We start from the raw sequence: 71,503 nt of genomic DNA, 5'->3' as shown, positions 1-71,503 counted from the left end.
GGAGGTGCAATGTTTTAGCAAACCGTTCGCGTATGGATAAGCGTAGTGGACGGATGGATGAATGGATAAGGCTGAACCCTTTAAATCGGGCGGTGGCTCAAGCCACCTAGCCATGACTTATGAAATATTACCCTTGTCTTGATTTTAGCGAACAATCAGATAACATTCACTTGGTTACTTCTACGCACTTAGAATCTACTTTCCCTTCACTGTCTTCACGTAGTGGCCGCGTCGCAGTATAAGCTTTTCCTCCCTGCGTGGAGGGAGCCTAACCGATTCTGCAGGCATTTTCAATAAAGTTGTTCTCTCTCCCTCCCCCTCTCTCTCTCTCACTGTCCTTAACCAAGAATGCCTTGGATATATCAGCCGCGCTGCTTTCCACTGTAGTGTGAAGCCCTTTACAGAAAAGCATCAAGTGTTCAGCCCTTTCCTCCTCCTCTCCGCACGCAACGCACAACGTGTCTATCGTGTGGTACCTGACTCTATATGTCGTGTTCCACAAAACTCCTGTCCTGGCCTCAAACAACAAAGAGCTTCCCCTACAATTATATTTTCTTTGGCAATTCCTGCTTAAAGATCCTGTATGTTCCCAGTGTCGATTTCGTCAGCATCCCTATTTTCCACAGAGGTCTCTCTGTTTCTTGCTGAATTGTCCCCCTACTGCTGTACAGATATTTGATTGTCAAATTTCTAGTTCGCTTTCTCCATTTCGTGTCAACATTACTTATGTACAGGTATTTGAAAACTTTCCTAGCCCACTGCTTTCCCCCATTTTTCTCAATCGCTCCTCAAAAACTATTTTACTGCTAGCTTCCCTGCTCTCGAACGACGCCCATCCCATGTCACCCTGTACTTCCTGATTTCGTGTATTGCCATGTGCTCCCAAACCTAGCCTCCCTACGCCGCGTTGTTTGATTTCTAACCTCGCTTGAATATCCGGTCTCTTGCACAGGACCGCATTACCAAAAGTCGGGCTAGGAACCATCACCCCTTTCCAGATCCCTCTTACCACTTCATACCTATTTTAATTCCACAGTGCCCTATTTTTCACGACATCTGCATTCCTACTAGCTTTATTCATTACATATTTGCCATGCTCTGCCAGATACTAAGCACAGTTATTTATCCACACCTCAAGATACTTGTACTCATCCACTACTTGTAGCGTGAACTCCTGTAGTCTATGCTCGCCGCCCGCATCATTAAATATCATACTGCAGATTTTTCCTTACTAAACTTGACACGTAATCTATCTCGCTCTGTGCCACATATGTCTATCAACTTCTGCAAATCTCCCTTGTTGTCAGCCATTAGCACTATATCATCCGCGTATATTAGTCCCGGTAATGACTGTTTAATCCATTCCGCTTGCTTGAAAAAAGAAAAGTTCAAGCCTACTCCGCTTCTTCCTAGCTTGGTCTTTAAGCCTTGCAGGTATAACATGAACAACAAAGGAGACAGAGGACATCCTTGCCTAAGCCCCCGCTGTATCTCTATAGGCCCTGATACATTTTTTCCCCTTTTATAAGCACTCTGTTACCTATATATATATATATATATATATCTTTTAAAAGATTAATTACTCCATCTCCCACATCCAATGTGTCCCGTATGTCCCACAAATACACTTGACTAACCTTGTCGTAGGCTCCCCCAGTATCCAGAAATGATAGCCATAGGGGCATGTGTTCCTTTTCCGCAATCTCCATATACAGCGTCAGAGAAAACAGATTGTCCTCCAGCCTACTTTGTTTCCGGAACCCATTTTGCAGCTCCCCTAGCACCCCCTCGTTCTTCACCCAGGCCTGCAGTCTCTCCTTTATAATATGCATCGGCACCCTGTTAACTACAGATGTGACTGCTATGGGGCGGTAGTTACTTATGTCAGCTTTGTCCCCCTTTCCCTTATATATCATGTCCATTCTACTTAATCGCCATTCATCGGGGACTTTGCCATCCAATATCCTTTTATTCACTACCTGTATTAATGTTTGCTTGGCTTTTGGTCCTAGCTTCTTTATTAACATAATTGGAATACCATCTGGTCCCGATGACGTGCCACAAGGAACCTTCTTCTCTGCCCTTTCCCACTCTATTTGCTGAAGTGAAGCATTTGCAGTAACCGGTCTATCCTCCTTCGATAAATTATGTGCGACATTTCTTTCTATAAATTTTTCTGTCATCTTTGTTCCTATGTGTTTCATTGCTTCATCCCCTTCTAGTCTAATACCCTGGTCTGTAACATTAAACTTTTGCTCTAGCCTTGTCTTATTACTTATAGCGTTTAGATGTTTCCAGAATGTTTGAGCTGCTTTTCTATCCTTTTTATTTACTTTTGACATCTATTGGGCACCGTTCCTTCTAATTTTCTCATTAATCAAATAGAATGCTTCCCTTCTACATTTTATGAAGGTATTCCATTTTCTGTACACTTCAACTTCTGGTTCCCCCTCTTCTTGGAATATCTGCGTTCCCTGAACGCCTCCTGATGTTTCTCTATCGCCCTCTTGACCTCCTCATCCTACCAACTCGGGTTTGCGTCTTTTCCTTTTTGGCTTTACTCGCACCTTAGCTAGCTCTTGCTCAAGTAATCGAGTTAATTCTGTATAAGTCCATTCTGTTTCATTATCCTCAAAAATTACTTTCTCAATTTGTTTGGCTGCTGCTTCCAATTGCTTTTCTCAGTAAAAATTCTCTTCTGATTGTTCATCTCGCTTCAGTCCTATATTGGTTTCTCTTCTGAAACTCAACTTGATACGTTTTTGGTCACTACCTAGACTTCTGGAACCATGTTCATCTATGCTCATTACCCCTAATGGATTATACATCTTCTGTGACATTAGCGCATAATCTATCGTCGAGTGCAGACTCCCTGTCTCCCATGTTATGAGCCCTTCACATTTCTGGGCACTGTTGCATACAACTAAATCATGCCTGTCACACATATCATGCAGTATGCTTCCTGTCGGATCTGTGTACTCCTCCAGGTTTTCTATATGATCGTTCATGTCGCCTAATGTAATTATCTCTCGCTGTCCTCCCAGGTTATCAATGTCGCTTGCAATACATTCTAACATTTTCCTGTTTTCCTCGGTGGCATTAGCTGCTGTCCACAGGTATACAAAGCCAAGGAGTGTTTGCTCCCCTGTCACTTTTCCTTTTAGCCATGTTTCCTTGCATCCCAGTTTAACCCAATGAAAATTCTTACATTTATGAATGAATGCCTCAATTACACCCCCTTTCTGCTGCCCTCTGTTCTATTGCAATATTCCCATGCGTAGTCTGGGTTACAGGGTGGTTGCTCCATGTCTCTAATATGCATTTCCACTAATCCATATACCATGAATTCCTCCTGCCTTAACTGTTCTTCTATTTCCTCCCATTTAAGTCTATTCCTGCCACCTTACTTGTTAATGACACCTAAATCTGAATTAACTTGGCCTTGACCCTTGTGTCTATTTCTTCTCTTATGGTTCCATCGTTACTTTGGCCTTGTTTCTTCCTCCTCTATACTAGTGCCCTCTGAGCTCTAGATCCCTCTCCCCAAAAAAAGCTGTTACCTGGTGACCTATCCTACTACCCACCCTCTTGCCAGTGGCACCACTGTAGTGAGTGCCATCCTATGCAAAAGAGTGGGGGCTGACCTCGTACACTTCCATGTTAGCTTCCATTACCCCGTATCCTAGTCGTCGACTAATTAACCTAATTACACGGTTAGCCTCAACGACCCTCCTTTCCGTTTCGGTAGCCTGCCTCTGGACCTCTGGGATTGTGCATATGGTCACATGCACACTCTCAGAGGCCTCTCTAAGCCTACGCATCCCCACTTCTAACTGCTTCTCGAGATTTTTGCCCCTCCCTTTCAGCACATCGTTGAGACCAGCATGAATAACAAAAAGGTGTTCGCCATCCATGTTGCCCCCTAAGAGCTCCTGGGCTTTGGCCATTACGTCTACCATGAACTTTCCTACTGGGCCTCCACCTGCGCCCGCCTGTCCGCCTTCACTGTCGTCAAATCGCCTCCCTCAACCATCGCTACGTTCGAGTCGCCGACTACCATAACCCTCCTCCGCTCTAACCCTGTGCTTCCTAACTGCGACTGTTGCCCTCCAGATCGCACTAGCTGTCTCTCCCATCGCCGTACGCTATTGTCGCGTGTCTCCGTCCAGTTTTTCACTATCTGTCTTCCCCACTCAAAGCCTGCTGCACTACAGCACTGTATGATCGACGAACCTCGTCCCCCACCTGACACTGCTTCGAACCGGGGTGCCCTGCCAGCCGTGAATTGAGTGCTTCTACCTGCTCTTCTAGCTGGGCCCGCTTTTACCGCTCCCCTTTCAGCTCGCCCACAATTCGCTCCAACAGGTCGGCATTAGCCTCCTCCCTCTTAAGCGACTCGGCGACCTGAGATTCTAGCTTAATTTGTTCCTCTCGTTCCACTTTCGGGTCCCCTTTGAGTTCCTTAATCCTAGCTGCCCATTTCCCTTTCAATATCCGGATGGCCTCCTCAAAACGCTTACATATCTTGCACGCGAAGCTAGCCCCATCTGCCTCGGCTAAGCTGCTGAACTTGGTTTCGTCTAAATAGCACCTACGGTCGCACTCCTGGCACTGCACTAACTCCCCGTCCACCTTGACTTTCCTAGCTTGCCGACCCATCGTCCGGCCGACCACGCAACGTAAAAATTCCTACACAAAAACCTTCGCACTCCGCAACGTAAAAGCCCGCCAAAATTCATGCACAAAAACACTCGGCACTACGCAACGTAAAAGCCCACCAAAATTCCTACACAAAAACCTTCGGCGTACACACTTCCGCTAGCTTTTCTACCATTAACATGGTTTAAAACTACCGCCCCTCCACTCCATCCACGTAAATAAGTGCCCTATTTGAAGAGAACTGCATCCTCGCCTTCTCAAGAAGCTCCAGACGTCCTCCCACCGTCTGAGGCCTCCTGGGAACCATGCATGAGTGCAGCTGAGCTGGGCACTGACGCTAGGCTTAGTGCCTCCGCTGCCCCGCTGGCGGAGGTAGGTCTGCCGGCGTCTCTCGTGGCAGCACCTGCCACGCAGTCGACACCTGATCCGCGGCGCCAGGCCCAGCTTTGTGCTCCCGGTTCGTCGGCAGATGCACCCCTCCTGCCTTCCCGAAATGCCGGACTGCTCGTGAGTGATCTGCCACCAGGGCACATGGCCATCAATTCTACACCACCGGATGGGCCTCAATCAGCACGGCTTGACGAACAGGGCATTCCAATGGACTTATCGGCACCTCTGCCCGTGCAAAAGTGCCTTTGCGCAACCCACAAGCGTCCCTGAAAGGACAGCCAACCGATTCCATCTTCGGCAAGTGATGGCTCCCAAGGTAAGCGCACTTGTCTTACGATCTAGAACTCGGTGAAGCCTACACCCGGATCGTCTTGTTACAAAGTGACCATTAAAACACTGGCCAACAAAAGCCTCACGGATATACCGAACAAGATTTTACAAGCTAACTTGGGCGCGCGCCTCGGAACCCAAGGTTTTCGGGGCTTCAGAGCCAGGACAAAGTCCAACACTATTGCAGTGTGGATTCCGACTCTGACTGCCGTAGAAGGGCTGCAAACGCTCACCAGTATTTCACTGACAAGCGAAATCTCAGTGCCAGTACAAGTATATTTAGTTGAAGGCTCCGACTTGCAGCGCCGCGTCGTCTACAACGTCGATATCACTGAGGATCAAACTGCATCCCAGCGTTAGCTGTACTGTCCCACGCACCGTGTCATCCAGGCCCGACGCATGGGAAAGGGGCGCTCTTGCATAGTCACCTTGCAAGGCCCCCTTACACTACACCAGCCCGTCTGTACTATTATGGCTGTATTTTATGGCCTCGGCCATATAAACCAAGTGCGGTATATTTCTATAACTGCTTCCATGCTGGACATATGCGCAAATCCTGCGCCTTCACTGCTGCCGGTGAAAGTAGATCGGAAGGTAAAGTGGCTTATCGATGCGGCCTTTGTAAATCCGACGACGACCACGAGATAACATCTACAAGCTGTTCGACAAAACAAAAGGCAACACAACAGGCTCGTCGTCGAATGACTAAGCATTGGCGAATACAAGACAGTACAACTTCATTGCAGACATACAATCAGTTCGCAGCTCTCCACTGGGATGACGACCAGTGGCTGGAGCTCCCTGAGCACACCTCGCATGATCCTTCAGCTCAGCAGCCTTCTAACGGTACTGTGCGATAAGAACGCCTCCGAAAACAGCCGACAAAGCAGCGCAGTGCCTGAAACACCGCAGGACGATATGGCCGCCGTTGATGAACAAATCGCACGTCTTTTAGCGGAGGTCACCAAGCTCCGGCAACACCGTGAACTGCTCGCTCGATGTAGACAGGCAACGGAATCATCCGTCACATCTATCAATGGCGCAGCACCATCGCCTTCCTGCCGCCCACCAGTGTCATTTCCTGTCGCCTCTTCCCAGGATACAGGAATGCCACTGGACAACTCTGCGACTTCTTTGCTCCGCTTTATGGTCAACCAGTTGTCCAACCTGACGTCCGTGATTGTACAGCGCTTGGGCTAGGAACTAGAAATGGCATGTTTCAGTCGTCTCGGTGTGCTGCAGTGGAACTGCAGAGGCATTTCCACGAAGGTGAGAGAGCTCAAGACCCGACTACAAATTCACAAGCTCCAGGTATGGGCCATGCTGCTACAGGAAACAAACGCCTTGCCATCGATTCCACGCTTCAATGCCTACATGTCTCCTTCAATGATAGACCGCCGTGTACAAACTGCTCCTCCCCGGAAAAAGGCGGCGGTCTATGTGGACTCACGTTTTCTCCATGTACGCTTTGCCCTCGAAAACTGGTGCACGTCGTATCAAGAGGTAGTGGAAGTGGCTGCGAAACTTAACAAGGGAACCATTGTGGTCGTTTCATTTTGCGCTAGACCAGCCGGTGTTGCTTCCTCCCGTATTAATCTTGGCTGGTTACTAACAAGTGTCCGTCGGCAGTATCACAGGTATCCGATTTTAGTTGGAGGCGACTTTAACGCCCCACACCAAGATTGGGGGTACCCCACTTCAAGCTCTTGTGGCAGGCGTGTGCGGGACGCCTTCACGGATGCCCAATTTGTTCTGCCCAACCATCCTGGGAGAGCAACACGACCAGTGCGTCAAAGTCGCAGTGCTTCCTATGCTCAAGACTTGACGTGGTGGTCGGGTCCGGGTACTCCCTCCTGGAGCATGGAGCCAGACTGCTGGGGAAATGATCCTCACCCTATCATCATCGGTCTTCACGCTTCACATTTCCGACCTTTATGCTACAAATGTTCTGTAATCAACTGGGACAGTTTTCGCTCCTGTATGGACAATCTCTCCCCCCAATCCTTCTTGAGCGCATACAAACAGCGCTCAACAGTGCTACAACTACCATCTGGACTGACGTTGGTCGACCGGCACCAGACCTCGGCCTTCTGAAATTGTGGGCGGCACGCCGTCAAGCAGAGCTGGCTGCTACGCGAGACCCTACTTCGTCGCAGGCACGTACGCGATTGCACTATCTTACAGCTAAGGCATGCAAATATGAACGCGACCTCTCTCGGCGGCAGTGGCATGCGTGGTGCGAACAATTTTCTGCAAATTCCTCGATTGCCTCTCTCTGGCGAACATTCCGTACAATGGAACGTGGTCGCCGTTCGACTGACGCAGCGGCAACCGCATGCTTCACGGCTAACTTGTCGCCAGATGATTTCGCCAAAGAAGCAGCTCGGAAATTTTGCCCAAAGTACGATGCTGTGCCTTCTTCATCCGCTAGTTTAAATATGGCAGGCATCCCAGCGCATATATATCAAATGCCGTCTGATGTCGACGTAGATGGAATTGCGTGTCCATTCTCTATGCCTGATTTGCTGGCTGGAAGAGATGTTGCGAAACGGAAAACAGCGCCCGGCCTGGACAATATTCAGTACAAGGTGTACAAGAACCTGAGTAGCGCTGCACTCTCTCAACTACTTGACACCGTAAACAAAGTATGGTTGGATGGCGTAGTGCCCGAGAGCTGCAAATCCGCTGTCGTAATTCCTATCCCGAAACCAGGAAAGCCTCCAACGGACCTTCAATTTGCGACCTATCTCCTTAACTCCTGCGCTGTGCAAGCTGGCAGAGAAAATGCTAGCCACACGATTGTCATGGTGGCTAGCGCAGCATGGTTTTTATCACGCAGCACAAATCGGCTTTCGTCCATATATTGGTACAGAGGACCGGTCTTAGCATCTGCAGTTTTGTCATCTATCCGCAGCCGCAATGTGCGTACTGTTTTAGCAATGGACGTTGAAAAGGCATATGACAACATCAGTCATGCAGCCATTCTGAACTCCATTGACATGCTTCATCTCCCTCTGAGAGTGCGTAGTTTTGTCCAATCATTTTTGGAAGGCAGAAAATTTGCAATACGCCTCAGCGGCGAAGCGGTCGGATCATTTGTTCCTCTCTGCGGTGTGCCCCAGGAATCAGTATTGTCGCCAACGCTATTTAATATTGCTTTCATCCCGCTGGCTTGGCGCTTACATGACATCGGTGACATAAAGTTTCTTCGATCAGTACGCTGACGACATCACGGTGTGGAGTACTCGCCAAGATCTCCGTACTCAGGAGGCTGCCCTTCAATCTGCCTTAGATGTTACCTGTAATTACGCATCATCCATCGGACTTCAGCTATCCGTGCATAAAACAGCATACACGTCAGTCGCCAACCGCTGGGGACGCCGTAAACGTGCTGCAAGTCCAATCCGTCTTTGTCTATCAGGCACCCCACTACTGGAAAGTCCGAGTGTAAAAATACTTGGCTTCATTATTCACTAATCAGGATCAGCGACTGCATGGCTTTCTCAGGCAAAAAAGCAAGATATTCGGTCTTTGTGTTTGAATAGAAGAATTGCCCCTAAAACTGGTGGCGCAGGCTCGTTCGTTGCACGGCAATTGGTGAGGGCAGTTCTGCAGCCACGTATTGTATATCAAGCCCAGTTTCAACATCTTACAAGAGGCCAATGAGATCGCCTTGAAGCCGTGGACCGAGAGTCTATGAGGACCATTACGTGCCTTCCACGCATCACACCGGTCATAGCTTTACAAGAGAATGCGCAGCTCAATACTACTCAATACTACGCGAGTCACTTGTGCCTTCATGTGGGCTTAGATTAGGTCAGCGAGCGTGTTAAAAATTCCCAACTGCATCAGTAGATCTGAGTTGGCGTATGCCGGCAGGCCAAGGACCGCCTTGTATGATGCTATTAAGTGCCTCTTCGTCCCTGTGACGCAGATAATAGTACGGGCAGACGTACGTGATTCTACTTAAAATGAACGATTGCATGAACCTGTATAGGTCGGCTTCTCTCATGCCCCTGCAACGGGTGACAATTCGCCTCACCAGGCCGCCTATCTGGTGCGCCGTGACACGTAGGCGGCCGAACGCTCCCGTGTTGTATTCTTCTGAATAAACATCCCACGAACCCTGATCATGGCTACCGGGGGTATTAAATGGTTATCAATGTGCAACTAGATGGGTTCCCGAGGGTCGCGTGCTGCCTGTGAGGCTTGTTTGTTCCTGACAACAAAGACTTCCGATTAAGCCGATGAACACGCAAGGCCGTTCCCCTGCACGAAAGAGTTTACCGTGTTGATAGCTTCTTGTAATGACTCTGCAATCTCTCCATCGGACCCGGAGTTGGTCCATATGGTAATGTCGTCGGCCTATATAGAATGATGAATATGTGGGATAGCATCTAACAGACGCGGGAGGCCACTGATAAGAATGTTGAAGAGAAAAGTTTAAAGTACAGCGCCTTGCGGGCTCCTCTGGTGCCGAGTGTAATTTTGTCGCTACTTTTGTCCCCGAAATGCAGCGTAGCCGTGCGCTGGCTCTGAAATTTGGCGATGTAGTCGTATGTCCGTTTGCCTACGTTCATCAGTGATAGGTGAGAAAGGATGGAAGAGCGTGACACAGATCTACGAGTCTTGCTGTATCTGCTACATGATGTCCCGAGTCGAGAGACCTGTTCGAAAGCAAATCATGGGGGGGGGGGGGGGGAAACGTGTCTTTCGCGTCGGCGTGCATTTGGAGCCTGTCTAAGACAACGCGCATTACTTTTCCATCACCTTAGCGAAATTGGGCGGAGGTACCCAATTTATAGCCTTTTTCCCGGTTTAGGAATAAAAAATGATTTTAGCGTGCTTCCAATCGTTGGGGTGCCGCCTTCTGTCCAGTGTCTGTTGAAGAGGTCCGGAAGGGCCTTTGCTCTTTTATCCTCTAAGTTGCGCAACATTTCATTGGTGATGAGATTGTCCCCAATTTCCGAGGTAGTGTTAATTTTATTAAGAGCACCTCTGACTTAAGTTGAGGTAAAAACACTATCCACGTGAGTATTATCCGACCTTGAATACCCATCTGCCGTGGGTATATCATTGGGGCGTTTACGTACTGATTTCTTAATGTTGTCACGAGTCTTTGTCGCTGTCCTGGAAAGCTTGTGCGATCCTGTGTAGGGTCTTGTGAGATTCGGTCTTAGTTCTTCGTTCCAAAGCGACTGAGGCTATGAGGGACGTCGTAGTGGATGGCTCCGGCAATTTCGGCGACCCGGGGTTCTTTAACGTGCACTGACATCGCAGGGGTGTTTTTTATTTGAATTTTGAGGACCGGCTGACGGAAACTTTGAAGACGTCAACTACTGGTCCGAACGCGGAGCCCGGTGATAACACGATGGTTTCACCCCTGCGGGCGGCAGCGTGGGTGGAACCCTTCGCAACCTCTTCGGGCTTCAGACGGGCAGGCAGCGGCGACGGGACCATTGTGCGTCTGTTTTGTGCGTGTGTCAACCATTGCGATGTCATGGAACCAGTATCACCCGCGCGCCTGTGATGTACGCGTCTGTGTGCTGTTGTGATCAACGAATGCGACTTCCACCGGAGACACAGACCTCCGTTATGGTCTCTCCGACTTTTCTCTAATACTACAAACTTCCTTCCCTCACGGTGCAGTTGAGGTGTTCACCGATATGTGACACAGTTACTGAGCCTTTCCTTTTCTCTAAAATCACAATCACAGCGGAGACGCAGGACGGTCAATTCTGGTAGCCGCGGCACTGCAGTTCGTTCGGGCAGCGTTTCAATGGAGGCGAAACACACCAGGCGCCCGTGTGCTGTGCGATGTCAGTGCACATTAAAGATCCTCTGGTGGTCGAAATTATTCCGAAGCCTCCCACTACGGCACATCTTTCTTCCTTTCTTCTCTCAGTCCCTCCTTTATCCTTTCCATTACGGTGAGGTGGAGGTGTCCGTCGAGGTCGAGATTTTAGACAGACACTGCGCCATTTACTTTTCTCAACAACCAAACAGGCAATTTTCCAATTTTTTTCTCTTCGAGTGGCGGATGGGCTTCTTTCAGAGGCCTCCTAGAGACTATGACCGATTTCTCCGTCGGGCAAGGCGTCGCGCCAAATAGGTGATTGTGTTCCGTGGACTCCGTGGCAGCGCTGCAACACGCTGTCGCGTTTGCTCTTGCGGGTAAGCGAGTATGTGAAGCTCTCGTAGCCGCGTTTTGTTCACTTTATTATTTGTTTTGTCTTAATGCCACGAAGGCATAACAACCGCTCCCCTCTCCCGAGCTCTCACTTTCCGGGCCGGAGTTGGACCTCCTCCACCATCCCAGGAGCGTCTGCTTACGTTAAAAGATATTATTAACTACTACCGAGATACCCGGCGCGTTTACGCACCACCGGCTCCCTCCCTAACTTAACCCAGGCCTCCCACTGGCGCCGACTCCAGACCCGAACTGCTCCCTACCCTATTCTCCTTCATGCCCGCTACCCCATCAATTCCTTTCTTCTTGTAAGCTCTGTAGGAAACCGGGAGACTTCCTTCTTGTCTTCCTCACATAACCTACCTTCCCACACCCTCCATCCCCCACCACGGCGGAGTCATACTGGGAGACTCTCCTGGCCAGCTCCGCTGCTGCTGACTCGCGCCGGATAATTACCGACGCCCTGAAGCGGATAGCCCTCCAAGGGTTGTCCTTTGCCTTGTAAGGGCAGCCCCCTAAGGGTTGTCTCGTGCCATGTTAGGTGGTTTCCCCCCTCTGTATTTGGCAATAAATGTTTCCACCACCACCACCACTCTACTACTACGCGCCAGCTGACTAGGAATATCATGGCGCCAAACCTTCTGTGAGTCAGTAAGCAAAGGAGCCGTGGCGACTTGACGCGAACGAAAGGCGGCTTTTTTTCCCTGTAAAGGTTTAGTTTTCTTCCCTTTCGTATCGCTTGTAAAGAAACCACAATTGGGGAAAAAAAGAGGCTCTTTTCATTGCCGTCTGCAGCACCGTCAGTAAAATTCTTCACACGTGTTTCTGGGCAACCACATCCTATAGATTACTTTTTTTTGCCTCTTTCGATGACAGCAGCAGCAAGCATGAGAGATTTTCGGTCGTGTTCACTAGCTCGCGCCTTCCTGCGCGCTTTACCTCAAACGTGGTTTTCTGTCTAGCCCAGACTCATTCCTTAATGTGAGATATATTGTCTCAAACGACGACTATCGAGTGAGACAAGCAAGCCAGCGTCTCCTAGCAACTGGTGAAGACGATTCTGCGAAACGAGTAATGCCTGTTTCACATGCAAGCGAACCGCTCGCGAACTCCGCCGCGGCGGCGAGTACACCCTCTCTCAAGCGGCGGAGAAAGCCCCAGCGGCTGGAGCGGCGAGGTTAATAATAATAATAATAATTGGTGTTTTGGGGAAAGGAAATGGCGCAGTATCTGTCTCATATATCTTAGGACACCTGAACCGCGCCGTAAGGGAGGGGATAAAGGAGGGAGTGAAAGAAGGAAGTAAGAATAGGTGCCGTAGTGGAGGGCTCCGGAATAATTTCGACCACCTGGGGATCTTTTACGTGCACTGACATCGCACAGCACAAGAGCGCCTTAGCGTTTTTCCTCCATAAAAACGCAGCCGCCGCGGTCGGGTTCGAACCCGGGAACTCCGGATCAGTAGTCGAGCGCCCTAACCACTGAGCCACCGCGGCGGGTGACGAGGTTCGGGCAAGTTGGAAGTTTTCGCGGATTATAAAAGCATTATTTTGTCAATTCTTTCACAGTTTCTTTAAATAGATATTATTCTTGCGTTTAAAGCATTAAACGGCACTTTATACAATTTATTTTTTAAACAAAAGTTCGTACGTGCGGCGTACAAACTCGCGTGGCAACGCCGGGCCGTCATTGGTTGAGATGCGGTGCTGCCGCGTCGCGAGGTTCGGGCAAGTTGGAAATTTTCGCGGCGGCCACGCGGCAGCACCGCATCTCAACCAATGACGGCCCGGCGTTGCCACGCGAGTTTGTACGCCGCACGTACGACCTTTTGTTTAAAAAATAAATTGTTTAATGTGCTGTTTAATGCTTAAAACGCAAGAATTATATTTATTTAAAGAAACTGTGAAAAGAATTGACAAAATAATGCGTTTATTTACGCTTTTTTTTTGTTTGCAGGCCGCCAAAACCGGTTGCAGGCGCGTATCTTTTGCCAGCAACGTTGGTTTTCGCAGCGGTGGGAAACGCGCAGCGGCGATGCATGTGAAACGAAAGCTCGCGAACCGCTTCGGAGCGCCGCGCCGCTGTTCGCTCTTGTCGCCAGTTCGCTTGCATGTGAACCGTCCTTAAGGCGGACTCTGTAGCCCCGGCTCCTCTTTGTTAGTTTACCCTGGCGGGGACAATAGGATTGAAAATAGTTATCAGGGGCCGATTTGTGAGGTCTCTTTGTGAATCGCCGCTTTTGATGATTTTTCTTCATGTTTTGAAAGGAAAAAAATAAACCTTTTAGTTGAATTTGTCCTAGAATAAAGTGACTTACTCTCTATGAATTAGGAAGACGTCGTCGCATCGCATCGTCAGTCTACGTGTAGTCAACACCACCCAAAGAGAAACGCAACCGTCTGAATTATTAAGGCGAAAGCCTTACTTGCCTCAGGAGTCCGCCGGAAGTGTTCGTTTGCAGAAAGCGTCCACCTCACCGGTCAATCAAAGGATGTCGTCGAAAATAAAACAAATAAAATAAAAAGGAAACAGAATGAAACACAAAACATTAAAAATGAATGGCTGCGTTTTTATGGAGGCAAAACGCTAAGGCAGCCGTGTGCTGTGCGATATCAGTGCACGTAAATGATCCCCAGGTGGTGAGAATTATTCTGGAGCCCTCCACTACGGCACCTCTTTCTTCATTTCTTCTTTCACTCCCTTCTTTATCCCTTCCTTTACGGCGCGGTTCAGGTGTACGCAGAGATATGAGACAGAGGCTGCGGCATTTGCTTTCCCCAAAACCAATTATTATTATTATTAAAAATGAATGAAAAGAAATGAAGATAAAAATAATTCCAAGAGAAATAATTAGAAAATAAATAAAAGGAAAAAAGAAAAATAATCAATAAAATAAATAACGAATGGGAATACAGAAACAAAAAAAAAGCGCACTGTCGTCTAATAGTAATTGGTTTTCGGGGAAAGGAAATGGCGCAGTATCTGTCTCATATAACATTGGACTCCTGAACCACGCCGTAAAGGAAAGGATAAAGGAGGGAGTGAAACAACGTAAAGGTGCCCGTAGTGGAAGGCTCCGGAATAATTTCGACCGACCACCTGGGGATCTTTATAACGTGCGCCGATTTCGCACAGCCAACGGGCGCCTTAGCGTTTTGCCTCCATAAAAACGCAGCTCCACAGTCGGGTTCGAACCCGGGAACTCCGGATCAGTAGTCGAGAGCCCTAACCACTGAGCCACGGCGGCGGGAACTGCCGTCTTGGAAAAACCCGCGTTCAAGAAAGTCCCGTGCTTTCGAATTCCTGCACGTAAGCAGACCTAAGTGCCCTCAGATTTTTTTTTTTTTTTGCTGCGGCACAAGCCAGTAACGGAAGCAGTTTAGAGAATATGACCATTCGGTTTCATACGTGTCCTCGGCTTTTCACTCCAGAGTAGTGAGGCGACAGATTACTTGAAAGAGATATTTGACATTACTACGTGGAATTTTTCACATACGGTGCAGCAACAAGACAAAGGCACTTGAGATAATGTTGGAAAAGGGGATGTTAACTACGCAAAAATGTTATATTTGGCAGGTCACGCATGCTTCGCGCTGCTGTGCAGCCAAGCAACGAACAAATCACCCGCAAGCGGATTTGCCGCCCTCTTCCGGCCGACTCTATATCTACAGCTGCCTTTTTTGCCGTGGTCGTGACTGAAACAAAAAGAAACATTTTTATCGTCGTCTTATTTAGTGTGACAATTGTAAGTTCCGTTGTATGCCGTCGGGCTTGGCGTTTTTCGGTCGCCTTTCCGCACTTACGGCCGCGGCCGGCCGCAGCCTGCGTCGAACACAGTAATTCAGGCGGCGGCCACTAGGAGCCGTTAGTGGTCAGATGGGAGTTTTCATCATCCAATCAAGCGCAGGTACTATACACGAGCTGGCCCTTGGTTGCGCCGCCCGGACGTACAAGTCCAGTGAGGAATAGGGCGACGTACAGAGAGTATTCTTTCCAAAGGTCTTTAGTGAGGACAAATTTTTCGGAGAGATGCTACCGCAGTGTTTCCAGCGCTGTACCGCGCTGCAAGTCCAGCGACAGGCCTACATGATTCCACAAAGTACGATGACAGTTGCTAAAGTGCATCTTGCGACTGACCTCACCTTAACCCTTGGTAGTAACACAAAAGCAATAGTGAGTGGTGTAAAAACTCTTGGCGTTTAATTTAACGAATTCTTGATTGTGGAACAATCATGTGGACCTGATAACCACTAAGCTAGCTCGTGTTGTATGAGTATTATTAAAATTTAAGCGCACATTACAAACTAAAACAAAGATCGCAATAAATCAGGCTTTATCCGACTCTTATATTAACTACTGTAATTTGGTGCGTGTGTGTGGGGGGGGGGGGGGGAACCACAACGTCTACTTGTAAAAATAAACTTCTGAGATTGCAGAAGGCCACGATGAGAACCATAGCGAATGTATCTTTTATGGCACGCGTTAACTCCCATTTCTCAACGAAAAAATATATGAATTTTGCATTCTTAGGTCCTATAAAGTTCAGGTTAATCAAAACAATATGGTATTTAGAGACACCACTAAATTACATGAAAATCCCACAAATAACACGCACAACACGATGCCACGACCACTGGCAGGTTCCACATTCGTGGACAAACAATTGATTTCAAACACTTATGTTTTGCCATATACAATAAATAGATTAAAGTTATACAACAAAACATTACCAGCTCTACTTTTTTTTTTTAAAGCATAAGAGAACTTATATTCTAATGTACCTGTGTATTGGTTGCAAGACTACCATTTTAAAGTGAGCCTAATAATGTCTTGTATTGTTGTATCTGCACAATTTTCGCTGTACTGTACTGCTCCTGGCTGATTTTTGTTATCTGTTATCATTTTAGTGTAACCTGTGTTTTCTGTCCTGCACTGCCGAGTATAGAAGGAATATGGGAGCTTTTTCAAGCTGCTCTTGAGCGGCTTTTACTCCCATACACCTAAAAAATGTATGTAAACATGCTTGTTTTGAAATAAATTCAAATTCAAGTCGTTCGGCCAGTTCGGTTGAAGCGGAGGGAAGAATACAATGCTTTCAGGCCGCATTTGCGCATGCTCAGATATCGTTGGTCACTATAGCAGCGCCAAACTAAAAGAAGAGTTTCTTGTTTTACGCACGGTATAAGGATGGCAATGAAGAAAGCTCTTGGCAAGACCTGCGACAAGTGAAAGCGTAGACGCAGCTTTCATCAAAAGCACGAGGGATCTAATATAACCGTCACAACTAGCGTTGCCATCCAAAATGCCCCGGAATAAATGCAAGTCTAGGTAGCACTTTCACGTTCAGTCTTATCGACAGCACAGTATGAACGTGAGACATGTTGAAAGACGTGATACTACATACAGAGGTGTCGCGTCGTTTGATGGCATGGAACAGCTGTTAGAAACTTGCATACATGAGTAGCTGCGAAAAAAAGTTAACCGCCATACCTTCCTAGAGGGAAAAAGCATCGGAGGATCGCCCTGTAGCTGATACCTTGCGTTCAAACAGAGGTTGGGGCACGAACATGCAAGTTGCGCTGCGGTTGTTATGGTCTCAGAAGTTATGAAAAAAAAGGCAGGTAACTGTCGTAAAATAAAACGGGGGAATAATAAACGGGTCAGATAACTATTGTCCTCGTCAAATTAAGAAAAACAGCTATAATAATCCACTTCAGGCGCTCTCCGCATTGTCCGGGTTCTTCCCGCCGCCCCTGGCTGCGCGCACTGGCTTCTTGGACGTCAGCTGGCGGATGCGCTTGTTCTGCGGATTCCGGCCCCACGGATCTGCGACGGTGCAGCAACACCCATGAATGAGTGATTTGGGAACAGTCCTCTTTACAATGTGCGCTTGACTGACTGACTAACTGTTTGGTGCATTTTCATGTTGTGAAGCTGCATCGGCGACAATTGGCCGCGCAGGAGTGGCGGGCTTGAATTTATTGCGAGGCGAAGCACGCGGGGATGCATTGAAGACAAACAATACCACACTGCCAGTCCAGAGTCAGCGCCTGTTTGCATTTTAGTGTGTCCTTCCCGTTTGTCTTGTTTAATGGGCTGCTTCTGGGTATTTTGGTTATGAGCCAATTAACCACATTCCTGATTTTCACTAGAAGCCTCTTTCACACTTAGCGTGGTATCCTCTTATCCTGGCAAGCAGTAGACTCATCCCATGTGTGAATCTACTAGCCTGTTAAACGTACCAGCTTCAGAGTCAGCGCCTGTAGGTGGCTAGTATTTTTAGGTATGTATCCGCCCCCCCCCCCCCCCTCCCCAAGCGCTGATAATTTCCGAATTATCGCTGTGAGCGGCAGTCACCTTCTCGCAGCGCCTTCGCCGTGGCCTCGACAGCCTTCTCCTTGGCCTCGGCAGCGTCCTCGGCCATGTCGGCGCGCGCCATGCCCAGGAAGATCTCGTCCAGCGAGCAGTCTGACACGAGCACCGAGTCGATACGGAACCAGCGCTTCAGCTGCGCCAGGCGGCCGAACACCTCGCTCCAGGTGCACCGGCTCGCAATGTGGTAGAGGAACACACCCTGCGTGAAGCGCATGGCAGCGAATGAACGAAAGTTACAACCCCCACATCTTTTACATCTGCTGTCTTTCTTTTTTCCGAGGTGCTCCTATTCTGGAATTTACCGCCATCAGTCCTCTGGTCTGCTCCTAACCGCCATGCATAAGCGTGCGCACCGCCTATATAGTAGCGTAGGGCAGGGCTTGACGGGGGTTTTCTGCTTTCCTGTTAATAAAAGTACAACCTGTTGCATTCACTGAGAAGATGTTGGTTCAGGAAACGGCTTTATTTACAGCCGACAGAGACAGCACATGCAGAAACATAACTGAAGAACGGCGGATTGGGTGAGTTGATTTTGTATAGTTACTTAGAAAACACTACTGCGAATAAAGGGCATCGAAAAAAAGGACACAAACGGCGCTTGCTTTCAGCTGGGTTTAATGGAAAGATCATGCCTGGTTCTCAAGCAGCACATCAAGCTTGCGCGCATGTGCACTGTCAAAATAATATAAGCGCTTATCTCTTCTAAACATTGCCTCGCGGACGCCCGTGTGATCTTGTCCGTTGTTCACCCCTGATTAACAAGCCCGTTCCTTTGGATGAGAAGGCTACGGAAGGCTAACACATCTAATTCTCTTCCTAAAGATATGAAACGCTTTTGCCACTTCTCTTGTACTGCGATCGTTGGGAACAAACACGACTTCAGTGTCAACAAAAAACGGTATACACTGATATTCGGAACAATGATTTGCCAGGTTTGTAGACTTAATTCATAACGAATTTAGGCGCTCCAAAATACTTACATTGTTACACCGGCCTGTCTCTCATATATAGGTACGGCCACAAGACAAAGGAATCTGATATGCAAGCGCAATCTTACAGGGAATGAACTTGCAAGGATTATTTTACATTCTGTCTTCTTGCCAGTTCATTTTTGTTTTCTTTGGACAGTTGCCCCTTCGTTACCCTCTTTATTAGGAGCTGAGAACATAACATTGACACGATATCTGGCCCCAACTTTCTTAAATATGTTTGAGAGCGAATGGATATATAGCATTACCGCTACTTTTACGCCTTTCATGCGGACTAATGCCCGGCTCCAAGTCGTGCTTAAAGTGTTTCAGTTTCATCAGGATTCGAGCTTCATACGAGACAGGAATCGAGGCCTTGAAACCGGCCTCCCCGCAACGGCGTACCTTTGTTAAGAGGCTATTATTGATCTTGTGAAGACGAGATTTCTTTACTGCCATATCCACGCATCCAGTGACTATCCTGTTTTTCCGACAGAATCCGCCAGGATTCCGACTGGATCCTTTCTAAAACTCCTCATTTTCTACCGGAACAGTACGTACGCTGTTTGGGCGGCCAAACACTGCTGCAAACGTCTGGTGCGTCTATAGGAGAAAAAGTAGCCCCTGTACTTAGCAGCACTTTTCTTAGCCAAGTTCGCGCCGCCGTGGTGGCTCAGTGGTTATGGTGCTCGGCTGGTGACCCGAAAGACGCGGGTTCGATACGGCCGCTGCGGTCGATTTCGATGTAGGCAAAATTCTAGAGGCCCGTGTACTGTGCGATGTCGGTGTACGTGAAAGAACCCCAGGTGGTTGAAATTTCTGGAGCCCTTCATTACGCAGTCGCTCATGGCCTGAGTCGCTTTGGGACGTTAAACCCCCATAAACCCTTTGCCAAGTCCACAAGAAAACGGAGAGAGACCTGGCCGGTCGTTTCATACGCATTTGTAGGTATGTGGATGGTTTTTTTGTGCTTGTCAAATGCCTCGAGCCAGAAACTGTGCCATATGTTCTTTATTGTTTCGTAAAAAAAAACGGGTCCGGACTTAAATTCACGCATGAAGTTTCACAAAATAGCGTACTACAGTAAATAGAGTAAAGCTCACCTTTGTTGGCAATATTAAACTGGGGAGCAAGAAGCCCTAGTGATGTAATTCAAAACTTGTAAAAAATGGGGTAGTCATTGGATGCCTGAATATGACCATAAAGAAACCTTGCCTTCACAAGATGAGCAATAGCCTCATAGCGAAGGTATACACAGTTGCAGGGCGGCCAGTTTTAAGGTCTCGGTCCTTGTCTCGTGCGCATGTAAAATCCACAGGAAATTGATACCTTCTAAGTACGACTCGGAGCAGTGCACAGGACCGGATGAAAGGCGTAGAAAAGCGGTAATGCCGTGCGTCCATTCCCTCTCAAATGGATGCCTCTTGTGCCGCTCTTCCTCTCGTCCTTCGTCGGCTGAGTGAGGTTGCTGCCGTACCACCTCGCTAAGATGCCAATGCTTTTGCTGCTTGATGTACTCCAAATTTTCAGCAGCGTTGAAAAGCTTGAAATACTTGATCCTGCAAACATGTCTTATGTTTGTTGCAATGCTTGTTATGAATGCTGACTTGCATATAAACAGCTAGGGCTCGTTATTCTCGCCAATATTTATAAAACAGCGTCTAACTTTGAACAGTCTTAGCCTTCTTTATCTGAGGCCAATTTTTTATCTAGTAGCTGCTGCAACTGGCCGTAACTTTTACATGGACAAAGTGTTGTATTTGGTTTTAAGGAACATGGGAAACTAATGGCATCATGTGCTAAGCGCAATATTGCTGTGTCTGCATTATCCATGAAAATGGAACGTACCATCGCGAACAGCAGTCTATCTCTTTTGCGAAACTGAAGGCTGTGAAAGAACAACGCCACGATGAATACTGCCTTAATTTATACTTAACTAGTCCACGTTACTGCATATTCTGATGTGCCGCAATTCAGTTCCCTTCCCTTTCATGTTATAACCTTGGAATTATTCAGCCAGAAATCCTTCGGCTAAGCTGCCCTTTCCGCATTCAATAAGCCATCAAACTCATTATTCCCAATACTGGAATGTAAAACCACATTCCGTGAATAATACTTGTTTTATTAACAAAACTTGGGTTCTTAACATTTTATCGTAAAGGGAACAATGCATCGAAGTGAGATATGTATCGGGACAAGTGACCGGTGATATGTTAAGGTAACAAGGACGATAATAGTGTTAAAGGAGCACAGTTGAAGGAAGACCTGCTCAGAACGATCAAAAAGTTAGGCAGTAAGATAAGATGAGGAACCTTTCTGGCATGGGTTGGCCGCGGCAGGAGCTGGATGTGGGTACTTAGACAACACCAGGAGGAAACACTGAGCACTGGTACCGAGAATTTAGTCTACCAGTCCAAGGAAGACGGGTAGACCAAAATGTAGGATAGTGGTGACAACCGGCCGGCCAAAATTCTCTCGCGTCTGCTTTCACAGCACTATGTTAAAGACCTGTGCCAGTGGCCAGCGTAACCTCCAACTACGCTCGCTATCATAGCGTGCGTTCTCACTCCGCGTCGCCGAAAGAAAAGAGACATGCGCACGTACCTCTCGGTAGTCGACGTGGCGGGCGCTGGGGAAGAAGCTGGTGAGTGCGACGTGTATGCGCTCGACCAGGTAGACGGTCATCTGCTCCACCAGCCTGAAGGTGAGCGCGCACCCGTCGCCGAACCTCTCCCGCAGGTGTTCCACACTGCCCAGGGCCTTCAGCTTGCCGCCAGCCATGATTCCCACGCGGGTGCATGCCGCCTGGCACTCCTCCGTGCTGGGAAGAGAAAAATGTAAGTGTTTCGTAACGAAGGCAAAGGCGTGGTGACATTCTCACTCTCGGCGGACATTTCGAACGCCTTGCGAGTCACTGGGGGAAGAAAAGGGTTAAGAAACGAAGTGAAGAAGAGGCGCTCTATTAAAAGGCTCTGGATTCTAATTTAGACAACCTCAGGTTCCTAATATGGAAGCTGATATCGTGTAGCGAGGCGGTCTTTTTGTGCTACATCCGCATAGAAATCTTTCACTGAAGAGCGTGCAGCATGTTAGGCCGCCATGCACTTCAACCCCGTCCTCTGCACTCATGTGGCATAGTAGCACTTTACGAGCACGTTCTGTAGTTTCATGAGAATCAGTTCGCGTATATAATGATGAGCAGTCTGTTCCGTACGGCCACTCGTGGTTTACGATTTAGACTGCGAGTGTCTTTCACGTTATGCTAAGTCAGCGCATGACCTTTGCGGCCATCTAAGCAGGACAGAAGCCCAGTTAGGCGGCACTGAGCTTTAAACTTACTCCACAGGCAGCAGCCTCAAATAAATTAACTTAAATGAAACTTAATTAGAAACGTCGCCCTTTGAGCGCACCTGTACGTAGTCATGAATATGACGCATCCGACGGCTTCCCGAATGTGCCTCAGCGCCCCGTAGATCATCTCCCTACCAGCCAAGTCGATGCCGGTGGTCGCGTCATCCAAGAGTACAAAACGAGGCAGCCCCACCAGCGCCACGGCCGTCGCCAGCTTGCGTCGGGCGCTCCAGCTGCGGCGAAAACGCAGTACGCTGACGTGAGTGGAGTCTACTTTAGCGACAGCCAGTTCACAGACATGAGTTGCAGTTGAGAAGGTAGCTCAGTCGCAGTCCTTGCTCGAAGCCGGAGCGCCACGTGGAGAAGCACAGACGGATGCCGTTTAAAGGAAATCACTTTCGGCCACCCTACCTGGATTCAAGTGCTCTAAAGCAGTGTATTTTTGAGAGACGTCTGGCCGAAACACACGAGGTTAGCTAGCTACTAGGTTGTTCGGCCGGGCACAGTTACTTTTCTTGCAGAATGAGAGACCAACAAACTGGAAAGCACTTATGTGTCCTGTTTGATAAAAAAAACAACTTTTACCTGGTAGAATTTTCAGACCTGAGGAAAAACGTGAACTCTGAGTCTGAGTCAAACCTTACATTTCAGGTCGATGAGTTTGTCATCTGTACATGAAAGAACAAATAATGAAGCAGCCGCATGTCCCTCCGATTGGATTTTCCTCATGTCCCTCAATGTCCTTAAGAAGCGGTAGCTGCATCTTCTTCCGAGTGTTCATAATAGACTGAATTTGCGCCATAAACTTGACATTTCTTTTGCCGCCGTGAGCCTAACGTTGGAACAGAGAGTGGAACCATTTCGAAGATCTGCTCAAAGTTCCGCTTCTGCTGTGCAGGATTTGAAAAGGTAACTAATGTGAGAACGGTACGAGTATTCCGTGACTTCTGAACTTATTCCGGATGCGTGATTGGCGTGTACCATAAAGTGCAGTGTTTTAATCCAGTAAAGAACTTTCCCCAGAGTCTGAAGATTATGAGGCACGCTAGCAGTGTTCTAAAGCGGGAAAGCATTTAACCCAACAGACAGAACAGAACTGGCCGAGTAATACAATTTAGTGAATAAGCGTGATGTGACCGATGTAGGAAGTATATTATAAAGAGAATCAAGCATGCTCTAAAATACAGTGGGAGCCTAAAAGCGGTCTAGAGGGAATTAGGCATAGGCAAAAATCAGATACACGAGGTAAAACACAAGGAAGGAAATTTCGATAATAAATGTGAATAATATATTTAAAGTAGCCGAGGAGTTATACAGAGATGTATAGCAGCAGCACCGGTCTTATGCGGCCAAGGCAGCACCGGCTGCCGATGACGGCTATACTGAAGTGCATTCGAGTTGGGTTCCCGCCTCACACTGGTTCCTCGCGCTGGAAGTGTTCTGAATGGTTCAGGGCAGCATATTGCTCCCTGGCACTTCTGACAAGGATGACGCACCAGCAAATGTGCTGTCGGACATCGACGAGATTGTGCTAGAAAAATTTGCTACACTGAATAAGTAATGCACCATGACCTTGACTTTACCAAAATATTCAAAAAATAACATTATCTTAACTCTTTCCTTACCACTGGGATAACGACCTTTTTTTTAGGTTTCAGTACTTTTTTTCCTGCAAAAAATATTGGATTTAAAAAGCAATGCAAAACACGAAAACAAGGCTAATAATTGTGCTTTTTAGGCACATAAGATTAAATAGCGAACTGCGCGTTGCAATAAAAAACTTTATTTGCCAGAAACAAGATTTGAGGCCTGAATTGAATAAAACTTGAAAAAATACGTTTATATCTAAAAAAGGAAAAAATTAAAATTTTCTGAAATATTTTTTATTATATTGGCCAGCATCTCTGAAAAAATCAAACTGCTATATCGAATAGGAGTCTTGCTGTAAAGCAACAACTGAAGCGCGGCACGAGTTAAGGAGCACGAGTTAATGAAATAATTGCAATTAATTGATTAATTGAAGAAATGAAAAATTAGGGAAAAGGGGGTTCAAAGGTATTAAAATGCTCAGAATGAAAAGCCAATGGTTAATGATGCTAATTAAGAAAATTTGGAGTGTGCAATTGATCAGTTATATAACTGAAACAATTAAAAAATGAAATGGGTTCAAAGGTGTAAACTGCTCAGAATCGAAAGCCTAACCCACTACTCTATCGTGTCATACCCTAAGGCAGAACTTAAGTGTCTTCCCCAATTTTTATTTGTCTAATGACAAACCAGATGACGCATCGTGCCCGTAAGCAACGCGAAACGTTCCGAAATCGGTGCACGAAGTAATCGTTAGCAGGGTAACGATGCTAAGAGGACGCGGTAAGGATAGTTTTAATCCATAATAAGACGTGATGGACTTGAAAAAAGCGATCAGCTTACTGTATGCTGCCTGCAATGTACGTACTCAGGTAATTAATAATAAAATCAGGAGAACCTTAAACATCGATCAACCAAAGAGCCAGGCAGGCTTTCGTAAAGGCACAGCATTATTCACGTTGTACAGAAATGCGCAAAATATAACCAACCCTTATGTACAGCCATTATAAATTACGAGACAGTATCTGAATCAGTGCAAACCTCAGCAGTCACGCAGAAAAGACGGGATCAGGGTTTAGAAGAGCCGTATGTAAACATACTAGAACGTATCTATAGTGGCTGCACAGCCACCAGTGTCCTCCATAACGAAAATAATAAAAAAATTGAAGAACACTTCATTACAAAACGGGTTGAGAATGCGATATCATTAAAGTCTGAAGCGCGCTCAGCCTGCTTCTCCTCAGCCGTCACTGCTGCTCGGCGCATGTGCTGAACCAGTACAGCCGCCGATACTCTATCTTCAACGGCGTACGTCCGTGGTCGCCCTCTCCACTTCGGGAGTTTTCCCAGTACAGAAGACACAGGGGGTGTTCATTCTGGCTTCATCCCAACCTGATGCGCGGAGCTATCTTTAGACGTCTGTACATAACCAAGCGCACCTTCAACTGCCACCTAGCCCGCCACCACGCTCAGCCATGTCACGTGGTCTCATGACATGGCGCACACCGACCACCATCGAGCGCCCGGCCATGTCACTTAACTGTCACCTCTCAGTGCACCTGCCAACCCAGCCCTATTTCTTGGTTTTATTATGTGACACACCCCGTTGACTAAACAGCGCTCTGCCATGACAAATGACCACGTCACATCATCACTGTCTCGAAAAATATTGAATTTTATGACTAACAAAACTGCGTTGTTTACATGAAGAGCCCCAATGGTGAGACTAAAAATGAAATATGCGCTCTATGCGCTCATTCTGGTCTCGATATGCGCTCATTCTATGCGCTCATTCTGATATCATGCAGGATGTGGAGGTCCTCGGAAAGGTACGTTGCAGCCACCACAGAATGGTAAGGTCTCGAATTAGCTTACACTTGGAGAGGGAACGGAAGAAACTAGTGAAGAGGAATTCAATTCACGAGTTAGCAGTAAGAAGAAAAGTAGAGGAACTAAGGATATCGCTGCAGAACAGATATTCGGCTTCAACCGAGGAAGCAGATCTTAATCTTTAAACAATGAACGAAAATCTCGCAGCTATTTTTACGGAGTGCGCAGTAGAAGTAGGCGGTAGCATGGTTGGACAGGATAGCGGCAAGCTATCTCAGGAGACGAAAGGTCTTATTAAGAAACGCCAAAGCACGAAAGCGTGTAATGCTATCGACAGAAGGCAGGCATTCCTGAATGAGGATGTAGAGGTGTCTTATGTGAAAATACTGGAAGACATCTGTTACGCCTGCACACCTACCGGAGTTCCCCATAAAGCCGGAAATCAAATTACAATAAGGAAGTGTGTCAGGCAGAGAGACATAACCTCTCCAATAATAATAATAATAATAATAATAATAATAATAATAATAATAATAATAATAATAATAATAATAATAATAATAATAATAATAATAATAATAATAATAATAATAATAATAATAATAATAATATTAATAATAATAATAATAATAACAATAATAATAATAATAATAATAATAATATTAATAATAATAATAATAATTAAACAAGTGGTGTCGTCAAAGGCATAAAAGGTTAGCGCAAAGTAGACCGCCCGTGGAATGCGTGTTTACCTCCCATGCGCCCCTAAAGTTGAGTGAGCAGGATGCAAGACCGTGCCGTCCAGTACTGGCGTCCCAGATCTGGGTGTTTCAAGCTCATTGCGGAAAAGATCTGTACATAAACCTTTTGTAATAATCATCACGATGCCTTGACTATCGCATGGAGCAATGGTTGGAGAACGTTACAGCATGTCTTTTCTAGCCGCCTTCTAACAGTTTAGGCTGTGTGATTTTTAGCGATGTTCGTTGAGCTTTGCTCAGAACTCCCTACTTGTCTGCAGATGGTATAGCTGTGAGCGAAGTTCTCAAGGAAGCCAGTGAAGTGCGAATGCATGTGAAGGCTGCTGATGATGCGGTATGTCGTAACCACTTGCTGGGCAATGGGACTCGTTAAGAGATTTTGCATGGCATGCATGCAAATTCAAGAGCCTATTGCAGCGAGTGCAGGAGGGCGAAATTATGGGAATTTTCGTGCTTTAGACGAAAGTGTTATATAATGCCTAGCATTTGCGTTTGCAAACCTGCTGTGAGCTCTATGTGCCAGCGTCGTGTGGCTTTGTGGACTTCGCTCAAAAACTTGACACAGGTCAGGTTGCTTGCAAGGAAGGGCAGCAAAGCGCTTGTGTTGTTTGGTCTTCCTTGTCCGTTTCCTGAGTGCGCTTTGCATTAACAGCTGCACTTAAATTTCGCATTACCGACTATCGCAATTAGGTGTACTAATTTTTTGCTCGTGGTTTACTGCTGCTACAATAGCACACATGGCTCAGTCTGTGCACTGTACTACGTGCTAGTGCATAGTATGCTTCAAATGCAAGGGTTCGGGAAAGCCGTTTATTTCAGTTAAGGTTGATCGCAGAACAAAAAAGCATGACACAGGAACAAGAAGCATAGCACTGACCATCGAAAAGTTGAGTCAGTGCAGTGTGTCGGGTTCTCGTGTTTGTGCTGTCTTTATTCGATGCAATGTGACCAACCTTAGCTTCAAAAGCAGTCTTCGTCTGACGCTAAAAGTTCGCCGCGAATATAAAATCGAGTTTTGCTGAATTGTCGTAGATTTTCCTTTTTAGCATGGAAAGCTCAGAGCCGAAAATATTCTTGTGTGTTAATATTCCCGTGTGACTTTTTAATTTGTCTGCATAGGACTATTCTTGCCACCGTACTTACGTCCTGAAGTGATTACGATTATCTCTTTACGGAGGTCATCCATGGAGGGTGACCGAAGCCCTTGTTTCCTTCCTCTCTTCCTGTTTCCTCACCTCTTTCATTTCATTTCTCCATTCTGCCTGCTATCGTTTATTTCCGGTGCCCCAGCTCAGGTGCTTCAGTATCGATGGCAGATGCCGGGGCTAGCAAAAATCTTTTCCTTCCTTTTTACTATTATTTTTAATAAAACCACTACCACCACCACCACAATCTTTAAGACAGGTCTTCCCAAGCCATGAAGTCTTGTAGGACAGTACCAGGCAGTCGGTGAGTGACAAATATATTGAAAAATAGGTGTGACAAATCAAGCAAACAAAGATAAGCCTTAATATCAAAAGAAAACAAGAACAAACAGTTTAAGTTGCCGACATAGGGGTTTTTGAGAACTGCTTTAATTGTGACAGCGAAGAAACTAAAAAAATAGAATCAGGCCGAGAATCAAAAATTTTAGGTATATAATTAATACGAGTGAAGTGGCCATAATGAGTGTAGCAGCGAGGTACGGTAAAACGGCTGTGCTGTCGGAAAGGATGAACAGGAATGAAAGGAACCAAAAATTCACTCTCCCAAAGGTGAGCACGAATGACTATATGATTCAAGAAGGCTTCAAACGGGGTTAGCTGTAAAAACGAAAATAAATTGCAGTCAGGTGAAACATCCGTTTTGTATTCCACGGAACGAATGATGTTCCTTAGTATAGCATTTAATTTCATTCGCCATGTCTTTGAGCAGTGATAATACACAGTGACTCCATATCTGAGGACACCATAAATAAGAGCATGTGTCATGAAGCTTGCGAGTCTGAAAAGGTAATAAATATCGAACATTGTATAGTACACATGATAAACAACGAAGCTTTTTACATACTACGGTAAGATGACTGTTCCAAGACATATCAGTCATTAAGTATACCAAGGTACTTGAAATTATTTGAAAAATTAATAGGAATGCAACAACACTTAAACAACGCGAATAATGTAAAAACAGTGGTTCAACAACGGAAAGCTTTTTATGTGGATTATGTAAACAAATGAGTTTAGTTTTGTGTTGATTAATTGAAAAAGATGATTTAAGAACCAATCCATAACATGCGCCACATCGGTTCTAAGATCATAGATGGCCAGAAGCGGCGAAGCATTTGTTGACAACAATACCGTGTCATCGGTGTATTGAAAATTTAACATTTTGCTACAGCACTTGATAAATTATTTAAAAATAAATTGAAAAGCAAACGCGATAAAACAGAGCCCTGTGGAACACCTGCCGACAAAAATGATTCGGAACTTCAATGCCCGCTTATTTCAACAACTTGAACCCGATTTGAAAAATAGCCTTTCAGCAAATCATTAACAGAACGTACCCCTAAACCCTATGACATCAAGTTTCTCTAGCAGAAGGTCATGCCGAACACAATCGAAAGCTTTGCTTGCGTCCAAAAACAGACCACATGCGAATTTGTTATCGTCAACATTTGAGTAAATATTATCAGTAAAACTTTCTGATATCAAAACAGTTCCTTTACCTTCAATGAAACCAAACTGTGCCTCCGATATGATATTATTCGGGAAACCAAAACTGTACATAACTCGGAATAGGTGCTTTTCAAGAATCTGCGCAATCGCAGGTAGAATTGAAATAAGCCTGTAATTTTCAATGGCGTTTAATTAGCCACTTTTATGTAATGGCTTAACTACGGCAAATTTTAAATTGTAGAATTGCTACAATTCTACAATGCCATTCACCGCCTGTTTACATGAGGTATGCCGAGGCCTGGAATGGGAACAGTTCAGGAAAAAGAGTTAAGGAATAATACGTAAGTAATTTGCGATTCGCTGATGACTTTGCCTTGCTAAGTACCTCAGGAAATTAACTACAAAGCATATCAATGAGTTAGATAGGCAGAGCAGACGGTGGGTCTAAAATTTAACACGCAGAAAACAAAAGTAATATTCAACAGTCTCGCAAGGGAACAGCAGTTCACAATTGGTAGCGAGGTGCTGGAAGTGGTAAGGGAATACATCTACTTAGGTCGGGTAGGGACCGCTGATCTGGATCATAATAGGGAAATAACTAGAAGGATAAGAATGGGGTGGAGCGCATATGGCAGACTCTCTCAGATCATGAATGGGAGTTTACCAACATCCCTCAAATGAAAAGCATACAACAGCTGTATCATACCGGTAGTCACCTACGGCGAAGAAACGTGGAGGCTAACGAAAAGGGTTCAGTTAAGCACAGCCCAGCGAGCTATGGAAAGAAAAATGATACATGTAACGTTATGAGCCAGGAAGCGGGTAGAGTGGGTAAGGGGACAAACGCGAGTTACTGACATCTTAATGAAATCGAGAGGAAGAAATGGACTTGGGCAGTGCTAGTAATGTGAAGGGAAGAGAACCTCTGGTCCTTAAGGGTGACGGAGTGGAATCCAAGAGAAGGCAAGCGTAGCAGGGGCGGAAGAAGGTTAGGTTGGCGGATGTGGGTAAGAAGTTTGCAGGATGCCGTGGACGCAGTTGGCGCAGGACCCGGTTAATTGGACAGATGGGGGAGAGGCGTTTCTCCTGCTCTGTGCGTAGTCAGACTGATATTAAACGGCGTTCAGCAAGCTTTGAAGGTATCTCAAGAACAGAGTTCATTTCATTGTCATTAGGTGACCAGCGAGTGCATAGAGTTTCAAAGTGTGGGCTGATCAGTGTTGTATGTTGGCGCTAACATAAGATGCTTAGCGAATTTCGCCACTGGCACTGCAGCCCGCTCCCGTAAAGAACTGCACAACGCGATTAACAAACCCAGTAGAGTACTCTATCGAAACTACCGCGTAACGAATTGTCTAAATAGTATTTTATTCGCATAGGTTCATCTCAACCTTGACCGTCAGGGAACCGAAGAGACCGAAGTGGGAAATGTAAAAAAGCAACAGGCCATATCGACATGAGTTTCAAAGGAAAACTCAAGCGCTCTGATATTAAAAGAAAAGTTAAGACGGCAAGTAGCGGTGTAGTTAAGGTTACGCACATTACCTTCAGCAAGAACAGCAAGAAAAGTACCACACGTATATGTCAATAGAAACCTCTGGAGCAAGTTGCAGCAGGAGAAAAAAAAATAATTCAGCACTTGCGAAGTGGAATTCCGAAGTTTGAGGTAGAGTCGGCTGCTTATATTACGGTAAGCCACTCATCTGCAGGCTATTATGAGAAAAATTCAGGGGGGCACTTTGTTGACCTAAAGTGCGGTGAGGCGAAAGCCTTTAGCGCGGTGTTGCTGCTTGTGTCACTGATGTGCGGTTAAGGTTTTAATTAAGCACACCATTGTTTGTGAATCTTAAGTGCTGGAGACACTGGAGGGCGTTTGAGAGGCATCCGTCTGATTCGACGCCTTTCTGCAAACCCTCTCCAGCGTCCTCGACAAAGAGAACTACATTCGCGTTGGCAGGAAATAGCGTAGTCGTTAGCACGCTCGGCTGCGGAACGGTATGATGATGGTTCGAATCACACCGTGCACAGATTTCTTTTCTTATCGAGTCGAAGAGCGTAACGGACGGACGGATGGACGGACGCGAGCATGAGCCATTACAGGCTTTCGCCTTAGAAGATAGAACAGTCGGGCGCACTGCTGCAGGCACAACGAACATGCATGCGCACGCCGTCCACGGCTTTCTCTCGCAAGTGTCCTTTGTTCCAAAATCCTTGCTTGAGAGATGCGCCACAAGCACTGCCGAAGGTTCCACTTACGAGTACTCCCGGCATCTCCGATGGGCGACGTTCGTGAGGTCCACGACTCTGACGAGGCTGTTGACCAGCTCGCCGATCTTCTCGCCAGGCACGCCTCGCAGCCGGGCAAAGAACTGCAGAGTCTCGACGGCCGTGAATTCGTCCATGAGCGTGTCCTCCTGGTGACAGAAGCCCACGCGGGACTGCCACTGCGCGTGGCCGATTTATTTGAAGATGGATACTCTCGCACAATAATATTTTAGTACAGAATAGCCTCCTAATCTGGTTGAAGGAATAGAATGTTTAGATTAATGCTGCTGCGACACTAACTACGCTAAAGCTAAATACTCCCTACAGATCTAGTCGCTAAGAGCCACTTCATAATCAAGAAGGAAACGTCTTGTCTCTAACACCAGCGCGTATCACGTCCAGAAGTCGCAGCATTCAGCAGAGCACTGTGCCGGACGCTGTCGCAATATTGGACTCGTTCTCAAAGCTGCCAAGGCTCATGCTCTTCAACGCTCACAGTCCACACCCGCCTGGATCTCATGACATACAGAGGACAGAATCCTGGGTTCCCAAACTTAACGGCTCACATGAATATTCTCTATGGACACTAGCAAGATTGCTGAATTTTTTGGTTTGCAACTACTGCACACATGGTGATGCTGTCGCCCCGGAGAAGTTTTTAATAGTGCTATCCCTGTAAACAGTGCATCGGCTTATCCGCAAGACTTGTATACTCACGGCCCTGGCGCCCCAGGACAGCTTGGCGTCGGCCATGTGGCACTCCCCGAGCGTCGGCAGTGAGAGGCCGGCCAGCATGTGAACCGTGCTGCTCTTGCCACAGTTCTTGACGCCAAACAGACCGAAGCACTCGCTCGGCCGCAGCGCCACATTGAAGCCGCGCACGGCGTGGTCTCCGCGGAACCACTTCTGCAGGTCTTCGGCGACCAGCGTGTAGCCCGAGAGCGAGCGGTCGCGGCACGCTAGGTACACGGCCTGCGGAAACGACACCAAGTTGCAGGCGGCGGCGATGAAACCGAGGAGAGCGGGGTTAAGCTCAATGCTAGTAGACAAGTTCGACAGACCCGTTACTACACTGCGAGGACAGTTTTGTTGGTTCTCGTTCTTACTCTTTCTGATATCCTTTGTGCAGAGTGGACAAGCTGGCGTTTTCATGGAATTGCGGTGTCTAAACATCACGAAAACGAAACGCAATCATCGGCCGGCCCGGCTCCCCTACGCTTGAGTACATCAAGAGCGTGTTCCCAACTGCATCAACAGAAAAGGAGAGAAGACTCATACAAGCAATGCACTATCCACTTTACTGACGACCACGAAACAACTGACAAGACACATGGTCGAGCTTTGTGTGTCGTGTCATAAGCTTCGTAGTCGCCAGTAATGTGTATAGCGCGTTCCTTGTAAGATGTACAACCTACTAGACCCAGTTCTCGCTCTTTTGGAAGGAGCATTGTTCCATACTGGTTAGGGCGGACCAGTGAACAGCGATAGCTACAGAGTACATTCCCCCCATGAAAGTTAATTACTCCCAAGTCATGGCTCTGAGCTGGTTTATTCTTTTTCTTAAGTCATGTTTTAGAACATGGTATACCGCGGTAAACTCCCGTAGAGTGCCTTTGTTGCTGGGCTAGCCACCGCAGCGGGGCCATTTTGAGTGATCATGGTAAGCATGCGCGTGCGTAAGTGTGAAAGTGGGTGCTTTGCGAGATAACTGGCGGCACACCCACCTACCTGCGTCTCACTGTACACGTCCGGATCCTGGTTCTCTCGGTCGGGCAGCTCCCCAACGGAGTCGCGGCACAGCGGCGCGGCCCGAGTGGCGCCAGCTGATGAAGAGAAAGAGAAGCGCCCCTTGCACGAGCATCGAGGCCAGCTCGAGGCCGACGCCGACGTGGTACATCTGGAACGGGCTCCAGTTCACGTCGCTGGACGGGTCGAGAGCTGCGTGGCGACGGGAACCAGCCGCCAAAGCGTCACTGTTATAAAGAACAGTTTCACCAAAGATCCTATCTCTGCTCCACTATGGAATAGCCATAATGGTGCTCGATCCCCGTCATTCTCGACAAGCTTGCTATTTTGTCTGCATTTGTAATTGTTTTTCGTGGACGCAATCAAAGAAGTTCAATGGCCTCCCCGGCAAGCACTGCTTTCCTTCACCGCAAGAATGAAAACATAAAGAAAAGCAGTGAATATAGCTTGTCTCTGAATGTCAACGGCTGTCTGAAATGTAAAGAGTAATTACAGGGGCCTTTGGGATGGTAGGATATTTAACAGTGAAATAAATTTATTGACACCTTGCCCTCATGTCACAGGGGCCGGCTTGTTGGTGATCAGGAGCAGGGTAAAAAGTTGCGCCTTATTTATTCCGCTTATCGTAATCTGCTTCGATGCACACTTTGGAAGCTATTCATGCACCGGTGTCATAGTATAGCTAGGTTTAACAGTATACCAGCTCAAATACCAGCTGATTACCGCACTCGTGATCGTTAGCAAGGCGGCCATTGAGACGTCTGTGTAACCAGTTCAAGACAATATGGACGTTAACTGTTTAAATGCGATAGCAGTGGAGCTGTCATTAAGCCAAAATTATTTCTCCGGATGTATGGAACTTCCCTGATTGCTCAAAACTGTGATGACGGCACAAGTTTCGTGTGACCATCAAGGATGCGCCGCCAGACTCGAAAATCCATCGCCACCGGAGCAGCTGGGAAGCAGCGACAGCAGTTGCCTTTAGCATACCGGAGAAGTACTAAGGTAGGCGTATACAGGTTTACGACGCCGGCTGCGCACACTCAGGGGTAGAGTCTCGGCTAGGCGGCGCCACTGCAAGTGTCGAACAGGCGTCCGGCAAACCGGTATACTTTCACGGCAGTACGTCTCCGGTATCATAGGTATGCTCTCTCTTGCATCGCCGTCGCTAATGGAGAGGGCAAGCGTAGCAGGGAGCGTCATTAGGGACCTCGGAACTTTTTTTTTTAGTGGGGGGGGGGGGGGGGGGGGTGTCAAGACTTCGAGTTTCTTGTTCATTTTAGATCGCAGCTCCTCGGCGCCCGTTGCTGTAGGTGCCCGCACGGTAGTAGGCGTTGCCGGCGTAACACGTCACCTGTCAGGGGGCGTGCGAAGGAGTGCGACAGGTAGCGTGTTGGCAGGTTGTAATAGAGCGAAACGGCACCTGACAAGGCGAAAGTGGAGGGGTGGACAACCGGAAGCTGGCTGCCACGGGTTGACCCTAGAGGGTGGCTGGCAGAGTAACATGCCACAGGTACATGTTACATGTACAGGTACATACTAGTACATTTTATTTGGCAGGTGGTGTGTGAAGAGCTGCGCTCAAATCTCGCATTACCAAGTAGAGTAATAGTCTGTCAGTAATTTCCTCATCCAATCTTATATACTTGAATATTCATTGATTTTTTTTATATTTTTATTATCTGTATTGTTCTAAGTAGTATTTATTTAATGCATGTGAAGCTTATATGACATGGGCAGCTTTATAAACATGCATACACGAGAAGTGTTTGAAAGCATTAAAAAGGTCTGCGCACAGTCTGTCTCCATTCTGCTAATCGTGTTCATGAATAGGTGTCAGCCATTGAATGAATTATATTGGGACAAGATTATTTTAGGTTACTCAAATGAAAGCCTTTAAGACTGACTATATCAAGTAAAGGCGACAAGCTCAGTTACACTATGGTTTAGAATAATAACGCAAATAGCTGGAGACTGGAGGTGCACTGCCCCTCTGCAGACATATCTCTGCAGTCGTCAAAGTGCAAGATGGACAGATTAATGAATGAATTAAAGCATTTTATTGTCATGAGCAGGATTCGGACCCCCCACAAGCGGCGATAACAGATCAGCTTCGCTGGACACTGCATTAGATCACTCCGCTATAGCCGCCGCCGAACATGCCACGTGGTTAACTGCCAGTCTCTCGCGCTGTGCTTTAGATGCCGTCTCCATACACTTTCATCTGTGGATCCAAAACACACCACTATCGCATTTCCCCTTTATGTGGACTTAAGCGTCCCCATAATTTTTCACGTTTATCTCTCCCACAGTTTCCCAGCTTATAGGTCTGAGTGCCCATCTAAATTTTGGCTTCAAATAGCACTGCAGCAACGAAGAAAAAGCTTTAGCTGCCCAACATAAAAGTAATTTCAGAAAGAAGTTACGAGCTTCTTCTTAACAAAGAGCAATCTACGCAATACTTAAGAATCGCAAATGGTGCCTCCCTGCAAAACAATGGTTGTCACCATCCCGCACTGCTGCGGTGGCATGGAGGTTCTGAGGCACAGCTTTGATAACCGTTTAATAGTATGCAAGATGTGACTGCAGTGCCGATATAAAGTGCACAATCCAAACTCCCGCTGACTCCCAGGGAAGGATTGCCGGAGTATAAGTGAGAGGCACACTGCTCGCGAAGCACTCACTGAGGCAGCACATGTCTATGGGTTCCTGGGCGAGGCCAGTGAACCTGTCTGCCGCGTAGCTCTTTCGGTAGTCGAACACCTCGCGGCAGAAGGCGACCAGCGCGGTTATGTTGCCCCTGCGCCAGCCGGCCAGGTTTTGGCAGCTGGTGTGCACCCACTCGAGCGTCACAGCCTTAACGACGCCCATGAGCAGCGAGCAGGGAGGCAGCAGCCGGCAGAAGCCGGCGAGCACGCTGGTGCAGATCTGCAAGAACCGGGCCACCTGCATCGAGAGCAATCCTGCGGGCGCAGCAGAGCCCTCCTTGTCATGGCGGCGTAGGTCTGGTAGCATCGGTTGCGGTGGATGCGGCCCAACCGCCACGCGTGATATCTTCTTTGCCCACAGTTGAGTAGAGTGAAGTGTTCAGCATCACAGCTAAGTGGGTGCTTTTACCAGAACAGAGCTGTCACTGACACACATACTAAGCACGATAAGACAGTAGAAACAAGTCTCTTGAAAGTCGATGGCAGCGCATGTCATCTGGTTTTTGAAAATGAAACTGAAGAAAAATATCCGCAGTAGGCGCAAAGGAGAATGTTGTTAACGACATTCGGTTTTCGTCTTCCAAGGCAATACGGGCGCCAGCTCGGCCTCAGCACTGTCATGTTTCAAAAACTGAATGCAAAAATCAGAACACGTTCACAAGCACTACACACGACGGAGCTATGACAGGCAGGAATGAATTCAGCCTGCGGCATTTGCGGTACTCCCGTTGCCATCGATCTATCCGCAAGATCTTGCACGCGAAAACTCAAACCACAGCCTTTATCCCACCCCCTGGGAGGGCCAAGAGCCGTGTAAGCACCAAGTAGCCGTGTCACATCCATCTTTCAACTCCTGGGAGGCTGCTCTGTGCGGTTCGAGCTAAAAGCAACGGCTGATCAACCGGGCGCTTCGAATCCCTCTAGTTACAGGGTCTTGAACTGAGGTCCCCACTTACGAAGGACTACAACAATCACTACCCGCTACCCCTTCCTTGGGTCTCAATGAATATATTAACACCACCACCCAGTAGTCACCTCCCTTCTCAATTCCCAGTTTCCGTTGGAACACTATGTAGGTCCCTGATGTTACTTGATGCCGCTGTAGAAATAAGCTTATCTATGATATCCATTAACCTGAGTCCAGAGGCTTTACATGACTTGCAGGCAGGTTTGCGAAGAGGCAGAAGGTTTTCCGATGTCAGCAGAGCCGTTAATTCATGCTTACCCTTAGCGAAAAAAGGGAGGGCTTGAAAATGCATTTCGAACACGTTATACTAAGTTCATATTAATTTTGCATTTTGGTCCCTATGCTTAAATTTCAATACGAATGCATTCTAAGTACGTTGGGAGCAATATTTTCAACATTCTTACGAATGCATCAAAAATACATTTTCTGTCCGCTTAGTATACTTATACATTAAAAATATACTGAAATATACATTATATACATTACATTAAAATACACTAAAATACACTATTAACACACTAAAATATACTCGCTGGGTCTTAAAAAATGGTGAACTAGTCGGATTTACCGGATGGCAGTGATCATTGTTCTCCACAGCAGAATTAATGACTGAACCGGCTATAAGCATCATGAAGTCTAAGATAGTGCAAGGTCACGTGACGGGACGGCGAATATGTCGCCACACAGCAAATGCAGACAGAAACTCTTCCGACAGCCGTAACACTTGGCTTGCCTTATATATACCCCGTAGAGTCAACACATTATTTTTACCGGTGATGCGTTTTCTTTTTTGTGCAAAGACTGTGGGCCCTCAAATTGTCGCACAATTGCCGGAGTGGTTGCGTTCAAATCAGGATGCTGTCTAGAAGCGAACTGCTAGTCGTAACTTGCGTCACGCATCGGTCAGGAGTCGAACTGTCAACTAACATATACATGGATGTCTATGGGAGCCCGTCGGCTTTGCCAGACGGGGTTCTTTTCGCTGGCATGTTCGAGCCCGGAGGCGCGCATGGCGCCCTTGCCGGTATAATGCTATCACGCTGTCCACACGCAACTTAAATAAGTGGTGATTGCCTTCATTCTAGCAGTCACCATAAATAGAAGGACGACAGAAAAGAGGAGTTTTCGCAATTCCTTGATTTCGTCCGTTAGTTTGTTCCACGATATCTTGGTACGCTGAAAATATGTTTACGCAGACTGCCTATTTGTTAGAATGGAAGTAACCTTAGGACGAATTAATTTCGTATTTATGAAAGCACACTTGAAATGCATTGCCTACATGCAAATGCGATTTCCAGAAACGTGATTTAGAGCATTAGATTGATCTATGGAAGCTTGAAGAGTGCTGCAAATATACTTACGCGAAGTGCTCATTTATTAAAACTGGAGTATACTTTGGACAACTTAAATTCGTATTTACGAAAGTACACTTTAAATATATTGCCAACATGTAAAGACGATTTCCCGAAACGCAATTTCGAGCACTAGAATATTCAACGGCAGCTTGAAGTGTGCTGCAAGTATGTTTACGCGGACAGCTCATTCGTTAGAATCGGAGTATACTTTGGACGAATTAATGCCAGATTAGTAAAAACTACACTTTAAATACATTGCCAACATGCAAATGCCATTTCCCTTGTCGCGATTTCTAGCCCTAGATTGTTCTAGGGCAACTAAAAGGCTGCTTCTAATATGTTTAACAGGCCTTCCCATTTTTAAAAATTTAAGTACACTTCAGAGGCATTTATTTCACATTTAAGGAAGTAAACTGTTAATAAACTGACAAGGTACCAAAATCGCGTTCATGTTTTTTCACGTATTTGAATCGTGCTTGAAAGGTGCTTTAAGCGACGTATTCTTGGCAAATTTTATGAATATATTTTGAATACAAAGCATAAAATTTCAGGGATGTATCTCCTGCATACTTTTAGTGCATTTATGAACACAAAATTTGTTTAAAATATATTATAAATATCCCGCCAGATATTCCAAACGTATTACTTTTCGCTAAGGGAATTAGGGCCAAGGCTAAACTGTATGAAAGGCCACGTCGGTTCCAAAGAAGGAACTCCTACATGCCGCTATATATCGCTGTGAAGCGGTGCTATTCCTATGAAGCTATTTCTCCCTCAGCTGAATAGCAGCGGACCGCGCCCGGATTCGACGTACCTCCAGCAATGAAGAACAGGATCAGTATGACGTAGGCCCTGCCGGAGTTCCTCGTACAGTACGCGAAGAGGTGAGGCAGAAGGATGCCGATTCCGCTGAACGATGCGACCAGGGCCAGCAAGGCATCTGTATGAGATTTAACGTTGGAATCACGGATTCAAGCAATTTTTGGGTGCAGATTCTGGAGTTCTCCAGAAGGCAAGCGTAGCAGGGTGTGGAAGATAAGGCGCGGCAGGTGAGGTAGGCAAATGAGATTAAGAAGTTTGCGGGGATACGGTAGCCGCAGCTGGCACAGGACAGGGTTAAATTGAGAGATATGACAGAGGCTCTTGCCCTGAAGTGGGCGTAGAAAGACAGATGATGATGACGATCAGTTGTTCGGGAAACAAAGAAATAGTGCACATCTTCGATGCACCCGTCAATGGAGCAGTCACATTAAAAGGAATAGCAAATATCAATAGTGCGATTCAAGGAAGGCGTTAAACGTTAACTGTGAACCTACCGTAAGAGATCGCGCTGAGAGAGCAGTGGGATATGAACACAGCAGAGACCGCAGCGGTGGTCCAGAAGTAGAGCAGCAGGTCGACCGCCCAGCTCACGAGGCAGTGGAGCCAGCCGGGGATGCCCGTCATGAGCTGCAGCATGATGAAGCGACTCACAGACTCGGCGCTGGGGTAGGCCACGAACACGACGAGGAAGAGTCCGGTCGCCACTGGAGCGAGCAGTGACCACACGCTGACCATATGCTCGACAAGTGCGTGGACACTCTCCATGGGCATGTACACCGATAAGGCTGGACGGGCGACGACTCCTTCGTCCTCATGGCTGTTGGCGTCCACGTCGCTCTGTGGACGCATGGGGTCGGCACAAAAGGCAGCCCTATAAACCTTTCGTACAGCTATAAGCTACAACTAGATGCACCGCAAATTGGAGCCATCGTAACACTTGGAGCAAACCCACATGGTGCTCGTCTGAAGCATACCGGCTATAGAAGGCGACCATAGACAAGATTTAGCTTGAGAATAGGCCTTTTTTTTGACGTCGCCTTAGGAAGCCAGCTTGAAAATATTTATGTAAGCGAATGCAGAGCAGAAATGTTCAGAACGACCAAACATCAGTGGCTTGTTATGTCTCCCTGTAAGTTTTCTTCAGCGCGGCAGCGTTTGTACCCCCATATCGGAAAAAATGGTCGGAGACGGCGACTCTTTCAAGCCTCACATCTGGCAACGTAGGTGGGCCACATAGGTCACGTGACCTTGTGGCGTAGTCAAAACCTGTCTGCCGGATTGTGAGCATACTGGCCACCCTGTCAGGTGGCAGTGAAATTAATGATTGGTCGCTAAAGGTCGCACGGGAAGAGCAACCTGGTTCGTGTAAGCCCCACAGCTGTAGAGCACCTGCCATTGCTGGGCAGTGGCGCGTCGCTTAACCACTGCGCCACTGCTCCAGGAGGAGTATAAGGATTCCCAAGGGTCTATGAATGTAGAGAATGACCAATTCCGCATATATGAACATTAATCCACTAACACGATCGCGTGGTACCCTTAAGACGGAGGTTAAGTGTTTCTTCCCGCTTTTTCTGTCCCTTTTAAATACGTCCAAGCTAGACCCCCAAGGCAACTGTGGATAGAAGAATGGGGAGTTGGGCGAGTTGGATGTAGTTCATTTTGGCGGTAAAATTCAGCGCGAACGGACGAAGGACACAGAAAGGGGACAAAACAAGCGCTGTCTCTCAACTAAGTTTTATTAAGAAGGAACGCAAAAATATACACATATACAGAAAAACAAAATAGGATGATAGGTTTTGCATATATCTGGTTGTGTAGTGAAGAGCTAGAGAATTACAAAGAAATTATCGATCGTTTACTGTCCCCTCTAATGTACTGCTATTGTATTTTGCCTCGAACCCAGCAAAGCGATTTCCAGGGAGTCCATGACTGCATCCTTACGGTCTGCATGATGTGGATAACCAGGAGCGTGTGGAAGTGAGCCGTGGCGTCTCTCGTGCGCAAGCGAAGGAGGGCACTGCTCACAAGGTCAAATGCGATGGACTTGCTCAGCATCGCGTAAGGATTGAACCATGCCTGCACTCTGCGGTGTAAGGAAAGGGAGCGGGTCAGTGAGCGCTGTGGATGTACCAGAAGTTGCTGGAGCAAAGAAGACTGAAACGGAGAGATCTTGCCAAATAATATTTATTAACAACAGTCTTCTCGGTTAATAATTATCTGGTGACGATATTAAGCCGCAAATATTGGTAACTGGTGGCTCTGTGGCACCCTCAAAAATCCATTTTTAAAAATGATAATTATTACAACTGAGTCATACATCGTTAGGCATAGGCATGCCGATATCATACTAGTAAGACTCACAGTAACCCGTCATTGTCACCGTCTCGAACCAGGAGTGAGAGAAATAGACTCCTGAAGTTATTTCTGTTGCATGACACCAATGACTGGAGATGAAATTTACATAGCGTAAAAATATACAGTGTCGTTCTGTATTTTTGAAAAAGAAATAAAATGTTGCAGGGCTCAGTACTCACTGGCCTTCCCTGAATATGGCGCCGACAACGTAGTACTGTGTATAGGCGATGTAGTTCGTTTCGGCTATCTCCAGAAGTGCGGCCTGGGCTGTGCCATTGTAGACCCCTAAAGCAGCCCCTTCTTCTTGTATCTGAAACAAGATTTTCAGAACTTTTTGGCATTGGTTACAATGCCAGGAAAGCGTGCGTGCTATGCAAGAGACGGCACAACCACAACCAGCTTGCCGTCGAACAGCAGAATGACAAGCTCCGGAAAGCGTTGTCGGAACATTGAAGGCACAAAAAGGTGGAATTCCTTCGATTCTTCGAGCGGCGATCGCCCATTAAGGGGTGCACTGTACACGTCACGCAAAGGAATGCAGAGCACGCTCTTCAAATGCTGGCTGCATGTTTGGACTTAGAAGTCGAGTAGACTTTCTGTAAGATGAACTTTAGAGGACCATGAAACTTTGTTCGTCTTGTTAGTTCATCTTAACAAAAGTGCACCTAGAAACGCATTCGAAGGTGTTAGATTTGTCCAGATATAAGCCAAATGAAATGAATGAATAAAATAGGCTTGCACTGAGAGAATAATTGCTGATCTCACACCTACTCCGCTATTCATTAAGTGAGTGAGAGTGATGCCATGAAACTAGCTCACACTAGCCCACTTGAAAAAGACATTGCACTATCTTTTTTTTCATCGCCTCTTTATCTCTCCTCCACAACGATATAAATTTACCTTTCTTTCTCATTTTCCTTTCTCTTTAGCTTCAAGCACTGAAATGGGCTGCAATTGGTCTCTTATCTCGCTAGAGCCGCAGCGTTGCTGTCACAAACGTGCCGAGCATCTTCACCACACACTTCGTCATCCGCCGCAGGCGCTGTGCACGCGGCGATGTTGCCTGGTCCCCTCTGCTCCGCGATAAAGAGTGTTTTGATGTATACACTGCTTCAGGTGAAATTTCTGCTCTCAACTGTCAACCAGTGGCTGAAATCCGCGCCTTTTACTAAGCCACCGCTCCAGCAAGATAGCTTCGTCCCAAGGATCAAAGTCACCGCAAAATAGCTTTTTTGCACTGTGGTGCCAAGGTGTGCGGAAGGTGTCCTCTGCGGTGGAGCTTTCGAGCCTGGGCATGTTTTATTTTTGTTATTCTTTCCTGCACAATGCCAGTACGCATATGCATCATGAGTACCGTTTTACCGGGCTGCCGTAGTTCGCGGTCGCTGGAAAAGTTCGCTTTAGCCTAAGGACACGTGAAACAGTTCGTTCCAGGCGTACTTTTTTCACTCTGAATACTGAGGGAAACAAACCAAATATTCACACATTTTACCCGATCTTATAATTCGTATTACCAGAGTTAGTTTTATTCATTGTTTTTCGTTAATTTTGGTTCGAGAAAACTGCACAGTGCGCAAGTGTGAGGTGAATGAAACATATTTTACGCTTTAAGGACCGACGGTTTTTTTAGAATGAGAGACTATTATGCGCCACAAGTGATGCTAGACTTGTATTACAGCACTTCTTGCACCCCGCCCCCCTCTCCACCCCAGCATATTTTGTTACCTTATTTAATTGAGGATGAAACTGGTAAGTCATTAACGAAAGGTGTTGAACGCTTCTCAAATTAAAATGCTTAGTACACTCGGCCGTGCCAGCGACGTACTCCTCAGGACATTTCTGCAGTTTTCGATATTAGGTCGTAGTCAGTCGCGAAAGGAGCAATCACGCGTTAAGTGGACGCCATTATCCATTTAGCCCTCAGCCGCACCAGCGTCTGATAGAAGGGTGTCAGCGTGCGCCGAGACGAGGCGTCATCGTCCAGGAAAGTGACGGCGCTCGGGTAGTGGGCGCTCAGGGACACCGGTACGACGATGCCGCTTCTCGCATCGTGCGAAAAGTCAGCGGACAGCTCGGCGGCGCCGTTCGCCATCCAGCGCAGGGCGACCAGGACAATAAGCGTGGGTGCGATGAAGGCGAACGCGACGAGCAGACCCTTGCTACGCGCGAACAGGAAGCGCTCCATGGACAGCACCTGGACTTGGGCCCAGGTCGTCGGTCCTTTTCCCGCACCTGCCACTACTGTCGCCAGGTCGCTGGCTGCGGAGAGAGAGCGACAGACGGTCCTGCCTACTTGGTTGAGAAGGTCTTCAACTGTTCATGTAGGACACCGGGTGAGTCAGGCGATGCGAAGAGAGAACAGTTCACCAGACGCAGTCACACAAAGAGGACATAAACTCAGCCCTATGTTTGAGCTGCCCTCTTTCGGTCGTGGCTGGGAGGAGCATTCTTCTGCGCAAGATATACCGATTCTCTGCACTGGTGGAGCTAGGCCAGTTGGGGGCGCCATCTCAAATGTCGCTGTATTTGAAGTGACAGGTGACGCCCTCGGTGTTCATGCACGAGTCGCACAAGGCGTCCAATGTGTTCTTCATTAATTCGGCTTTGAAATTAGTTGATTCATCCCTGCTGTGGCGTTGCAGGAAACCTGGTAAACTTGGGTATGTGTGTTCAACGCAACGTTCGAACAAGATTCGCCAACCACAAGGCTGTAGTGAAGCACGACGCAACAAGAACATTAATTTAGGAGCAGCGGGCTTTGCTTATTAATAAGAAGCAGGTCGTAAATCAAATAGGCTCCAAACAGTACGTGTGAGTGTCGAAAAAGTCCTTTTAAAGATCTATGGGTACCCTTAAGTCGCCTTAAAGGGGCCCCGAAGCACATTTTCAGTGCAGTCTTGCCTGTTGGTTGCATAGAATGCCTTATTGTGATGCTATTAGCATCGCTCGTACCGCGTATACTGCGGTTTTTAATATTTTAATTAGCTCGCAAAAACAAATTGTTGGCGCTGACGGTGTCACCGTACAGTGGCGGTTTTTAGCAGCGGTTATGACATCACTTAGTGGGAACTTGATGATTGCACAGAGTAAATATACTGCAAATTGTGTTAATAACAAGAGATACGTTTGTCAAGTTTTTGTGTTTTATATTACATTAACAAAATCAACTTGTTTGCCCTAGATAAAAGCACTGTAAAACAAGTAAAACAAAAATACACCACCAGAGGCTATGGCTGCTTTTTTCATCGAAGGACTTCTCGCCTCTCTGTAAACATCCCACGACCTAGCACTCAACACTTTTGACTACTCTCTATGTATCTGAGAGTGCATTTGCGGAGTCGATCCGATCGAGCCATTGAACTCTACAAGCATTCGTTTCGGTCCGAAGGAAGGATGCGTTCGTTTCACATTTAGCAAGGAGCGCATCGTCAGCTTGTGAAAGATCACCGGACGGCGGCGCCAGATGGCGCCACGTTCCCGTCAACAGCTCGCGCTCCTTGCTCGCCGTGACCAACCAGCGCGCTAGGAGCGACGGGCAATGGTAGGCGGTGAGCAGTAGCGGTACGCGCTATGCTAAATGTGTCTGATATCTTGCGCAGGCTGTCACACCATCGCAGTATCTCGCGCTCGAGTTCGCGTCCATAAGTAAGGGAACGTCACTGATCAGTGTTGCTTTCTGCGCACGTGACGATGAAGCATCGTAGCTGGACGAGATGGGCGTTCACATGGGCAAGGTTTGTTGCTGGGCGGGTTGGTTGGGGTACATCTTGAGAACACAGCGCTTGCAGACAAAGGACCAGAACAAGAAGGTGTGTGTCCTTCTTGTTCTGGTCCTTTGTCTGCAAGCGCTGTGTTCTCAAGACGTTCACATGGTTTTTGTAACCATGCAAACGGCGTTGCCAGGCTTGGCATGAACGAGCTACAAAGAACAGGCAACCATGGAGTGCGAACTTTCCCATGTACTCAGATAGGCTGTTTTGATTGGTCGCACTAAGTGTCGTCATTGGGAGAGTGAAATGGGAATGGGAAGCTGCGCGAAAATCGAGTTGAGGGCAGTCATTTGTCTGCTTCTACTTTGAAATTTCTTCATTGAATAACTGCCGTTCCTATGCATCGATCCTCGTAATTTTTTTGAGTCAGCAGGTGTGTGACATAAAGAATCCATCTGTAGTGTAACCAGCATCCGTTCAAGCGGTGTTTCGTAGCCCCTTTAAGAATGGAATGCAATATCACTAGATTTCACATTTGTCGTATCTTCTGCTGCAACTTTTGTGCGTGTGTTTGCGTCCGTTTATTTGCAATTGCCGTTCCATAAACCGCCATATTCAGAGTGCTCTGTGTAATAACAGGTATCTACTATGCTCTGACGGTGCCGAAAATTGATATATTACATTTTTTCCTGATTTATCAACACAGAAACTAGGTTGCTGTGAACTCGGTGGGCAGGTTGTGATGTCGGCACAGGGTCACGACACCGCTCTTAACCTATCATTAAATTCCTTGGCATCAGACGGCGGATTTTGCTCCTGACGGGATCTATACTATCGCTTTAAGTTAACATCAAGATCGCTAGTCTGTAACGTGAAAATTAAGCATTAACGGCGGCTGGAAAATAGACATTTTTCAAAAAATGGAATTTGAGAAAGGTGCAGGCAGTGTGGGAGGGGAAACAGAGTGAAGAAAGGGAAGAGAGTGAAAGGGGACTGAAACGTTTTTGGCGCGACAGTTTCAACTTGGCTATCACTCCCACTGGCAGTGGCTCTGACTCATTGCCTCCCGTATGTGTCAGATGCTTGTAACTGCTGGGCAACAATCAGGTTGATTTTACACAGGTGTCGGTAGACATAAATTCGTGGCCATGAATTTGAAGCCTACAGTGCGTTTGATTTTACTAAGGTGTTGGTAGCCCTATATAGGAGAGATGAATTTGAAAGCTTCCCGAAAGGGTCTTCAGAGCTTCTGACTGCCTACGTCGCCAAACCGAGATAGCAGCTAACGCTGCGAAACATAAGCCATCAAAACGCGACCTCTAATGCCGCCAGAGGAAACACGTGGGCAGAAGCACTTTACACTTCCTGTTAATACGAAGCCATGCCATCTTTTCGGGGCACTCGTGAGAAATCAACTACCCTATCAAGGTGTCTTTTTTTAATCAATCGAATGTTTCGCGCCTCTCCCCCGCACAATCCCCACCGATGCCCGCATCAAAACGGTGGGTAAGGTACGGCTTGCGACGCTGCTCACCACCAAGCGCGTGTCCGTTACCTCTATTCGAAAGAAATGGGCAATTCGGCGCCACAGATGCAAAGACAAAAGTCAAGGTTCTTACGTACGCCATTGTTGTCCGAATACTGTTGTGCCTTGGCTCAGGGAAATGCTGTCCATAATCAGCCTGCGACGTAGAAGGTAAAAGAGTATAATGATATTTTATTTTTACTCTAGTCCCGCAGCGCATTAAAGATATTACGAGAGGTACACAGCACGCTTTATTTTTGATAATCTATTATCTTCCACCTAAGTACATTTCAGACTGCCTACAGCATTTCTTACCTACAGCCACGCAGGCCCCAAAAAGATCGAGGCTTCATTTAGGGAGGAGAGCGAAGCCACGTTTGGTAGGTTTGTTCCCTCCTCATTACTACAGCAAGGGAAAATTGCTGTTATAAAGGTGTCAGAGATTCAATGAATTACGTTCTAGTGCAGACTATGTTCAGTAGACTTCGTTCTGCTGCAGTGCAGTACAACTGCACGTAAGAAAATTCCCAGCTGTCCAACTGGCCCAACAGCAAACTCTAATTGTGTTTAAGAACCACAGGGGACAAGCAGAAATTTGCCTGTAAGCTTAAGTTACAGCGCTCTCAAAGAAGACCTTATCTCCGAAAGCGGAGCTTTTACATGCTAGAGAATACCAGAAAACACGGTACGGGTGTCGCCATCATAGGCCAAGTTGTGAACCAAAATGCATACGTTGACACTGAATTTTCGTCGTGGATACTCGCGGCTACGCTATAACGGCATTCAGCACAAAGCGTTGGCCACCCATTCATTTTCGTAAGGATGCCATGGCTTTGAAACGACTGGTGGGAAGATTCATAAATACAATTCCGTCCGCGATAAATTGGCTATTGCTTCTAGACAAGCGTCAAAGTACCCGGAAAGGGCCGGAGAATCACTTTTCACTGAAAACGATAAACTGGATGGAGCTTTCCTTAGTGTTCCTTCAACTGCTGCATACATCGAACGAGGTTGGTGCACTCGCCTCAGGTAGATGTCTTTGAGCGTGCACACGGTGAGCCCGATAGACGCGATGCCCAACGAAGCACCCCGGGTCTCTAAGTCCAGGAACAGTTGGCCTAGTCCATGGGGGCTGACTGTGTACAGGGCCAGTGTGGCACTTCTCGCAGAGTTCTCGATCATCTCTGCCGCTGGGGCGCGCCTCTGCACCGCATTTAGGAGCCGCTCTGCGCTGAATTCCGCTGGGGGTGGAAGCTTGGTGAGGTGTATCTTGTAACCGACTCCTGCGGGGGGGGGGGGGGGGGGGGGAAGGAAACAAATGGCTTTTTAGTGGCCAAGCAGCAGGTGGTCTCTATTACAAATGCCGTCATATATTCATCATGAGAGTTGGCAGGTTCTGTTTCAAGATAGTTGCATTGCTCAATTTTCACTTGCATTTTTTGAAAGTGTATGTGCAATTCCTGCGAGGATCCTTATTCGAATGGACGGCGTTTCTAAAACTATATAAATAATTTCTCAAGAATAATTTCTGAAGATGTTTCTGAAAAAAGGTGACTCAGTGGTCATAGCGGCCAGCCGTGAGTATTAGGCGGCAGGCCGCGGCTGCCGCTTTTCGATAAAACGCTACTGTGCTGAGCGATGTCATTTCTCGATAAAGAACGGCAGGTCGTGGAAACTGTTACTGAGCCCCCCTCTATGGCACCTGCTACCATCAACCTCATACCAATCCCTCCTTATTTTCTTCCTTCAAGGAGCGATCCATTAATACATAAAGAGCGCTACCATTACTGCTTCTTTCTTATGCTCACTTTGCATACGAGACAGAGGGAATTCATTTTATTCGCAATGTTGCGTCTCGCCTACGACGCGCGGTATAGCCGGCGCGGATGCAACGGACGCCGCGGCTTCGTTCAAAGCGGCGGTCATTTGGACCCGTTCATCGCTGCCGCAACGCCTCCCGCCAAGCGCGTCCAGGCAGGTTTAAGTGCCACGTGTCGTGCGTGCGTGCGTGCGTGTGTGTGTGTGTTGGTGCCCATGCTTGTCAAAGCGCGGCAGCCGGGGAGAGGAGCTCCCCAACTGGGAGGCGAGGAGGTCTGACCGGCGCCGGCCCGGCGGGCGCGCCCGTCACGTCTGGACATGTTCAAGCGTCGCCGTATCGGACGCCTCCTCCCAAGCCGTTCCTTCTTGCCCTCGACTCCGAGGGTATAAAAAAAGCAGCTGCCCCGGACGCCGAGGAGAGACTTCGATTCCTTCCTTCGAGTAGCGTGGTCGCCCTGACCGGCTGCTCTTTCGCGATGCCAGAATAAACAAGTTGTTCTGTTGCCAGTCGACTCATCCTTTGCCGGGATCTTCGGATGTTTCCAGCTTTGCCCCAGGCCGCCAGGCCAACGCTACCCTTGGGGCTTGCAACCCATTTGCAACAACTGGTTGCCAGCGGTGAGATCCCGACAACGGAGGCCAGCAGCGAAGATATGCGGTCAACTGTATGCTGAGCAGCACAACGACCATCCGGGAGCAGTGCAACGAGCCCTGTGTGATGACTGGTTGCCTGCAGCGGAACGACTGCGCTGAAATCTTGGCTGCGAGGTTTGGTGAGTGCGGGACTTTCTTCTTCTTAGTTTTGCCAGGCTTTTGTTAGTGTCAGAAACAGAGAATTGTGTTGTCGTTGCTGCCGGGTTAGTTTGCGGCAAGACAATAGTAAGCAGTAGAGAAAGCAGCATTCGGAGCAGCCATGGATTTTAAGTCGTTGCGCAAACCGAAATTGCTGGAGCTTGCAAGAGAGTTGGGTCTGGATGTCTCAGACAAACTCAGAAAACCAGAACTGCTAAGGGCTATTCTTGAGTTGCAGGCTGAGGATGACGAGCTGTCGGAATGCCTTGAGACCATTGAGGAGAGGGAGGAAAAAGAGGAGCGCGAACGTAAAGAGCAAAAAGACGAGCGCGACCGTCAACACGCTTTGGAAATGAAGCGTCTCGAGGTAGAGATGGAACGCGCTCGTAATGGAAGTCAGGCACACGGTGCAGGAGAACGGGTATCGTTCAAAATGACTGACCTGATGCGGCCGTTTAAGCTTGGAGAGGACATTGGTTTGTTCCTGGTTAACTTTGAGCGAACGTGCGAGAAGCAGGGGTTCTCTCGGGAAACGTGGCCACAGCGCTTGCTCACTTTGTTACCCGCCGAGGCGGCCGACGTAGTCGCTCGCTTGAAGAGAGAGGAGGCAGAGGATTTCGACCAAGTGAAATCAAGTCTGCTAAAAAAGTACAGGCTGTCAGCGGAGGCGTTCCGTCGGAAGTTTCGGGAAAATGAAAAAGGCAGAAATGAGTCATATACAGAGTTTGCCTACAGGCTTATGTCAAACATGCAGGAGTGGCTCAAAGAAGAGAAAGCGTTTGGTGACCACGAGAAAATTCTGCAGTGTTTCGGGCTGGAACAGTTTTATAGTCGGTTACCTGAGAACGTGCGGTACTGGGTCTTGGATAGGCCAGACGTTAGTACAGTGGCTAAAGCCGCCGAGCTAGCCGAGGAGTTTGTGACGCGTCGGGCTCGCGGAGCTAAGGACGGTCAAAAGGGTGAATTTGGCTCCAAGTCTGAGAGGCCGAAGTTCACACCCATGAGAGCAAGGGGGGACACGCGTAGTGCGGATGCGAGTGAAAGCAGTCCGACCGAACGTAAGGAGACGGCGGCAGCCGAAGCCGAACGCAGAAAGCGGTTCGAGGCGAGGCAAGCGCGCGTGTGTTATACGTGCCAGAAGCCGGGTCACTTTTCGGCGCAGTGTCCAGAAACAAAAACAGAAGTCGTGTTTTTGTCATTATGCAGCACTGACGAGAACATGAAGCTTCTCGAGCCTTACATGCGAGACTTCCTCGTGAACGGGAAAGAGTGCCGAGTGCTTCGTGATTCCGCAGCTACAATGGATGTAGTTCACCCCTCTTACGTAGAACCCGATATGTTCACGGGCGAGTGCGCATGGATCAAGCAAGCCGTGGAAGCTCACAGCGTGTGTCTGCCCGTAGCAAAAGTGCTTATTGAAGGACCTTTCGGAGCAATTGAGACGGAGGCCGCAGTGTCATCTATGCTGCCCCCCCAGTACCCGTACCTATTTTCGAACAGGTCCGATCACCTCCTGCGCGAGAAGGGGCTTTTGTTTGGTGAGGCTAGCGTTCAGGCCTTAACCAGATCGAGAGTTCGGGAGCTCGCTGCAAAGGCGGTAGTTGCGGGGCCGACGTTGTCGAACAATGTGAAAGGGTCGGAGGCGCAGCAAGCTGATATTCCGAGCACGTCAGAACTGGATAAAATTGAGCCTGTAGCGTTGAAGGCACCAGGTACTGGAGAGGAAATGCCCGACACGGGCAAGTTAGAAGAGCTTCCGGTCGAGCTTCCGGGACTAGGCTCAGTGACGAACAGGGAAGACACTGATCAGGTCATTAGTGACTTAATCATTAATGCACCGCTGTCGGCTGAGCAGAAAACCGAACTACACCAACTCTTACAAGAGTTTCAAGGTCAGTTCTCTGAGAGGCCTGGTAGGACTTCTGTCCTTACTCATGATATAGAACTTACCTCCCCAGAGCCAGTACGATCTAAGGCGTACCGGGTGTCACCCCGCCAGCGCGATATTATGGAGGCTGAGGTAAAGAAAATGCTACAGCTCGGTGTTATTGAGGCGGGTGAGAGTGATTATACATCCCCTTTGATTTTAGTTGAGGTACCGGGCAAGGAACCTCGTCCTTGCGTCGACTACCGCAGGCTTAATTCCATTACTAAGGATCAAATTTATCCGATCCCTAACATCGAGGAGCGCCTTGAGAAAGTTAGTAGCGCTCAGTTTATTTCCACCCTAGATCTTGTCAGGGGTTATTGGCAGGTTCCACTTACAGAAGAGGCTAGTAGGTATGCGGCGTTCATTTCACCAATGGGAACATTCCGTCCTAAAGTTTTGAGTTTTGGTTTGAAGAACGCGCCATACTGCTTTTCAAGCCTCATGGACAAAGTGCTGCGGGGACAGGAAGAATTCGCTTTACCGTATTTAGACGACGTAGCGATATTCTCCGCATCCTGGTCTGAGCATATGGCACACTTGCGGGCAGTGCTAACCCGCCTGCGCGAAGCGGGCTTGACAGTCAAGGCTCCCAAGTGCCAATTAGCACAGGCCGAGGTTGTCTACCTCGGTCACGTGATTGGACAGGGTCGTCGCCGCCCCTCTGAAATAAAGGTGGCCGCTGTGCGAGACTTCCCGCAACCGCGCACGAAGACCGATATTCGGTCGTTCTTAGGTGTCGCCGGCTACTATCAGAGGTACATCCCCAGGTACTCCGATATCGCGGCTCCCCTGACGGATGCTCTAAGAAAAACAGAGCCCCAAACAGTCGTCTGGAGCGAGACAAAGGAAAGAGCTTTTAGCGCCCTAAAGAGCGCCCTAACAAGCCAGCCTGTGTTACGATCGCCAGACTACACAAAAGGGTTCGTTGTTCAGTGCGATGCTAGTGAGCGAGGCATGGGCGTTGTACTGTGCCAAAGGGACAATGGAGAAGTGGAACACCCCGTCCTGTATGCTAGTCGTAAGCTGACCTGTCGTGAGCAGGCGTACAGCGCCACCGAGAAAGAGTGTGCGTGTCTCGTGTGGGCCGTTCAGAAATTGTCCTGCTACCTAGCGGGCTCGAGGTTTATCATTGAGACGGATCACTGCCCTCTCCAATGGCTGCAGACCATATCTCCCAAAAATGGCCGCCTCCTGCGCTGGAGCCTCGCTTTGCAACAATATTCCTTTGAGGTGCGTTACAAAAAGGGGAGTCTCAATGGTAACGCCGATGGCTTAAGTCGAAGCCCCTAACGTAGGAATCCGCCTCAAAGTTGTTTGTTACTGATGTTTTCTTCCTGAGGCAGGATTTTTAACATATTGCTTTTGTTTAGTGTTTCAAAGTGATTATGTGCTTTCTAGTGCAATTTTCCAATTTGTGGACGCGTTCTGAGTGCTGCTTGACTACTGTAAGGAACTAGGCAGTAGTATAAAAGGGGAAAGAGCCTGGCAGAGCTTAGTGGGGGTTGTCTCGTGCTTGCTGACTGAGCGGTTGCGTTTCGGCGTAGTTCTAACGCTTGCTGGGAACGAGCACAAAAATGGCAACTCTCCCGAAGTGACTTTGCAGTGTCCTATGTGATCCTGAACCCGAGAACGAGGCCTTCTCTGTGCGCTGCGCTCAAGCAACGTCGAGGGACGACCGGTTTCGATTACGAGCATCATCGAGCGACATCCCTCTGGACAGCGGATGCAGTCCCCTGACCATCGGGATCTCCTTCTCCCGGCGGGGCGGTCTGTTGCGTCTCGCCTACGACGCGCGGTATAGCCGGCGCGGATGCAACGGACGCCGCGGCTTCGTTCAAAGCGGCGGTCATTTGGACCCGTTCATCGCTGCCGCAACGCCTCCCGCCAAGCGCGTCCAGGCAGGTTTAAGTGCCACGTGTCGTGCGTGCGTGCGTGCGTGTGTGTGTTGGTGCCCACGCTTGTCAAAGCGCGGCAGCCGGGGAGAGGAGCTCCCCAACTGGGAGGCGAGGAGGTCTGACCGGCGCCGGCCCGGCGGGCGCGCCCGTCACGTCTGGACATGTTCAAGCGTCGCCGTATCGGACGCCTCCTCCCAAGCCGTTCCTTCTTGCCCTCGACTCCGAGGGTATAAAAAAAGCAGCTGCCCCGGACGCCGAGGAGAGACTTCGATTCCTTCCTTCGAGTAGCGTGGTCGCCCTGACCGGCTGCTCTTTTGCGATGCCAGAATAAACAAGTTGTTCTGTTGCCAGTCGACTCATCCTTTGCCGGGACCTTCGGATGTTTCCAGCTTTGCCCCAGGCCACCAGGCCAACGCTACCCTTGGGGCTTGCAACCCATTTGCAACAGCAACTTTTCCGAGGCCAGCCAAGTAATCCATGAAGTCTGGGGTAGAAAGGAACAATGGGGAGATTGTACGGTTAGTGGTCATTCAAAGAAACAGTTGGTGCGGCTGACCTAGTGTTCTGGGTAGTCGGGATACCTGCGTTTTCATGCGCAGAATTCACCTTAATGAATTCATCGCGATTTGCAAGAAAGCAGGGATTGCAAGCGATTCATTAGAGGGGCTTGTCTTCTGACAAACTAAAAGAAAGAACCATGTCGCTAAAAGCACAAGAAGTGTGACGTCTGCGCTATAGACCTCAATATATCTATAGATATATTGGATTACATTGGAAGCAACAGGGCTAAGCATAGAATCGCTTGAGCATCGCTGCAATGTCTGTCGGTGTAGTACACACTACAGATGACGACGGAGAAACAAAATAAAGAGGCCTCTGATTTCTGGGCTTTTGCGTGGCTGCTTTGTGGCAGCCTAACAGTGCGGGAGCCGAGATATGGGAAACATAATATCGCGCACTCATTCCGATGTAATGGTGAGGTTATGAAATTTACAAGATTAACGTAGTTTGGAATGAGACAGGCGTAACTGCTGAGGACTGGTGGGATAGGTGTTTTGTCTTAACAAGAAAATCTCAAGACATCAATGATGACCATGTCGTGGCAAACACGCCGGCGTAACCGTGCGTTTTGCGATGACTTGCACTCGCTGACAACAGGCTGTCACATTCTCACGAAATAGGTGCGCGACAAGTAAGACTTTATGAGGGGTTGAAGGGGTCCACGACATTGGGGACGCTGTGGATGCGGAAGCCCGACTTTAAAGAGGATGGAAGTGGCAACAGCATGACTGGCGAACAGGGTCGCCGCAGAATGCACGCACCGTAGGTGGACTTGAGGTACAGCGGCGAGGCTTTGCAGACGATGGTGCCCGAGGAGAGGGCGATGACGCGGTCGGCGAGCACGTCTGCCTCGGCCATGTCGTGAGTGGAGAAGAGCAGAGTGCTCGAGATCCGCACACGAAGCAGCAGGTCCCAGATGGAGCGGGCGCTGTTGGGGTCCAGGCCTGACGTGGGTTCGTCCACGATCAGCAGCTGCGACGGCACAAAGGGCACCGTACCAAGGAGAGCATGGGTGTTCAAGTAGAACTTTTTGCTGGGCTAGTTGGTGCATGTTACTAAGGAAAGAAGCGCCAACAGAGACAATACGTCCGCGTCACTTCTTATGTATTGTCTCTGTTGGCGCTTCTTTTCTTAGTGAGAGCATGGGTGCCACGTACACAGCACTTTCAACTCGTCTTCGAGAGTCAGGCACGCAGTCACCCGCCTTCATTAATCACCTCCGCCTCTCCTCTCACATGAGGAAGTCAAAGAGACAGAGAGAGAAATAACATGTATTTGCACCCGTTAAAAGGTTGATGGGTATCCGAGGCGCCGCTCGGTCCCAGCCATGTCCTCCCCCTCAGCCGTCGACCGGGATCTCTTGGATTTCAGCAGCGGCAAGGACGAGACGGATGACTTCACGTTCTTTAGTTTCGTCCTCGTTGTGAAACAGTGGCCCCCAGGACTCATCCGTTCTGTCAAGTTGTCCAAAGCTCGGACATCTCCATATCATATGGATCATGTCCACTATGCCCTCGCAACGTTTGCACATGGGACTGAAAATCTCCGGGTGCCACTTGCTATAAAGTTGAGGGTTAGGGAATACTACGGTTTGTAGCTTGCGCCACGCAACCTCTTCGTTTTTGGATAGCTGCTTACTTGCTTTTGGAAGTACCGCTCTGCCTAATTTGTAATGGTTTAGGATTTCCTGATATGTATTAAGATCGTCATCGAACTGTAGGAGCTCCCCATCGCACGAGGTGGATGGGGTTGTGCACAAGACGCCACTGGGATCCCGGAAGGTAGCTAATTCTCGGGCCAGTGCGTGCGCTTTCTCGTTTCCCCTCAACCCTTGGTGCGCGGGTGTCCAAATGAGCGCTACCTGTTCTGCCGGTGGTGGACAGCCGGCCAACACTCGTTCTGCTGTGGCTGAAATGCAGCCCGCGTCAAAGTTTCTAATAGCTGATTTAGAGTCAATGACGATAATTTTGACCTGATGTTTAGTTAGAGCAAGCGCAATGCCCCCCCCCCCCCCCCCCCAACTCTTCCGCCTCCGTTACTGTCAAGCGTCGGGTGCTGCAGCACGCTACCGGGCCTCCGTTTTCCCTAGTTGCTACCGAAATGCGCCCCGTACTGTTCGTGCATTCTGCGGCATCCGTATACAAGACATCCTGTCTGCCCTGAAAGCGGGCCTGCAACGCTACTGCTCTCTCCCTCCTCCGGCTCTCATGGTTGATGGGATGCATCTTTTTGGGGAGCGGAGTTCTCTTTAATTTGTCCCTAACCTGTTTAGGAACCAGGTCAGTACGTCTCGAGCACGCTCGAGGCTAGCGCCTCAGCTTGTCCAGAAAGTCAAAAAGAACTCTTCAAAAACTTGTTCGCCACTGGGCGCCCGTGAAGACATTATTTCGTTCTGTCAGTGTCATGCGACAGAGACATCAAAACACGAAAATAGAGTAAATAATGTTTACACACAGAAAAAGACTGAACATAGTTATGTACCGTTAAACACGAAATCGTATCAAGGTCACATTAGGTTGCGCTGTTTATTACAATCTAAACAACTGACGGTGAATGAGTAAGAGGAAGAAAAAAACAAAGAACCGATCGGGGTGGTCGCCGGTACAGCGTAGTAATGTAGACAAATCTCTCTACAGCGAAAAAGTTACAACGAAATATTGAACATAACGAAGAAATAACCATTCCTCTTGGAAGCTCTCATTAAACCCATGCATCTAAAGTGTAATTTTTCTGAAGTAAAACTCGTCTGCAAAGGGATTTACCGAACGTAATAGGAGCCCCACTCACTGTCTATGGCTGATTACAGTCGAGCGCGGATATAACGAATCCGGATATTTTAAATTGTTGGATAGATCGAGCACACAGATCACGCCTTTGAAAATCCCCAGTGAAACTATAGGAAAGTCGCGCGGTAAATCGAACAATTTAATTTCACCGGTCATTCCATGTATCGAATGGTACGCCGCGCCGCCCCTGCAAATGGCGCTTGTCTTAACAGTGCTCTTCAATCATTTTTTCCGCGCGGAGATGACAGCTGCGCGGCATTGGGCTCCTGCTGGCGCCGTGAAACCGCCTGACTAGGGCCCGTATTCCGAGTTTCCGTCGTAATAAAAAGCGCCATAATCTGCCGCAGCGGACGCGCTTGATTGGTTGAAGCGCCGGAAGAGGACGTGGGGGTTCGGATGCAGCGAAAGGGGTCGAAGAAACTGGACGGCGACGTCAAACACGTAGCGTACGCAGCAGATGCTCGACAGCCAACATGGCGGCGCTCTCTGAAGTGGTGCCTCTCCCTTCGAAGTTAACCCATCGATGTTACTGCGTTTTTAGGCCCGTTAACTGGCTATAAACTGGGTACGGGACTTTCGCTTCGTCTTGTCTTTCCTATAACAAATTAGATGAACGATAAATTCATCCTGTTTTTAATTTCTTTGGAAGATTCGGCAGCTACTGGGCCTAACGAGCACCGGTTTGTTGCACAAATTGTTCTCGTCATTCAAACTGGATGGCGCCACTATCACTGAGTTATCTCGCCGGCGTATGTTGGACGATGTAAAATAAAGCGGAATGCCCTAAAAATACTTGCGTTTACTGTGCACAAACGTGCAATTTCTATTCTAGAGCTCTCTAGTAGCTGTTGAAGCGTCCTGCATCATCATCATGTGTAATGCCTGCCAGCGTGAAACCACTCACGTGCACGGATGATCAGTCGCCAGCGACGCGCTGCTACACCGAAGCGTTTGACATGCTAGAGGTGGTTTTTTGGTGTCCCTTACGTTTCTCGATAGCCGTGGTGGTGTGGCTTTGTATCATTGAGCTCGTGAGTTAGCCGGCAAGTTAATTTTAAGGCGTCGATGGGTATACGTGCGCTTCGTAACACAGCAAACCTATGAAAACTTCGTCTGCGAGGTCTCCCCACGCATATATCAAGAGAAACGCAGTGAGAAGATTTTTTAGCTCATCCCTTTTATTTATTTGCAGTGCCTGCATAAAATGAATTAAAAAACGTAAATTACTGTCTGCACAACCGTCCGATCGCAGCACCAATTTACATTCAGCGATGTTGCAGACGGCAAGTCGTCACGGCGTCTTGGTTCAGCACGGCACGGAGCGCGCATTGTGCAGCGAGAGAGTGCATGCAACCAACTTTCCTCTGCGCACATTGTGCAGTGAGTGAGTGCATGCAACAAACTTTCCTCTGCGTTTTCTTTTCCTCGTGATAAATGTAGAACGCCGCGTTGTGCGAACAAGCTAGCTGCATTTTATTTACCATCGGCGATTTACGGCTGTAGAGGCCGCCTTCTGTCACTGAAAAGCTATGCGTGGTTGCGTACAATATTTTCTTCTTTAATTACACCTCCGGCCTTTACGGTTCAGAAAAGAGTGCCTGAACTATAATTTTTGCATTTTCTGAAGTCAATTGGGTAAATAAAGCAGATTTTATATTACTTCTTTACAGTGGAATCCGATGCGCAACCAAACTTGTGGCTGACTGTTTGTTCTGTCGCATTGGTCGCGTTCTTTTTCTCGGCAAAGAGCAAGAGCGCCGCTGGACGTTTCGCTTCGGCAACCGCAACGCAGTGACATCCTGCCGCCGCTAACAGTCACAACCGAACCGACATCCGCTTCCGGTTTTTTGACCAATCAGGTGTTGCCGCAGCGGCAGATTATGGCGCTTTTTATTATGACACAAACTCGGAATACGGCCCTAGGTGAACATCAGGCTACTGAAAAGGGGTTTCGGTCTCTTATGCTCGTTTTCCAAGCCACATCGCTCCCATGCTGTGAAGGCAGCGGAACTAACTAAAGCCTAGCCACGGCCTTCGCCCGGCGTTCCTCGCTGTCTTCGCTGCCAAAGACGCTGCGGAAACCAAATACGCCTTAATTTCAATCAGCGATTTTTCTATTTATAGTGCGCTGGTAACAGGATTAGACATCTGATGATAGGCAGTGACTGCTTCTACAGAGCCATGCGCAGCGATTTGAACGCGAAACAGTTTAAGCCTAGCAACCCCTAGCGAGCGATGCGCTGACAGCACGCTGGCGAGCGACACGTAGCTGCAAAAAGCGCGTCTCTAGCGTTGTTGCAGTGCATTTGTCCTTCTAAGTTACATGTAAGAGTATCTGTGGAGTTCGCTGACCTTTCCGCGAACTCGTTGATCTTGTGTTCGCAAGGAAAGCCGCTCCAGTGGGGTTGGAAGTCCCCAACAAAGGAGCCCGTCCCGTCCCTGCCTCCCCTTCGTGCAGCGGACGTCCTCGTTTACGCCGCGCCGTCACGGGGATGACCCGCCGGGAAAAACGCTAACCATGTACAGCTGTCGACATGTGGTTGTTAAGGGGTTGACGAGGTTTCGGGGGCGCACAAGATACGGCTGGGTATTAGCCGAGTGACCGGAAACCCACTATTTCCGTAACGACTGTGTTCGTCTCGTGCGGTGTATTCTGTGAACACTTCAGGGATCGTTTTGTCGCGTGTGCGAAAGAGATAGGAAAGTGGTAACGGCTGGGCCGTGGGTGCCGTGGGAGAGGGTGGTCGCATTTGTGCTGTTTGTCTATTTGATTGCAACCTCTCCTTTCCCAAATGTTTAATCAGCACTCTTTCCCCAATCTGTAATTAGTTGGCGGAAATACTTATCTTCCTTTCCCTGACCACTCATTGGCGACCCGCAGCGGTGGCTCAGTGGTTAGGGTGCTCGACTACTGATCCGGAGTTCCCGGGTTCGAACCCGACCGCGGCGGCTGCATTTTTGTGGAGGAAAAACGCTAAGGCGCCCGTGTGCTGTGCGATGTCAGTGCACGTTAAAGATCCCCAGGTGGTCGAAATTATTCCGGAGCCCTCCACTATGGCACCCATTTCTTCCTTTCTTCTTTCACTCCCTCCCTTATCCCTTCCCTAACGGTGCGGTTCAGGTGTCCAACGATATATGAGACAGATATTGCGCCATTTCCTTTCCCCAAAAACCAATTATCATTATCAACCACTGATTGGCGAGATGGGTCGTTTGTTATCTTATTGGTTGCTGTCCCCGCTAAGGGCGGAGACAGAGGGTTTAAAACCAAGCGCTCTGGGTTGAGCGGGGGCTGAATTCGTCTGATCCACAATTTAGTCATGTAAATAGTTTTCTCCTTGCTTTGTTTCTTCTCGTTTTTTTACCTATGTTGTAAATAAATAGTTAACCTTCTCCTTTCCTTGAGTAATGTGAATGTTTGCGAGTAGAACCACCGGGTCATCTAGAAACCCCGATTTCATCATCAAGTAGTTTCCTCTCATCGCCACCGGAAGGGGAAACTCAACTGGCGCAGTCGACAGGATCGCAACTTCTTTCTGCTCAAGGCATTGGACGGAAGGTGAGAAGAACAAGTCGGTGGACAAGCTGTTTGTCCTAAAGAAGAAAACGTGAAGCTGCGTCGAAAGACGACGTTGAGAGCTTCAGTATCACGGGTCGAGTTCGAGAGGACGTCGGAGGCTCAAGTCAGCTAGCAGCTGAAGGAGCCGGGCAACAACAAGCCATCGAGGGCTCGAGTCAGCGAGCTGCTGAAAAGAACCAGGCGTCCACCTCGAACTGGTTTGAGTCAGCGAGCTGCTGAAAAGTAACCAGGCGACCAAGTCAAGCCAGTCACACGAGGCAGAAGTCAGCGAGCTGCTGAGAGATTCAGAGCTCAAGTCGTCCGCATCGAGGAGCCTGTCGTCATCACTGAGGACGACGAGATCACCGGGGCAGAGAGCAACCAGTAAGGTAGGAGACCTTTCTGCTTTCTCCGAATTCACCATGTCGGTGTAGTGTTTAGTGCTAGAAACGATAGCACGGAAAACGGAGATGGCTGCCGTACGGTATGATCAGGAGGGCAGGATGCGACGTGTTGAGCAGGAGGAGGCTGAACAGCTGAGTGAAATTGAAAATTTGAAACTCCAAATTGAGCTAGAAAAGAGAAAACTTGCACAGATGCAGTTGAAATTAAGGCAAGGGACGAAAGTTGATAGCGAGGTCTTATTCGGAGCAGTTCAGTGTTATAACTGCATGAAATTTGGACATTCGATGATTGACTGTCCGAACTCAAAGCAAGAACCAGATGTTCCCGCGGTGAGGGCAGATGTGTGCAAACTAGTAGCTCAGGTAAAGATAGTGGCGCCTGATAAGCTACATTCCCAGTCGAAGATGACTGTTAATAAGGTCAGTCAACCAGATGGGATGGATGATCCGGCATGCGGCGACTTGCAAACCGAAGGTCAGAGTTCTGAAGCTGTGTGGATTCAGGGGCCGAAATAACAAAACAGGAGGGTGATCTAACGTTGTGTGCGGAGAAAAAAGACTGTACTGTAGGCATAGGGGTGTTAGTCACACCTGTGAAGCATTCGCTGTCAGAGCGAGCACATATAGAGCAGACCAAAGAGGGGCAGGAGTGTACTTCTCGTGAACAAGCGTTCAGCGTTGCCCAAGAGCAGGTCTGCGCTAGCTCTGAGGCAGCGGGAACGCGCGAGGAAGATGTACATCAGGATCTGATAGCGGGCACACTCCTTGCAGGTGATGGTAAGCTAGCTGCCAAAAATGAATTGGTTAGCAAGCTGGAGCTGATACTGTGCGCAGTGACAGCAGATGTAGCTGCAGGTGTAGGGAAGTTGATAACACTTGAGACGCCCGCGCTGCTACAGCAGCCAGAAAAGGTGCAGCTGCAGGAAGAAAATGAGAAAGCTGATGTCAAAGAGCATTTCAGAATTCCGCGCGAATCCGTTAGTGACAAACCTGAGGCTTCAGTAGAGCTTCAAACAGATTCGGAAGCTGCAAATGTCTCTGCAGCAGATTGGGAGTTAACAGCGACAGCTGCAAAGAGTTTCACAGCAGGTAGGGAACTCGGAGATTCGGATACTGCATTCATCCCTGTAAGTCTAAACATGAAGCATGATACCTCATTACCAGAAGTGCGGAACCAAGCTGGTCAAGGTAATTGTGGGGCAAGAATCCTTGAGGAGATGGTTTTTCTTCATGAGAACATCGGCTGCAAGCTCTGCAAAGAGCTAGCCTCACCTGAAACCCGATGTGAAGCTGCATGTGAAGTAGCAGATCTGAAAACTAACTTTAGTGCGAGATTCAGAGAACGGGAGAATGCAGACGCGATGACAGCAGCAACCTTTGTGGAATTCAGGGAGCTGGTGAGCTCTGTCGATTTTGAGCAAGCTGACGATGTAGACACGATAACGGCGGTAGCCTTCACAACCGGCTCCGTGGCGGATAAATTGGAATTTTGGTCCAATCTTGTGGACAAAGTTAAAAGGAAACATTCTTTTTCGAGATGTAGGTGGCTAGAAATCATTCTGCCAATTTAGTGCACCGATCTGATAAGGTGGATTCTGGAATTTGCAGATTGGTGTCCTAACCTTGTGGGTGCGGATTGAATTAACCGCAATGTGTGCGCGTGTGTGCGTGTTTGTGGTCTGATTGAACGGCTGAGCATACATGTGCGCGCGTGTGTGAATTTTTTCCGGGAAACTGTGGCTGGACTTTTATGTCACACTGACAGCAAGTGTCCGCGTGACATTCTTGGTTGGGAGGTGTGGAGTTCGCTGACCTTTCCGCGAACTCGTTGATCTTGTGTTCGCAAGGAAAGCAGCTCCAGTGGGGTCGGAAGTCCCCAACAAAGGAGCCCGTCCCGTCCCTGCCTCCCCTTCGTGCAGCGGACGTCCTCGTTTACGCCGCGCCGTCACGGAGATGACCCGCCGGGAAAAACGCTAACCATGTACAGCTGTCGACATGTGGTTGTTAAGGGGTTGACGAGGTTTCGGGGGCGCACGAGATACGGCTGAGTATTAGCCGAGTGACCGGAAACCCACTATTTCCGTAACGACTGTGTTCGTCTCGTGCGGTGTATTCTGTAAACACTTTAGGGATCGTTTTGTCGCGTGTGCGAAAGAGATAGGAAATTGGTAACGGCTGGGCCGTGGGTGCCGTGGGAGAGGGTGGTCGCATTTGTGCTGTTTGTCTATTTGATTGCAACCTCTCCTTTCCCAAATGTTTAATCAGCACTCTTTCCCCAATCCGTGATCAGTTGGCGGAAATCCTTATTTTCCTTTCCCTGACCACTGATTGGCGAGATGGTCGTTTGTTATCTTATTGGTTGCTGTCCCCGCTAAGGGCGGAGACAGAGGGTTTAAAACCAAGCGCTCTGGGTTGAGCGGGGGCTGAATTCGTCTGATCCACGATTTAGTCATGTAAATAGTTTTCTCCTTGCTTTGTTTCTTCTTGTTTTTTTACCTATGTTGTAAATAGATAGTTAACCTTCTCCTTTCCTTGAGTAATGTGAATGTTTGCGAGTAGAACCACCGGGTCATCTAGAAACCCCGATTTCATCATCAAGTAGTTTCCTCTCATCGCCACCGGAAGGGGAAACTCAACTGTATCTATTGCCTGTTTTTATATATCGAATTAATGATATTTTGAACTATTTCGCGATCCCCTTACAGTTGGATATATCCGGATTCGAGTGTATTTCGATTTGTAACGGCACTGCCTATTGCGTACCCATTCTGTGCGGCAGGCTGAAATGGGTGAAGGCAGGCACTTGTGCAAGGGAGAGGCCGATGAAGCACACCTACCTCGCCGCTGCTCTGAAATTAAGCTCGCTGCGTCTTCCCCAAACTTTGCTATGGCGGCGGTCTTGTCGGGTGCGGATCCCCTAAACCGCCCCCTCCCCGCTATAGAACAAATCACCTCTAGGTTCTCCCGAAAAAAAAAAAACATGGTCCCGTGCCTGGCTCGACCACCGCACAAAACACGCGGAAAACGCGGAAGCGACTATGGGGTCTTGAGGAACGCCGTAGTGTAGGGCTCCGGATTAACTAAGGCCACATAGGTTTCTTTAACAGGCGCTGACAACTTCAGCGCAGACGTGCGTTCTTTCATTTCGTCTCCATCGAATTGCGGCCACCGCGGCCAGGATTTGATGCAGCGATCAAAAGATTTTCGCTGCAGAGCGGGTGCGCTGCTTACACAGTGCAGCCAAGAAAGAGGTCTCTCAGCAAGACGATCGCTCGGTGCCTGGGATCATTATTGCATGACACAGAATAACGACGGACAGTGCGTGGCAATGCAAGTACACCGGAATAAATACATGTGCACGGGTTTTGAAGGCATGTCTTGAAAATAATTTCCGTAGCACAGTTAACACTTACAGGGGTGTTTCGCGGTTGCCACATAAAGGCTATGATTTTAGAACATTCTCAGGACATCCCATTGTGATAGGCAGTGCATCAAGTGATTCTATGCTGCCTTGTTATTGCGTGTGTCTGAGCGTACAGGTAAACACGCGGACACACACAAACGCGCACATTTTCATAGGCAGACGGATGCGCACAAAGGTTTTGCAAACACAGAACAAAGATCGTGAGGTGTCTTCAAAAGTCCAAATTGCGGGATGGCTGTACCTTGGGCTCTGCGATGGTGGCAATGGCGATGCTGAGCCGCTTCTTCTCCCCGCGACTAAGTTGGTCGGTCAACTCCCGCGCCTTGCGACCGAGGTTGATTCGGTCGAGGCTGGCCACCGCTGCTGCCTGGATCTCGCGTGGCCGCATCTCTTTGATCTGAGCCGCGCACGAAATGAGCACGCGTAGTATTGGCCAGCGCACACTGTCCACGTGCCGTAAGCAATCTGTGATCCTCAGCAGCCTCTACCGGAACTCTTTTACACGCCAGTTCTGTTCAGTTTTCTTATGCTAAGGCGAGCGCTTTCCAGCGATTGGCTGTACGCGTTCGAAGAGCATTTGCGGAAATATATGAAGCGTTGGTTTCAAACGAGACTTGTCCACAGATGCACTAAGCCCGACTTCGTTCCGTAAGGAACCACCACTCGTCTATATGGAACACAGAATAAGCGATGATTTGTGTTGAAATATTGTGAAAAATATAGGGCCCTTGTTAAGTTCGAACAGTTCTGTTCAATATTGACCCCTCATTTGTGCCAGCATCTGTGTACAGCGACAATGTCACACATGAGAACGTGTTCCCAAAGCAGTGCAGAATATAGTTTGCTGTTTAGCACCATTCAAAAGGAAGGAAGCATTCTATGATTCTTTTCAGACGCCAAAGAAAATTTTATTGTGACATTGATGTTTTCTATGCTTTACTTGAAAAGGAAAAAAAATGTATTTATTTGATATATTTCTTCTTCTCTCTGATGTACAATTTTCTAACATTTAGTTGCTCCTACAAGAAACTCGCGAATTGTTTTTCTTGAATTTTGCGGATTGTCATGGCCTCTGCCCTTTCTATTTATTGCCTGTATTCTACTATTCTGTCTGTCCTGTCACTAGCCTTTGGCTTTTGGGCATAAAAGCTTTCTTTAACTTTTTAGTATTCAGATCAAAATAAAAATGATGGGGTTGATGAAGAAGGCAGCGATGTTCATCTGCAACTTACCGCGCCGAAGAAGAGCAAGTGCTCCCAGACTGTCAAGTCGGGAAAGAGGAGGTCGCGCTGCGGGCAGAAGCTGACGGAGCCGCGAGCAAGCCTCGTGTATTTCACCATGTCGTAGCCACGCACGAACACACTACCCACAGTAGGCTTCACCAGGCCTGCCGGGGAAACGTGGAATGCGAGAATACATAGGCCGATATGCATGCAGCTATGGCGAGATACAGCCCTTTTCTTTAAAAAATAGGACTGCTGTTAGCTTTACAGGCGCTAACTGAGGTTTTCTGACCTTTTCTCATTCGACTACACGACCTACAATTGCACAGGAAAAAATAAATATTTCGTATCTACGCAATCTCGTACTATTCCATCTTATAAAACACACATGTAGCAAAGGGAACAGCAATTTGAGTGTTTAGCTTGTGTGTGTTATGGGCAAATGTGATTTGCACTTCTAAACGTCCAGCTTATTCTGTTTCATTTTTGTGACAATCTTTCTCAGTGTTTTCTTCAGGCTTCTGGTTACTCAGAACAAGCGTGCAGTGTTCAATATGGCGACATGTTGTTGCTCCAAGTCAGGGGCTGAATTCAGCTCGGGCAAAGCGCCTAGTACACAGATGCATCAGTTGCACAGGAAGTTGGCCATATTGCTAGAGAGCTTTGCCATATGGTCTTTATAGAGGTAACGCAAAACTGAATTAGAGCCGCCGCGGTGGTGCAGTGGTTACGGCTGCTGACCCGGAAGATTCGGGTTCGATCCCGGCCGCGGCGGTCGCGTTTCGATGGAGGCAAAATTCTAGAGGCTCGTGTACTGTGCGAGGTCAGTGCACGTTAAAGAACCCCAGGCGGTCGAAATTTCCGGAGCCCTTCTATAGGGCGTCTCTCATAGCCTGAGTCGCTTTAGGACGTTAAATACTATAAACCAATTAGCAAAACTGAATTCGTGGACTCTTTCTATAGCACAAAGGTCACGGACAGTCTACTCTCTGCGTCTGAACTGAACAGTTGGGTTCCTGATCTAAGGCTTTCTGCTGTCTGGCATGGCACATGAAATTATAGTTGGCGCCGCGTGCTAGAATAAATAAAGCAATCTCGTTCCCTCAGGCAGGCCTAGATTGCATCACTAACTGGTACTTATAATGGCTAAAGACTTTTACATGGAACGTTAACATATTTTAATTCATATCCTTTAGTTAGCCATTCAAGATAACCTTCAGCGCAGCGATCCAAATATATACTTACCACCATCTGTACAGCTGCGGCCATAAGTTAATGTGGTAGCTTTCCGCAGTTTATTCGGTACACGGCTACTGCGCTTTCTGCTGTATTTTCCAGTGACGCAATTATGTATTATAGCATGGCAATCAGTTTGCACGTCATTCAAAGAAGCCCTGTTGTGTGTGAACGCTTGATAGCAAGGCAGTTCTCTGGGGGTTGTTGACGACGTGTGCGGCATAGTGGACACAGTTCCGGACCCTGTTCGCGTTGTGGGGGCCCGACGCGCAATGTCCACCCTTAGTGAATGTCATCATTAAGGTCATCATCATTACTGGAAGGGGACAGGACTGTGTCCCCTTCCTGTAGGACACGTTCCTGTCACAGAAGGCATATCTCTGGCGGTGAAGGCCTCCCCCACTGCAATCGCATGGGTCCCACCTCCCCGCTAAAGTTAGCCCCAGCGTGAATTGCACAGACTCCTACAGTCAGGCCCTAGTGGACATTGCGGCCGCAAAAGCCGGCTCCTCCCTTCTGCCGCCTGCAACCGCGGAGGCGACGCTGAACAACTATTGGGTACTCGTCCAAGGCTTCAGCCAACTCGCATACGCCTCCTGCTCATCAGCCGCTAGCGACAAGGACGTCCCCCCGATTGAATCTCTTGGAAACATGGGCCTCATCATCGACCACTGCGTTACTCAACCAGTGAAGCTAGCCACAATTATTTTAAGTATGCAACATGGTGAACTTGTGCAATTGCAAACACATTTCTGTATTGACCTCAAGAGTCAATTATGCATTTTTAAGCGCAGAGTTTTCACTAGGATGTCAGGCAAGGCGCGATGCAGGACTCCGGATCTTTTCCGGCCTCCTCAGATCATTTAACGCTCACGATAATCTCCGTGCACTGGGACTTCTTCATTGCCACTTGTGCACACATGGCCGCCTAGGTAGAGGGACCAGTGCAGTCACTGTCACCGATGATTGTCGGCGTATTCTTCACGTCAAAGCACCACGTGCAGCGCTGCAAGTTTTTTTCCTATCTTTACCGTCTTCGCCTATACAGTAGCCAGGCTGCGCAATTTAGCTTCCTTGTTTTAGAGCGAAGCCCTTACGGCTTCCTAAAAATCTGAAGGCTTTCCCTAGTGAAAAAAAATGTTTGATGGAATAACCTCATACTGGCTTCGTCATTCAAATGTCATGCAGTTTGTATGATACTGTATCACAATTGAATGACATTTGATTGATAACGGATAGACATTTGTATGAAAAGCTGTATGAGGTCATTGCATCAAGAGCTTTTAACTAGGGTTGGAAGGCGAGAACAAGTGTTCTTATAATACCTGACAGAGATTTAGAGTGTGCGGAGATGTATAGCTGCATTATACATCCGCGAAGCGAACCATGCAACCTGCTTACTTTTGGCGAAGACGCCGCATATTCACTGCTTACTCGCAAAGGAACCTGTCGTCGTGCACCGTGCCTGTACACGAGATGCAGCGATGAACCAAAACCGCACCCAAGCCATGCGCTCACCCGCCACTATGTTCATGAGCGTCGTCTTCCCGGCGCCGTTGCGGCCCACCACAGCCGTGGCTTCCTGTTCGTACGCCTGCAGGCTGACCCTCCGGAGAGCGTGCGTGCTTCCGTACACCTGAGGAACGCAAGCGCAGGTGTCCTTCGTATATGTTTACAAGCGGTCGTTACCATACACAGCCACCCTAAACTATATGAGGGATTCAGAAAACGTCTAAGATTTTTCCAGCTGCCACAAACTAGAAGCTGTCATGAACTCAAGACTTAACCTTTCCATACTCGTACTGACACGATTAAATGCATTACATTGCTGCATCTGATAAACAGTTGGAATGCTTTCCTTAGCGTCTTTGGCGCAGTGTATCGACAAAATTTTCGGACGCCGGAAACTGGGGTCTTTATGTTGTGTTCTTTTTTTCCCATCTGGCCGTGCTCTCGTATAAGGATGCGGTTGGCGAAAATATATGAGCAGATAAATGGCGTCATCTTTGCTGCTTCATTTCATCATGACTCTCGACTGGTTTTGTCGATGTGATGAGTTTTGCGAAGAATATGATACGTATGCCCACACAAAAAATGCTTTTCTGGGTAGCTTTGTACGTGTTATGCGTTTGCTCTTTCCTCACATCTTTATATACAGGTGTGAAAGTGCACATGAGAAGTCATCGCTTCCGAATAATCTGCCTTTCGGTCGTCTGTAATGCAGTGCTTCGAGTGACCTGTGGGCGAGCAAGATCTGGGGTTTATCGACCTGATTAGTGAAGCTCTGAGAAACGCTAGACTTTAGAGCTTGGGACTTGTAGGTACAGCTAGCCGGGTAAACTTGATTCGGAGAAAAGGTATTGTATCATAGGACCTGTGTGCTGTTGTTTCACTCGGCAGGTTGCTGTCATTTTGTTCGTTTGACATCTGTCAAAATGCGCGACACACAAGCAATGGCTGCATGCGTACTTGTAGCCTGCACACCTGATTAGCAAGGCACAGTGTTAAGTCTCGAAAGTTCGCCATTAGAGAAGCTAACCCAAGTTGCTTAAGGCTCACTCCACGATCCCTCACATCTACACTGGTTTACCATGGTCACGTCCTCGATGTGCACGACGGGCCGTAGAAGCCAGGGCGCCGGCTCGAAGCGCTTGTCGGAGTAGTCCAATGGAATGTAGGGTGGCACCCGAACTGTCGGATTTGCTTGCCAGTACGCTGGCTACGAAAAGAAAACATATGAGAGCAACATATGAGTCTACGTGAATGATAAAATAATGGGCAGGAGGAGACAAGGAAAAAAAGAAAAACTTCATGCGGACGCTCTCCTTTCTGTTTGCCGCTGTTTTTTTCATTATCCTTTATTTTTGCATTCTAGGAAAAGGTTTATTAGCGGTGTTTCTTATTCTACGCCTCTAATACAGGAAGGGGTATTTTTGAAGAAAGTACAGGGTGTTTCATTCAATAAAAAAAGTTCTACAAAAAACGCCAGAATAGCTGCACTACACATATGATGGCTTATATATGACCAGGTGAATGCTTTGTTTAGGCACAACTGTAAACGCTGCATTTACTGAATATGTTTTATTTAATTTCCCAATTAAGCTTTTTAGGGCAATTTCGGATTGAGATAGATCACGCATGCTGCTTTTTAGATTTTTATTCTACGGTGAGGATGCGAATATCTTCATTGTAATAGTGCTGCTTGACAACATGTATGGTCTTTCCGGGATAATATTTCCTGAAAGCGTCCATGACTACCTTGTTGCCGTCACCATCATCGTTATCATCCTGACTAAGCCCACTGCAGGGCAAAGGTCCCTCCCATGTCTCTCCAATTAACCCTGTGCTTTTCCAGCTGCGGCCACCATGCCCGCCAAACTTCGTAATCTAACTTTCTGCCGCACCCTGCTACGCTTTCCTTCTATTCGAATCCACTCCGCTGCCCTTAAGGACCACCGATTACCTTGCCTTCGCATTACAGGCCCTGCCCAAGCCCATTTTTTCCTCTTGCTTTCGACTAGGATGTCATTAACATGCGTTTGTTATCTCACCAGCTCTGCGCGCTTCCGGTCTCATAACGTTAGACATATTTTTCTTTCCATAGCTCGCTGTGTTGTCCTTGAGTTAAGCTTAACCCTTTTCGTTAGCCTCCACGTTTCTGCCCCGTAGGTGAGTACCGGTAAGATACATCTGTTGTATACTTTTCTCTTGAGGGATATTGGTAAACTGCCGTGCATGATCTGAGAGAACCCGCCATATGCGCTCCACCCCATTGTTATCCTTCTAGTTACTTCCCTCTCATGATCCGGATCAGCGGTCACTACCTGGCCTAAGTAAAGGTACTCCTTTACTACTCTCAGCACCTTGCTTCCAGTTCTGAACTGCTGTTTCTTTGCTAGACTGTTGAACATTACTCTGGTTTTCTGCATGTTAATTTTAATGCCAACCGTTCTGCTCTGCCTGTCAAACTCATTGATCATGTTTTGCAGTTCATCGCCTGAGTGACTCAGCAAGTCAATGTCATCAGCAAATCGCAAATTGCTTAGATATTCTCGATCAACTTTTGTCCCCAACTGCTGCCAATTCAGGCCTCGGAACACCTCTAGCAAAAAGACGATGAATAGCATTGGCGAGGTCGTGTCTCCCTGCCTGGCACCCTTCCTTATCGGAATTTTATTGCTTTATGCCATGTTGCCGAAATGAAAATTTGATCCCTATTTACTTTATGCAGTGAGGTAGCGTGTGCAGAGAGCAGTTTTAACTCATTCGACCAATGTTTTCACATTGGTGGATTTGGACACATGGTTTTTACTGGTAACATCACGACAAGCTGCAGTGCACACACATTAGCTGCACGAGCGTACATGCTGACCGGCCATACTTTTAAACCACACGTTCCGAGAATAGACAATGCGCAATAGAACCAGAAGACAAGAGATTAATCTGGAACAGTCCTGCCTCCTGTCCTTGGTCATTTTTCAGTTGTGAACTCCCACTGTAAATATGAGGGCAATTTTGCTTGCTGGCGGCAATGCCTCCTGAAAGCTCCGCATTCGGTTGAGCACTGCCCGATAGTTGACTCAGGGAAAGGCAGCAGCGCAGTCGACTTCCGGTGAAGCCCTGACTTTTAAATGCTATAGCTTGGCCTCATGGGGAAAAAGAATTATGTCATAAAACTCGCTGATTGGTTGGAGTGAGGTGACGTCACTATTCCGGATAATCCCCATTGGCTGGAGGGAAGTGACATCGACAGACTGGAAGTTACGTCACTTCCGGTAAATGTGTCAGTAGGTTCTAATGCTACCGAATTTCCAACAAAAAGTAGTTGGGTCTTGCTGTGAGTTTTCCTGCTATCAAATTAGCTTGAGATTTCAACCGCGATGGAAGTTTTACAAAACTCAGTCAAATCATGTATTAAAAATAGTTTTAATGAACTTTATTATTATTTTCTGCAAACAATCAAGCTGTTACCGATCACTACAACATGTATCTGATTTCATAGAAGGTGCATCTTGATTTCAAATTGAAATTCCAATTTGAAAATAAAGAAGCGCAATGCAGAGAAGAGCACCTACTTAAACGAACCTGAATATGCTTAATTAAGTGCGCGCCATTATATGCACAAGGTTCGACCCTTTCAGCATGGACCCCTAAAACTCGTATTCTCTCCCAAAGAGTCGAAATAGTTGTTTCGAGCCTACAAGGACAATAGTGTACACCGTAAGAGGAGCGGAAATTTCACGTAAATCCAAGACATAGCGGTGGGCGCACCCTCAGAAAGTACAGCGGATGCAGGGGGATGGGTGAATTCCAGGGCAGGACGTTGG

At 47.9% G+C, this 71,503-nt stretch overlaps 2 protein-coding genes across 2 annotated transcripts; both read right to left on the bottom strand.

Annotated features, from left to right (window-relative positions):
* Positions 1–17,212: 17,212 nt before the first annotated feature.
* Positions 17,213–55,678, bottom strand: LOC144124076 (phospholipid-transporting ATPase ABCA3-like). The gene is made up of 17 exons (XM_077656742.1): positions 55,658–55,678; positions 54,306–54,516; positions 47,573–47,831; positions 46,647–46,705; positions 43,244–43,572; positions 41,493–41,623; positions 40,900–41,041; positions 39,453–39,795; positions 38,951–39,076; positions 35,791–36,069; positions 33,089–33,183; positions 32,078–32,332; positions 31,352–31,539; positions 22,323–22,496; positions 21,517–21,733; positions 17,927–18,143; positions 17,213–17,395 (listed from the first exon to the last, which is right to left on the bottom strand). Exons 1-17 carry the CDS (start codon positions 55,676–55,678, stop codon positions 17,283–17,285), a joined length of 3,159 nt encoding a protein of 1,052 aa, XP_077512868.1. The 3' UTR covers positions 17,213–17,282.
* An 8,248-nt stretch (positions 55,679–63,926) lies between these two features.
* Positions 63,927–65,088, bottom strand: LOC144123275 (nod factor export ATP-binding protein I-like). Its single transcript, XM_077656130.1, has 2 exons — positions 64,950–65,088; positions 63,927–64,114 (listed from the first exon to the last, which is right to left on the bottom strand). Exons 1-2 carry the CDS (start codon positions 65,055–65,057, stop codon positions 63,929–63,931), a joined length of 294 nt encoding a protein of 97 aa, XP_077512256.1. The 5' UTR covers positions 65,058–65,088; the 3' UTR covers positions 63,927–63,928.
* Positions 65,089–71,503: the final 6,415 nt, after the last annotated feature.

Source organism: Amblyomma americanum, chromosome 3, assembly GCF_052857255.1.
Source record: "Amblyomma americanum isolate KBUSLIRL-KWMA chromosome 3, ASM5285725v1, whole genome shotgun sequence".
Lineage (NCBI taxonomy): Eukaryota > Metazoa > Arthropoda > Arachnida > Ixodida > Ixodidae > Amblyomma > Amblyomma americanum.
Note: the sequence above shows the minus strand (reverse complement) of the source record. Positions and strands in the feature narration are given on the sequence as shown.

Bases quoted from the DNA above. Each gene is read 5' to 3' on its own strand.
- LOC144123275 (XM_077656130.1), bottom strand. From the start codon at position 65,057: ATGGTGAAATACACGAGGCTTGCTCGCGGCTCCGTCAGCTTCTGCCCG. The intron at 64,115-64,949 runs GTAAGTTGCAGA...TGCGCGGCTCAG, and splicing joins ACTTGCTCTTCTTCGGCGCG to ATCAAAGAGATGCGGCCACG.
- LOC144124076 (XM_077656742.1), bottom strand. From the start codon at position 55,678: ATGCCGCAGAATGCACGAACA. The intron at 41,042-41,492 runs GTGAGTACTGAG...CTTACACCGCAG, and splicing joins GCCATATTCAGGGAAGGCCA to AGTGCAGGCATGGTTCAATC. The intron at 18,144-21,516 runs GTACGTGCGCAT...CGCTTCACGCAG, and splicing joins GCCACGTCGACTACCGAGAG to GGTGTGTTCCTCTACCACAT.